This window comes from Impatiens glandulifera, chromosome 7 (genome assembly GCF_907164915.1).
Source record: "Impatiens glandulifera chromosome 7, dImpGla2.1, whole genome shotgun sequence".
NCBI classification, from domain to species: Eukaryota; Viridiplantae; Streptophyta; class Magnoliopsida; order Ericales; family Balsaminaceae; genus Impatiens; species Impatiens glandulifera.
The window spans coordinates 45,535,561-45,599,466 of NC_061868.1; the positions used below are offsets into that span (position 1 = coordinate 45,535,561).

The 63,906-nt window shown below is 31.4% G+C and overlaps 11 protein-coding genes and 1 non-coding gene across 16 annotated transcripts; 7 read left to right on the forward strand and 5 right to left on the reverse strand.

Annotated features, from left to right (window-relative positions):
• The first annotated feature begins 6,120 nt into the window (after nt 1-6,120).
• On the forward strand, nt 6,121-12,138 carry LOC124944716 (protein GIGANTEA-like). The gene is made up of 16 exons (XM_047485050.1): nt 6,121-6,322; nt 6,721-6,873; nt 7,182-7,290; nt 7,399-7,470; nt 7,547-7,601; nt 7,697-7,836; nt 7,934-8,193; nt 8,273-8,328; nt 8,618-8,858; nt 8,948-9,101; nt 9,176-9,385; nt 9,654-10,997; nt 11,063-11,131; nt 11,228-11,452; nt 11,543-11,635; nt 11,721-12,138. The coding sequence occupies exons 3-16, from the start codon at nt 7,204-7,206 to the stop codon at nt 11,991-11,993; spliced, it is 3,279 nt and encodes a 1,092-aa protein (XP_047341006.1). The 5' UTR covers nt 6,121-6,322; nt 6,721-6,873; nt 7,182-7,203; the 3' UTR covers nt 11,994-12,138.
• Nucleotides 12,139-12,222: 84 nt separating this feature from the next.
• On the reverse strand, nt 12,223-14,267 carry LOC124944717 (UDP-rhamnose/UDP-galactose transporter 6-like). Its single transcript, XM_047485051.1, has 6 exons — nt 14,075-14,267; nt 13,569-13,795; nt 13,314-13,498; nt 13,022-13,222; nt 12,773-12,934; nt 12,223-12,687 (listed from the first exon to the last, which is right to left on the reverse strand). Exons 2-6 carry the CDS (start codon nt 13,696-13,698, stop codon nt 12,364-12,366), a joined length of 1,002 nt encoding a protein of 333 aa, XP_047341007.1. The 5' UTR covers nt 13,699-13,795; nt 14,075-14,267; the 3' UTR covers nt 12,223-12,363.
• A 2,241-nt stretch (nt 14,268-16,508) lies between these two features.
• Nucleotides 16,509-17,995, forward strand: LOC124945031. Its single transcript, XM_047485397.1, has 3 exons — nt 16,509-16,843; nt 17,178-17,258; nt 17,323-17,995. The coding sequence occupies exons 1-3, from the start codon at nt 16,685-16,687 to the stop codon at nt 17,737-17,739; spliced, it is 657 nt and encodes a 218-aa protein (XP_047341353.1). The 5' UTR covers nt 16,509-16,684; the 3' UTR covers nt 17,740-17,995.
• Nucleotides 17,996-18,736: 741 nt separating this feature from the next.
• Nucleotides 18,737-20,207, forward strand: LOC124945926. Of its 2 annotated transcripts, XM_047486453.1 has the most exons (4): nt 18,768-18,850; nt 18,974-19,019; nt 19,130-19,691; nt 19,893-20,207. In XM_047486453.1, exons 3-4 carry the CDS (start codon nt 19,177-19,179, stop codon nt 19,960-19,962), a joined length of 585 nt encoding a protein of 194 aa, XP_047342409.1. In that variant the 5' UTR covers nt 18,768-18,850; nt 18,974-19,019; nt 19,130-19,176; the 3' UTR covers nt 19,963-20,207. The 2 variants fall into 2 exon arrangements, with proteins under 2 accessions (XP_047342410.1, XP_047342409.1); XM_047486454.1 differs by lacking the exon at nt 18,974-19,019 and having other exon boundaries at nt 18,737-18,850.
• Nucleotides 20,208-20,761: 554 nt separating this feature from the next.
• LOC124945748 (probable serine/threonine-protein kinase At1g54610) lies at nt 20,762-23,446 on the forward strand. The gene is made up of 5 exons (XM_047486237.1): nt 20,762-21,566; nt 21,648-22,472; nt 22,551-22,648; nt 22,733-22,829; nt 22,962-23,446. The coding sequence occupies exons 1-5, from the start codon at nt 21,189-21,191 to the stop codon at nt 23,277-23,279; spliced, it is 1,716 nt and encodes a 571-aa protein (XP_047342193.1). The 5' UTR covers nt 20,762-21,188; the 3' UTR covers nt 23,280-23,446.
• A 610-nt stretch (nt 23,447-24,056) lies between these two features.
• On the forward strand, nt 24,057-25,942 carry LOC124945358 (armadillo repeat-containing protein 7). 2 transcript variants are annotated; one of them, XM_047485780.1, is made up of 7 exons: nt 24,057-24,171; nt 24,268-24,344; nt 24,452-24,491; nt 25,003-25,076; nt 25,167-25,260; nt 25,345-25,427; nt 25,503-25,942. In XM_047485780.1, the coding sequence occupies exons 2-7, from the start codon at nt 24,273-24,275 to the stop codon at nt 25,677-25,679; spliced, it is 540 nt and encodes a 179-aa protein (XP_047341736.1). In that variant the 5' UTR covers nt 24,057-24,171; nt 24,268-24,272; the 3' UTR covers nt 25,680-25,942. The 2 variants fall into 2 exon arrangements, with proteins under 2 accessions (XP_047341736.1, XP_047341735.1); XM_047485779.1 differs by having other exon boundaries at nt 24,063-24,171; nt 24,259-24,344.
• On the reverse strand, nt 25,914-27,325 carry LOC124945357 (leucine-rich repeat receptor protein kinase EMS1-like). The gene has a single exon (XM_047485778.1). The coding sequence runs from the start codon at nt 27,190-27,192 to the stop codon at nt 25,993-25,995; it is 1,200 nt and encodes a 399-aa protein (XP_047341734.1). The 5' UTR covers nt 27,193-27,325; the 3' UTR covers nt 25,914-25,992.
• An 812-nt stretch (nt 27,326-28,137) lies between these two features.
• LOC124945873 (protein S-acyltransferase 8-like) lies at nt 28,138-30,094 on the forward strand. Its single transcript, XM_047486389.1, has 5 exons — nt 28,138-28,311; nt 28,499-28,687; nt 28,788-29,087; nt 29,195-29,428; nt 29,518-30,094. The coding sequence occupies exons 1-5, from the start codon at nt 28,273-28,275 to the stop codon at nt 29,923-29,925; spliced, it is 1,170 nt and encodes a 389-aa protein (XP_047342345.1). The 5' UTR covers nt 28,138-28,272; the 3' UTR covers nt 29,926-30,094.
• Nucleotides 30,095-36,574: 6,480 nt separating this feature from the next.
• LOC124944736 (ethylene-responsive transcription factor ERF114-like) lies at nt 36,575-37,844 on the reverse strand. The gene has a single exon (XM_047485076.1). The coding sequence runs from the start codon at nt 37,594-37,596 to the stop codon at nt 36,697-36,699; it is 900 nt and encodes a 299-aa protein (XP_047341032.1). The 5' UTR covers nt 37,597-37,844; the 3' UTR covers nt 36,575-36,696.
• A 5,142-nt stretch (nt 37,845-42,986) lies between these two features.
• LOC124944737 (cellulose synthase A catalytic subunit 2 [UDP-forming]-like) lies at nt 42,987-47,576 on the reverse strand. The gene is made up of 10 exons (XM_047485077.1): nt 47,201-47,576; nt 46,930-47,125; nt 46,655-46,854; nt 46,315-46,568; nt 45,386-46,166; nt 45,116-45,241; nt 44,814-45,026; nt 44,285-44,731; nt 43,846-44,196; nt 42,987-43,776 (listed from the first exon to the last, which is right to left on the reverse strand). Exons 1-10 carry the CDS (start codon nt 47,279-47,281, stop codon nt 43,195-43,197), a joined length of 3,231 nt encoding a protein of 1,076 aa, XP_047341033.1. The 5' UTR covers nt 47,282-47,576; the 3' UTR covers nt 42,987-43,194.
• Nucleotides 47,577-54,522: 6,946 nt separating this feature from the next.
• TRNAY-GUA lies at nt 54,523-54,615 on the forward strand. Its single transcript has 2 exons — nt 54,523-54,559; nt 54,580-54,615. It is a non-coding gene; the product is annotated as a tRNA-Tyr (tRNA).
• Nucleotides 54,616-55,131: 516 nt separating this feature from the next.
• Nucleotides 55,132-63,579, reverse strand: LOC124944715 (sterol 3-beta-glucosyltransferase UGT80B1). Of its 3 annotated transcripts, XM_047485049.1 has the most exons (16): nt 63,427-63,568; nt 63,274-63,343; nt 62,388-63,179; nt 61,708-61,850; nt 60,682-60,924; nt 59,209-59,320; nt 58,612-58,782; nt 57,918-57,981; nt 57,426-57,483; nt 57,118-57,295; nt 56,911-57,041; nt 56,485-56,587; nt 56,207-56,283; nt 56,006-56,053; nt 55,747-55,896; nt 55,132-55,665 (listed from the first exon to the last, which is right to left on the reverse strand). In XM_047485049.1, exons 3-16 carry the CDS (start codon nt 62,767-62,769, stop codon nt 55,465-55,467), a joined length of 2,061 nt encoding a protein of 686 aa, XP_047341005.1. In that variant the 5' UTR covers nt 62,770-63,179; nt 63,274-63,343; nt 63,427-63,568; the 3' UTR covers nt 55,132-55,464. The 3 variants fall into 3 exon arrangements, with proteins under 3 accessions (XP_047341005.1, XP_047341003.1, XP_047341004.1); XM_047485047.1 differs by lacking the exon at nt 63,274-63,343 and having other exon boundaries at nt 62,388-63,273; nt 63,427-63,579; XM_047485048.1 differs by having other exon boundaries at nt 62,388-63,343.
• Between the last annotated feature and the right edge of the window lie 327 nt (nt 63,580-63,906).

A 63,906-nucleotide genomic window follows, 5' to 3' on the forward strand; every position in this document is an offset into this window, starting at 1 on the left:
TTATTTAAAAATAAAATAAATTATTGTTTTCTAATTTATTTTCTAGAAAACTTTTGTATAATAAATATACATCATTTTTCTTTAGAATATTAGTTTATAAATGTAAGCTTTCATACAAATAATATTAATAATAATTAACATTATATATATATATATATATATACAATAAAGACTTATCTTTATTTGTAGATTTTTCTATTCCTTTAGATTAACAACTTTATCTTGTCGAAATAATCGATCATCTGGTTTATAACATCATAACTCGTATTCCTGAAACATCAAAGACAAAAATTTCGATGGCACAAGCTACTAAATAACTTAGCACATGGAACTGTTTTAAGATTGTTAGAAATCTTGTCTTGAAAAATAACAGAAATATATATAAATTATGTTACAAATAGATGAAATAAATAAAATATATGAAAAACAATATCACCGAATAAATTGTTGATTCGAGGCATGTGCTTAGCACATTTCCCTTAAAACAGTTCCACCGTCTCCCCATGTGCTAGAGCTTATCACAGATGGCTGTCTCCCAGGGTACAACGAATCTAGTAGTGATTCAGCACCGAAATCACTACACAACGAGCTTGATAAAGTACCTGAACTATCACCGGGTTTCAACGGAAAAATCGAACAAAGAACACTCACAAAACAAGAAGAAGACTTTTGGAATTCTAGTGTGAGAAAAATGAAGGATGAAGTGATGTGGTTTTTTTTTTTCCCTGAAATGGTGTGGGATAGAATGCCTATTTAGATTGTTGAAATAATAAACTGTTAATTAAATCATCAATTGATCCAACAGTTGGCATTGTTTGCCTCTTCATTTGCCTTAATATTTCTTCTTAATGAAGGATAATTGTTTGCCAAAATTAATGAAGATATTTATTTTGCAATACTCACGTTACATGGTTTTTTTTAATCTGTTAATAATAATATTAAATTATCATAACAATTAATAATAATAACAAACTCATGTAAGTCACACTACAAATTAACAACATTTTGTTAATTGGTCATCAAGGCATTTTGATTAATTAATTTAAATTAATTAATTCAAACATTTGGATCAAATTTCACCCTATAATTCACATTTGAATTTCACATGAAATTGATTTAATTTTATTACTCATATTCTAATTTCCATTCATTAATGGAATTTATAGAACTAGTTTAAAAATTCCAACAGTTGACCGATATGGAGTTATTTCTTATTTGTTCAATAATGAGTTATTTGAACTAATCTTTCATTTGAATGATCTTTCACAGGTATCTTCACTTGTTTTTTTTTTTTTTTATGGATTTCTCATTATTTAAACTATAAATATAGATGGTCAGTTATTACTTGGTAAAAAAATTCACGGGAATCGATAGAAGGACAACCGTTCACAACAAGGCAAGCAGTCGCTACGAGAGGTGAATGAGCAGCTCCAGGAGCGGGTCGATAAACTCGCCAATAACCAGGTGATCATGTAAACATAAGTAGCAGAATTTAAACGACAGATTGCATTTATATTAGCACAGTTTCAGAATCAACCACCACCATTGAGTTAGTACGTTTTAGTAAATATTTTTTTTTCATTCTTTATATACATTTTGGATTAGTTTGTCGTGTTTGGAGACAATTGTAACACGTATTGATTGAGAATTTTGGAAATATAATGAAAATTTTCTTACGGATCTTATTGTATTTCTTTTAGTTTAGCTGATAACAGTTAAGGTTTGTAAAAAATGAAAAAGCTATTAAATTTTATACAGGGAAATACCGAAAATTTTGATGAAATCTATTATCATTCCCCTAGTTACACTTTGCCGAAAGATTTAAACAAATCTTTCCGCAAAGCCTTTACCGAAAGATTTGTTAAAATCTGTCGGTATATGTTTTGCCGAAAGATTTCAACAAATCTATTGGCATCCCCTTGGTTACACTTTGCCAAAAGATTTCAATAAATCTATGGGCATTCCTCTAGTTACATTTTAACGAAGATTTCAACAAATTTTTCGGTATTTATCCTAAATAAAGATTAAATAACATATTCGCTTTTACATATCCAAACTATTACCCGCCAAATTAAAAAAATACGATATATGCTAAAATGTCATTAAATAGTTTATGCCGATAAATCTAATCATATATATCAGAAAAGGCTTTACTAAAAGATATGTATAAATCTGACGGTAAAACATATACCGACAGAACATTTGTTGACTAAGGCTCCAATACTTTTACCGATAAGAGTTTTACCGACAGATTCATCACTTGTCGGTAAAAGTGTATTGCCGACAGATTTAGGGCATTTACCAACATAATAAACTTTCGGTAAAAATCTCATTTTTACTAATGGTTGCTTACCAACTCATGGACAAGTACAATTTTTACTATTGCCTATAATATTTTATAGATATTCTTCCGACACCACTAAATTGGTTTGTTTAACTAACTCTATTTTCTCTTCATCTTTATGAAACTCAAATGAGGTCGTCTTTAGACTCACCCTACAAAAAAAATGCAAGATTGTTGAATATCTTTATTGTAATTTAAATTTTTGTAAATTTGATATATTATTTATTGTCTAGATTATCATTTAACTTCTTTGATTGTTTAAACATTATATTGGATTATTTGCGTATGTAATTCCTCCTTAAATTAAATTAATGAGAATTAATTCTTTATTATAAAAGTTTTAAAAAAAATCAATTAAATTACATATAAAGTAACCAACTCAATATTTCAAATTTATGACACTTTTTGAAAATGATATTATTTGAACTTCAAGATCATTTTAAATGCAAAATCCCAAAACATGAAAATTTCCTTAAATATTTTTTAAGGGTCATCCAAAATAAGATTAGCACTTGAAGTCTAGAAGTAAGTATTAAAGAGAATATAATATACACATTAAATATTAAATACTTTACCAAGGGTGATCCTTGAAAAAGAATCAACAGATCAAAATAAAAAAATGTTAGGCTAATTCTTCATAATTAAAAAATATATATTAAATATTAGATATTAAGAATTGTCTAGTCTCTTTGCTTATTAAAAGTATAAAACTCTAGTGTAATCACAAATAAAAACACATTTTTTAGTTGATGAACTTTCTTGATTCGACATATACATTGTCTTTATTGTCTTTTTAATATTCTTTATATTAATATATTTGATGCCACACTATTATTAATTAAATTAACTATTTTCATGTTTTTTTTATAAAATATGTCACTAAATAATACATATTCATACATAAAAATAATGAATTGTTCTATAGTTCCCTAATAAGTAATTTATATAAGATAATTTATAAACCATCTCTTTATTAATTTGTTGTAATTCACATTACTCTTCTTTAAATAAAAACATAACATAATTTTGTCATAAAAGTACATGTATTCGTACCTACCAAAACCAATATGGTATTATTTTCTATATAACTGATCGATTAACGTCATATCTTATAAGATATATAATCATTATTTTCCCATATAAATGTCTATAATTTCTTCCTTGTTTTTAAATTTATTTATTTATTTGAAGGATGCTATCTCCCAAGTCATGACAACCTTCACTATTAATATGACATTATCCCTTAATGACTTTAACGGGATCTTAAATCTTCATAATTAATTTTTTCTTATCTTGAAAAAATCGAGTCAATAATGGTTCCTCCTAAAATAAATTATATTCTCTATATACTTTTAACCTAAACAATATCAAATAACATTTAAACAAACGTGCCTTACTTTAGAAGGTTCCACGAAGAAGATGCTTACTAATATTTGATTATTATAAACTTTGGCTTAATGGAGAGGTTAATTAATTAATTAATTAAGTCAGACAATTAATTTGTTTTTAAGTAGTAATCATACAATTAAATAATCTTTCTTCCCCGCCGTCCAAAACCTTAAACAACCGTTGGCTTGCTGTCAAGTGGGTCCACCATTTGATACGTGGACGGTGATCGATAAGCCACGTAGTCCCCTTATGATGTTGATTGAAACCGTCCGTCGTAAATCATTAAAATAACTAACCTGCCCAAAGGAAACAAAAGTTTCAAATTGATCCCTGAACTCATATATGACATTCAAACTGAACCTTACTGTACATTTTTTATTATTCAACTTATATGTTAAACAATTATGTATGTTTAATTTAATTTATAGGAATAATTTAATTATTATTATTATTACATTAACAATTTATTACACAAATTACGATTTATTCGCACTAATCAAACTAGCATGTATTTACAAAAGTTAATCTTGATAACATAGATTAAGATTAGGGATAAATAAGATTTTTTGACACTATAATATAATTAAATATGGTTAAATATTTTAATGAGACATAATAATTGACCCTTTTGCCGACAATTGCATTATTAGGTCAATTTTATTATTTTTAATTGTATCATCGATCATTCTAGACTGTTCTACTCAAGATATTTTTGTTCACTAACTCTTGCTTCAAGGACGTGTTTGATGTTGGTTAATTAATTGGGGATTTTGTTTTAATTAATTATTTAAAAAATAAGTTAGTTAGTTTTTTAATAGTTTTATTATTATAATGATCATTTTTTTATATTTAAAATTAGAATTTTATAAAATGAAAATATTTTAATATTTTAGTAATTTAATAATTTACAAAAACAATGAAATATAAATAATTCCATATAACCCACCTCTCTTAAAGTGTATTTTGTAAACCTAATTTTGAATTATATAAAATATGTTTATACCAAACTTTGAGCATATATATAAACCCAGGCTGAATTTAAATATTATTATTATAATTTAATTTGTCCAAAATTAAAAAGTTTTTTTATTCAGTCTAATATAATTTATAATAGTGGAATTCTTAATATCTTTATTATATCAAAATTTATTCAGTCAAATATAATTTTATTTAAATTGGAGGATTTTTATTTATAATAATAAACATTAAATAATTTAGTAAGCAAGATGGCTTTCTAGAGGAAATATAATGCTGGAAGCACAATATGCCACCTGTTAACCACCTAGATGTGGACGATCGAGATGGACTGAATGAACTACACGTGTCAATTATTAGGTATTATAGTTTTTAAAAAATACAACAATTTAATATTTATTAAATTAGTTATTTTCTAAACTATTTTACTTACAACAGTATTAATTTTATTTTTAAAAAGTAAGATTCTAACAATATTATTTATTATAATACTATCACAAATAAACATATATTAATTAACACTTCAAATTTTTTTTAAGTAAGAATCTAACATCAACATTCACATTTATGGGAGACAGATCTATATTAGTGCTCTTCAGCTCATTTTAATTTTTTTTTAGTGTAAAGAGTGAAATGACCTTCTATATTTTTTTAAATTTATTTTATTATTTTATTTTATAATTATTAGAAAATGAACAAAATTTATATTTATTTACTACTTTTGTTCATAATTTTTTTCGTTATTTTCTTAAGTTCACCTCAACTCAAATTATTAGATCTATTCTTACCGAATGCATTTTAAAAGAGAATTCTTAACCCACTAGTATAACTCACTAGTATAACTGATAAAAAAATATTGTCTAAAAATAAATGTCTATATTTTAATTTATGCTAATAAGGTTTTAAATTAGAATGGAATATCACTGATTCAATAATCTTATTAACTTATTAAAATTATATATATATATATATTAATTAATAAATTATGGATACATTTAACTAATTTCATCGAATTAAGAGTTTTGATTATTTAATAGTCAAAATTCACAACACAAATATTATTTTGTATAACTATACTAATAATAAGCTAAACTTGTGAAGTTGAAAAGAAAATTTATGAAATCTAAATTACCCAATAATGAACCAAAAATTTACAATTTTGTTTAAGCACAACAAATACATTCATCAAACAGCATCTCATAACATAATTATATATATAAAAAAACAGTCTATGTTTAAAAAACAAAACAAAAAACATAAAAGGTTATTTTGGTAAATTAATTAGTCTTGGTGGCCATGACATTGTGCACTCAGATTCTTGGAAAAAATATCATTGCCACGTCTGCAGACATTTGAAGAAAAGAGAGAGCAGCAAAAGATCTCATCTCTCTCTCTCTCTATACCGACTCTCTCTCTCTCTCTCTAACCTCTCTCCACCCAAAAATTTCTAGCTCATCTCTGCAAAAAATATCATAACTTTCACATCCGCACTTCTCAACCCACAACCCAGAAGAAATCCAAGATATTTTTTTCACTTCCTAAGCTAGAAGAAGATGATGACCTACAACTTATAAATTCCAACTACAACTGGAATCTCAGGTGTTTCTATTTTAAGTAAGCTAGCTCTTCTTACTTGTTGATTCATTCACCCTTTAACCTTTTAATCGATTCAACGATAATGCGGGGTACTAGAAGAAATGGATCTTCATTTTTTTATTTCCATTTTTGGATTCATAAAGCCTACCTGAGAATCAACTGTCTGGCTGGATCGTTTTGGTGTTCACTGTTTTAATGAGATATTAAATCCAAATATTATGTTCCTTTTCACGGTGTTCCTCATTGATTTACATATTTATTGGTAGTTTGTTTTTATGATTTCTGTTTTGAATGCCGAATACTTTGATTCATTGTTTTCAGATCTTTCCATAATCGGTCTTAGCTATGGAAACCTGCAACAAGTCGTTTTTAAGCAGAAGGATATGGAATTTGCTAACTTGATTGCTTACTTTCAGGGGGGAAAGTGATTTTATTTAGGGTTTTTGAAGCAGGCTTGATACAGTTTCTTCAGTCAGTCAATCCATTGAGAGAACAAGCTGTCCTGTTTATAATTTAGGCCTTGAGCATGCTAAACTACAATCTCTTGATCTTGGATTGGATTAGCTAGGGTAAGTTTATTGCTTCTCTATTTTGATAGTGGTGGATGACTTAGAGCATAGAAATTGAGAGAAGGAGGATGGAAAGGGAAGAATTAATTCCTTTAATCAATCTCATCATCATTATCTTATATATATTGTGATGATTTACATAATGGGAATTGAATGGTAATAGCCTAATCTAACTTTATCTTTACTAATTTACCAAATCTAATCAGATAACGATAAAAAGAACATATTAATTGTGTTACTTTTTCTAGACACGCGTTCTTGTCTGATTTGGCTCACCCTTCGATTCCCTAATAGTCATCGCGTATCAGGTATCTCTATAGTAGACAGTGCATGGCTAGCTCATGTAAGAGTTGGATTGATGGTCTCCATTTCTCCTCATTGTTCTGGCCTCCTCCACCAGATGAAAAACAGAGAAAGGTGTGCTTATTTAATTCTTTCCCAAACTGAGTAAAGTCGTGTATTATTTATTACACAACATTTTCATCAACAGATAAAAAACATTTTCCTCCCTTTATTTTTGTTTAGGCACAAGTTACTGCTTATGTTGATTACTTTGCCCAGTTCACATCAGATCAATTTCCCGATGACATTGCTGAGGTGACTAACTCTTCCTTTCTACTTTAGTGCATTTTCATCCTTGACATTGTCTTATCACTTTTTATTATTTTTATAGCTGATCCGTAATCATTATCCATCAAAGCAAATCCGTCTATTTGATGAAGTTCTAGGTAGGTATCATCAATGTTTTCCATTTCTAATTGAACATTCTTGTTTTGAAAAACTTCTTTGTTGACTTGTTTGTGTATTGATTACGACTTTCCAGCCATTTTTGTTCTTCACCACCCAGAGCATGGGCACGCTGTCATTCATCCCATTATTTCATGCATCATTGATGGTACACTGGAGTATGATCGAAACTCCCCTCCATTTGCTTCTTTCATTTCTTTAGTGTGCCCAACTGAGGTATGATGCTTTTTTATACGTATATATTATTGTATTTTGTTCAAGATTGGTTTTGGCTCTTTGTGAGCCCGAGTTTATTTGTGCTCTTGTATTGCAGAATGAATATTCTGAACAGTGGGCGCTTGCGTGTGGAGAGATCTTAAGAATTCTTACTCATTACAATCGTCCTATTTACAAAGTTTCACCACGATCTAGTGAAGAAGATGAACGAAGTGAAAGTGGGAGGGATGCTACGACTAGTCACTCAAGTGATGATTTACAAAACAATGAAAGAAAGCCATTTAGGGCATTGTCTCCTTGGATTACAGATATATTGGTGGCTGCACCTCTGGGTATAAGAAGTGATTACTTTCGCTGGTAAGTTAGTTTAGTCTATTTGCTGAATCAAAATTGATCACACAAAGACTTTACCATTGTTGTGTCTGTCGATTAATAGGTGTGGTGGTGTCATGGGAAAATATGCGGCTGGAGAACTGAAACCGCCTTCAATAAGTAAGTTTGCTGCTGCATCTTTTGATTACATGCCCATTTGGAAACACTTTCTTGAGCTGGATCTCAGCCTGGAGCTGGGTTTGGACAAGAAAATGTCAATAAATTTATAAATATATGTCTAATTAAGTTATCTTCCTGAACATTATTTAACTAATCGGAGATACTTGACAAAAAAAAAGTGTTTAAAGAAATTTGTCTATGTTTTCTCGTTCAAACCCTGATTCAACTCCAAAGTGTATTTCCAAAATAAATTTATAAATATTCTTGTTCATGTTTTATTCTTTTTTAGGTTCTTCACGTGGATCTGGAAAACATCCACAACTCATGCCAGCAACTCCGAGATGGGCTGTTGCTAATGGTGCTGGTGTTATATTGAGTGTTTGTGATGAAGAAGTTGCTCGTTATGAGACAGCTACTTTAACCGCAGCTGCTGTGCCCGCTCTTTTACTTCCCCCCCCTACAACACCCATGGATGAACATCTTGTTGCCGGTCTACCAGCTCTTGAGCCTTATGCAAGGCTTTTTCACAGGTTTTTATTTTGTCTTAAGTTGAACAAAATGTGTTATCATTTCAACATCATAATAGGCATGCATGATGTTTTTTCCTTCTACTGTTTAGGTATTATGCAATTGCTAGTCCGAGTGCCACTCAAAGGCTTCTATTAGGACTTCTAGAGGCCCCCCCATCTTGGGCTCCAGATGCGCTTGATGCTGCAGTACAACTTGTGGAACTCCTTAGAGCTGCAGAAGAGTATGCCTCTGGAATGATGAGAGTAAGTTAAAATTTCTGCAATAAAACTTTCTATAACCTTACCGATCATGACTCGCATTTTGAATTTATGTTCAGCTTCCACGGAACTGGATCCATTTGCATTTTTTACGAGCAATAGGGACCGCAATGTCAATGAGGGTGGGAATCGCCGCAGATGCAGCAGCAGCCTTGCTATTCCGTATACTTTCCCAGCCAGCCTTGCTTTTCCCTCCATTAAGGCAAGTGGAAGGATTTGAAGATCAACACGAACCTTTAAACGGGTACAACTCACTCTACAGAAACCAGGTATAGCTTATCCCATCATTAATCTCATCAACTAAAATACCCTTTTTCTTAACAAACTAAAAATTGAGAAGTGGAAACATGCAATTGCTGGAGAATACTGCAGATTAACATCCCTGTTATTGAAAGACTCTCAACCCCATAAACCCGAGAATCCACTTGTTCATTGAACCGGATTATTTTCAAATAACCCTTTACATCAAACAAGCTCACGATTTCAGTATCTTTTCTTTTCAACTGTGCATTTTTTTTACTGAAAAAATGTATCCAGATAGAAGCTTCGGCAGCAACCATAGAAGCCACAGCTCAAGGTATTGCGTCGATGCTTTGTGCCCATGGACCTGAGGTTGAGTGGAGAATATGTACAATTTGGGAGGCTGCATATGGTCTGATTCCGTTGAGCTCATCAGAAGTTGATCTTCCCGATATCGTTGTTGCAACTCCATTACAACCTCCAGCTCTATCATGGAATCTGTACACACCTCTGCTTAAGGTTCTCGAGTATGTCCCTCGTGGAAGTCCATCTGAAGCCTGTCTTATGAAAATATTCGTTGCAACTGTCGAATCAATACTAGGAAGAACGTTCCCACCCGAATCCTCCAGACAAGAAACCCTTAACCCTAAACGAAGGGGACCTGCTTCAAAGAATCTGGCAGTAGCTGAACTTCACACGATGGTCAATTCTCTATTTTTAGGACCACGGGTCTCTGTGAAACTCGCTTCCCGTCTTCTTTTTGTCGTGCTGACGGTTTGCGTCAGTCATGAAGCTCATCGATGTGGGACTAAGAGACCGAGGAGTGAAGACGGTCAAGCGAGAACCAAAAGAGGTAAAAGTAATGGTCCAGTGGCTGCGCTTGATTCTTATGTTCTAGCGGCGGTTTGTGCTCTCGCCTGCGAACTTCAGTTCTTTTCTTCGATTTCCAATGGAAGCAAGAACGAGCTTCAAACTAGTATTGACACTGCAGCCTGTCGAACTCACAGAATGTTGGCTATACTCGAGGCACTTTTTTCGCTTAAACCGTCTTCTATAGGAACTTCGTGGAGTTATAGCTCGAACGAGATAGTAGCCGCGGCTATGGTTGCAGCGCATATATCGGAGTTATTTAGAAGATCAAAAGCTTGCATGCGCGCGCTGTCTGTGTTAAGGAGGTGCAAATGGGACAATGAAATCCATTTTCGGGCATCTAAGTTGTTCAATCTCATTGACATTCATAGGAAAACTGTTGCGTCGATTGTAAACAAGGCGGAGCCATTGGAGGCTCAACTAATGAACACGACTAAAGCTTGTTGGAGGGAGGAAAACCTAGCCAAGCATTTATCAAATCCATGTAGCGGAGAAACTACTTTATGTTCAAGTTCAGCCGAGGAGCCGGAAAAGAACTCGGGGAAGGGAATCTCGACTTTTCCTTTAAACGCATCAGATTTGGCGAATTTCCTCACAAAGGACAGAAATATAGGATTCAATTGCAGTGGTCAGGTACTCTTGAGATCTGTTCTTGAAGAGAAGCAGGATCTTTGCTTTTCTGTTGTCTCGTTACTTTGGCATAAGTTGATCAATGCGCCCGATATGCAACCGACTTCTGAAAGCACTTCCGCCCAACAAGGATGGAGACAGGTAGAGTTTGTATATGTTCTACGAAAAAGGAATGTGTTTTTTTTTAACGCGATTTTCTTACTCAGGTGGTTGATGCTTTATGTGATGTGGTGTCTGCATCACCCGCGAAAGCTACAGCAGCTGTTGTTTTACAGGTTCAGACTTTGTTCAACTTGTGAATCTGTTTTTGGAGTAATTTTTGAAATTCGCTTTGTTTTAAGTGTCAGTTTATCCGGTTGTGCTATTGTTAGGCAGAAAGGGAATTACAGCCTTGGATAAGTAAAGATGACGACGACGATCAGGTGCAGAAGATGTGGAGAATTAATCAGCGTATTATCAAACTGATAGTGGAGCTTATGCGAAATCATAAAACTCCTGAATCTTTGGTAATATTGGCTAGTTCTTCCGATCTACTCCTTCGTTCTACAGATGGGATGCTCGTCGATGGAGAGGCATGCACCTTACCACAGCTTGAGGTAACAAAAAAAATGGTTATAAGTGGAAAAAAGGGTAGGTTTCAAATTATTCAACTGTTTGTGTAAGTAATGTGATATATCTTATATCAGCTTCTGGAAGCAACAGCTAGAGCAATTGAACCAGTTCTTCAATGGGGAGAATCGGGATTGGTGGTTGCAGATGGCCTTTCTAATCTCTTAAAGGTAAAACACAATTATATTTTTACAACTGTAAATCAGAATTCTCGTTTCCTATATTTTATATTGAAAATCAATCATTTGATTGCAGTGCCGCCTAACAGCTACAGTGAGGTGCCTCTCTCACCCGAGTGCCCATGTTCGTGCCCTTAGCACATCTGTTCTTCGCGATGTTTTGTACAGCGGTTCCATCAGTAATAAACATATGGAGGAGACAAAAAAAATTAACTGGCAAGAGGATATCCAAAAGTGTCTGACATGGGAAGCTTGCAGATCTCTCGCGACTGGAATCTCAATTCGGTTTCTCGAAATTGCTTCAAAGGAATTAGGATGTTCTATATCATCATCGGCTCTACATACATAAATAGATGGATCTGTCGATATTTTCTTTGTGCTGTTTCTGTTTCATGTTGATTTCAGAACTCTTCAAATTGGCACTAACTTGTGTAGTTATTATAACTGGAATTATTTATCTTGTTGTACTTTTATCAACATATAAACTCTTTCCCCTATCATTTACTTTTAAAAGTTCATGCCTGCGTTGGAACTGTGTTCTAAGAACGCTCTAAGTTGAAAATGATTGTCGGTTAGGGTTAGCAAAACAATGAAATCATCAACCATATAGGAACAAAATTACAAGAAATGCCAATTCTGTATGTCTATAAGAAATTACACAGAAAAAATCAATAGTGGTATATAGTCTGCTGTCTATACCTCTAAAAGCTTTAATTTACTTAAACTTTATCATCGTCCACTTCCGAAGAATCATGTTGTTTCTTCTGCTGTCGAGTTGACATCGAATGGCTCTTTCGTTCTTTCCCACCGGGCTTTGACGAGGCATTCCCATACCAAATCATTCCCACAACAGCAATCACCATCCCAAACACAACTTGTACGGTTAGTCCTTCCTTTCCAAACAACAAGAATCCCAGAATCAAGACAATGATTGTCTTCATATGACCAAGAACTTGAAATGACACAGCAGTAAATCTTCCAATACATATGAATTGGCTTAGATTCGTCCCTACTGCAATACTACACGAAAGGACTATAAGCACCTGCCCAACAACAACAACAAAAAGTCCATTAGGAATTTGCACTAAAAAACCGAATGAATGAATGAATCATCGCTCCTAAACCTACCACAGATGATATGTTGTACTCAAATGCATCAACTCTCTTGTTTGTAAGCCAATAATCCAGAAACGGGCCAATAATCAACAAACTTCCAGCCTGAATCGGTGCAGTATGTCCCAGCAGATTGAAAGAAGTAAGCGAGTACTTCCTTTGAAGAAAATGTACATACTATACACAAATGGGAGGAAATCAGTTTAACAAACAAGATTCATTTATTTTTTTTTTAAATCTCATTGGTGGATTAATAACACTTACATACTGCTGGAAAGCGGTACTCCAAACAGCAACAAAGGCAGCAATTAATCCTCTAGTATTAACACTGACATCGGTAACAGTACAAACTGCAACACCGAGAAGAACAACCATAATACTAAGCTTTGTATCCTTCGAGTAACGAATCTTGTCAAAAACCACTTCCAATAAGCACGATACAGGTATCATACTCAGCTTCGCAATCTGCAAATTCATTCAACAATTACATCTTTAAGAGTTTGAATCATGATAATTGATAGCCACACACTGATTGAACCCCTGGTATCAAAAGTACCTGGTAGAAACCTACAGAGTTCCACATCAAGCTAACATTCATACCCACAATTGAGAAATTTGCAAACAGGACAAATTTAAGCAAATCTGAAAGTGGTAAATGAGAAGTCTGAATGTAACCAAGCCACCTAAGAACAACCGTCATCAATGTTGTTGTAACAAAATGGAGACAAGTTAATGATGTAGCTGCAAAAAAGGGTATTGCATCAATTTCCAACCAATCTTTAATATATTAATTTCATCTATTTTAACTTACCAAAACTGAACCCATGAGTAGCCATAAGAGCTTTATTGACTATTATAATTCCAACAGAGGTAACTACATTGAACAACCAAGCAGCCGCATCAAGTCCAGCCTTTTTTTCAGCTTTGGCAGCCGGAACCATTTTTCTTCTTCAGTAGTAACTTATTATCTATCAGAGATCAAATTCAATCGTTCTCTTCCATTTGATTATCCTCCACACCAAAACCCTCCTCCAAGTTCTGAAAAACATTAACAACCAATTGAACAATGTTTGCAACAATGATAAGGCAAAAAGAAAGGGTTCAGATTCAGAAATGACAGATCCCGATCAGAAGCAGACAGATCCGGGGATTTGCAGATCGCAGAAATGGAAGTATCTAGAACGTGTAAACAACAGATCCCCAGCCCAACCCACATGGTAGAGAAGTAATTGAGAGTGGGTTTTGCGAGAAAATAGAAAAGATGAAAGCTTGCTTGATAAAGCAATGAAGTAGAGGAATGGGCAGAGAGTGACATACATTTGAGAGAATTGGGGAATTCTTTATTTCTTTCTTTCTTTCTTCCTTGCTTGATTGCTTCTCTTCGACCTGTGGAAGGTGGGTAAGTCTTTTGCTGCTCTGTTTTTGCTTTCTCAGTTCATTGAACGAACCAGACAGAGTGTGATTGAGATTTGAGAGAGAAACAAGAATGAATCGAAAGAAAGAAAAAAAGGTTAAATTTTCCAAAATACAGGAAACCGTAACACTAATTCTGACATCCCATGTGTCCCAAGTTAGGTCCATCTGAGGTGACATAATCTTTTTTTTTTCTTTAATAAAGTTAATAATCTGATTCGGTTATATTAGGTCATTAGTATTAAATGTATGGTTTTGTTTCATAATTAATTTATCAGATATTTTTTAAAATAGTTCAGAATATAAAAACATCTAAATAATAACAATTTCAAGCAATTTTTTTATTAAATAAATACATAAAAGTTATATACTTTACAACATTTTTTTTACATTCATAACCACAATTAATATATTTCAAGTATTTAGTCTAAATACATTGGGTAAGTGATTGGGGAGCTAGATATAATTCTATCATTACTTATAATTCATGACAATCAATGAAATTAGTTATGAAAAGTTCATTAAGTCGATTGAGGAGCATTGTACTTTCTTAAAGACTTTCGTGTTTGGGTGTTTATCGGTTCGGTTTTCGGGTTATTCGAGTTCCTCGATTCAGTTTATTCGATTTTTTATTTGTTTAGTCAATTCGAAAACTGAACCGAATTTAAATAAATTTTAATTAAACCGAACCGAAATCGATATTCGGTTCGAATAATTCAAATTCGCCAGCCAGGAATTGAACCTAGGTACTATTCTACCACTAGACCACTAGACCACTTGTGTTTTTTTTTCTTTTATTATTAAATCTTGAATTCAAAATATTATAATTGGATTATTTTGAACTTTTTCTTAAACTAAGTTTGTAAGAATAAATAATAAAAAATAAATTCGGTTTTAGGTTTGGTTTTCGAGTTTGTTTTCGAGTTGAAACATAAACTCGAAACCAATTTGAAAACCGTGTTTAAATTCGAATTGGTTTGAAATTCAATTCGAAAATCAAAAATAAAATTTGAATTCGGTTTATTAGAATTCGGTTAGATATTCGGTTCAAACCAAATATTGAACACCCTACTTTCGTGTAGGTTAATTATTTTTTTGTGTTTGTGGCCTACTATTTTTATTTTTCTCCTTTTATTGTTTTTAATGTATTTTAATTTAGTCAGATGTTATGCTTTGTTTCTTTATACTTAATATATATATATATATATATATATATATATATATATATATATATATATATATATATATATATATATATTTTATGAACCTTATTTTAAAAAATTATATCATAAGTGATCAAATATTTTTTTAGTTAAGTTAGTACAAAATGGTTAGTCTATAATAAGATAATCAAAAAAAGCTAAAAAAATAAAATTAAAAGTTGGGCCAATATTTAATGAGAGTCCCTAGTCTCATAACTCACAACTACACCTATATGACAGCTCAATGAATTAGAATATGAGAATTGATCGATACAATATTTTATTTTATTTTATTATTATTGTTTTTGTCTTTCAACATATAGACATCTAAGATTAAGATATTTGTCTGCCTTAATATGACCTAATTTTAAAATAAGAAATTATAAAATAACAAGATTTCGATCATATAATTACTATCTTTGTAAAGGGCTTACAACCATTTATAGGACTTAGTAATCAAACCTTTAGATGTTACAAAGGATAAAATGGGAAATCCCAAACCACATTAGCAATACAAAATTAAACAGGATATAATAAAACCAATTTAATTATCAAATAAACTAAGATTGAAAAAATATAATGGAGACCAATGACCCTCATTCACAATAAATACTAAATAATTATTTCATATATATTTGCTATAATATATATTTGTATCTAAATTTAAAATTTATACAAATAAAATAAATATATTTTAATATTTTAATTAATAAAATAAGTAATTTAGTGGTTGAAAAAAATGCTTTCCTCAAATAATTATAAAAAAAAAAATTTAGTTGAAAATAGATATTTTTTAGTTTTAAAATATCTAATGGGCTGACCAGATGGGATCGGTTTACTGAGCTTACCCTAGATGAAATTATTGAGTTTTAGGAAAAAAAAATAAAAAATTACATAAAACTAGTTATTTTAAAATGCTTAATATATTTTAATTAAATAACATATATTAAAAAATAAATAATAATATTAACATTTTTAAATTAACTTTTTATTTTGAAAAGGGTTAAAAAGTTTGATGGTAAAATTGAAGGTGTTATAATGGTTAATGGCCTATTTACTTTGTTTGATTTTCACTAGAATTGGCTGTTATGGCGTCTGCATTTCTCAAACTATAAAATACCCACAAGCAAAAGATTGGCCTTTTCCGGACGCTTCTTTCTCCACCGTCTCTTCTTCCCTTATTTCTCAGCTTCCATCGATTCCCCAATCACCGATTTCCATATCTTTCATTTCTAGTCACCATTTTTCTTCTCAATTCGAAGAAGAAGATCGATTACAGGAGGAGAATAGACAAAAAGACGCTACCTTTTAGATGGGGAAAAAGAGGAAGTCGGTGGCGACGAGTCTCGATGAGGTTGATCGGACCATGTATTCAGCTTTCTGTAGCGCTGCAAACTCCCTATCGCAGCTCTACACTCAAGCCACGCATCAACAAAAGCTGACCTTTCAAGCCGGTGAACGCCATGGTCTGGTATAGAATCTCATCTATCTTTCGTTGAAACTGGGTTATTCGTGTTGTGGGTTTTAGATTCCCTTGTTTCAAGCTTCCATATCTGCTGTTAGTTGTTAGCAAAGCTAATTGAACTCCAATTTCTTCTGTAACCCATCTGTCCAAATCGATTTTTTTTCATTCCAGTTCGGTGGGATATAGATATAGTATGTTAGAATTTGATACAAGCTGTAGTTACCATCATCTTGTGATAGATGTTACCTACTTTTGATCCTAATCTAAACAATTCATGCTGTATATCAAAAGTGGATTCTGAAACATTTCACTGACTTAGACCTAATCCTAAAACTTTCAGGAAAAACTTTATCAATGGATTCTGAAACAGCAAGAAGAAGGAGCGAGATTGAACAATGTTGACATACTCAGCTATCTGCAGGTATTAGAAATAACAGTTATTTTGATATTTTTTTCGGTTGCCTTGACTAATTGGGAGAGTGCAGACTGAATTGGACTACCATGGAGAAGAACCATCATCCTTATCGCCAAGGGCAGCAAACCCTAATCAAAACCATCAGCCCCTAATCCCAATGAATGTACCAAACTCTAGTTTCTTAGTTTCTTCAGGCCCATCACCTCCTGGACAAGGGTCTCGCTCTGAGAACAGTGATCATCAATCCAAGAACTATGTTTTCTCCAATGCCTTGTCAAGCCCTGTTCGTAGAAGTATCCAGAATTATCAAAGTCAAAACTCCCGGGCAAGCTACAATCATCCTCAGCTTATTACCCCAAATGGGTTCAGGAACAATGATACCAACCTTCCCCAGAACCAGAACCGAGATATGAATCCTTCCAATTCTAACGATTCTTCAATGGATATGCATCCTGATGATAGTCCAAGTCACGATACAACTTATTGAAGCTTTTGTCATGAATTTGCAACAATGCCCATCAAAATGGTATGGTGATGGCTTGCTTGTAAGTGTGCTAAGAACTGCTGGTCTTCTTCTGTGAGAGTAGAATACAAGATTGTTTCTTTTTTACTCAAAATTGTTATTGTAAAGTTATGCTTCACTTTCTTTAGGTTTGAAATACTTTGGCCTGGTGTCTTACAGTTTGGTCTTTGTTGATGATAACTATATGGTTTTTGGAGTAATTATTATTATGTGTTTGGAATGTCTATGCTTCTAATTGTTCCTTCTGTTTGGTCTTTGAAGCCGATGCAGATAGTAAGTCGAGAGCACACAACCAACCATACTTTTCATGTTGTAAGTTCACGTTCATATTTGATAACCTAATTTGTCGTGAAGTTACAAAATTATTATAACTCATTTAAGAAATTAAATGTCACAAATTCATTTCTAAATGCATAGAGTTAATTTTTTCTTTGATACTTCATTCTAGATCATTTTTTTTGTCAAATTTTTTAATAATCAAACATATATACCTACTAATAACATTATTAATGATTATGAACTACTTCAAAATTAAAAAAATATCAAATATGAAAAACACATGGATGTCATGATTGTCATGGGTTCCCTACAAACATCCCATTATTTGATGTGCAAAAAAATAATAATCAAACAGCCTTTTAAAAGAAAATACATTTCTTAAATTTGAATCAAAGTATACACAAACAAAACATATTTAAACCATTTTTAATAATAAAAAAAAAGGGAGTAAAAAATTATTAAGAATGTGTAAAATATTATTAAATAAAAATAAAGAATGTTTGATTTAAAAAATTTGGGAAGTATTAGTTAAATATGATAAATGACTTGCATATAAAAAATGAGTCTTAATACTTTAAGGAATAATATAAAAGTAATATTATTATAAGGGCTAATATTAAAATAACTGATATGTTGAAGGTTTGATTTACGAGTTTACTCAAATTTAAATTCAAGATTTTGTGAAGTTAAGTTTCTGTATTCATTATTCAATCAATCATTCTCTCTTTCCCTTTCGATCGGACATGGAAGATTCGCCGGACCGGCGAGCGGTTATCATCGGAGTTTCTTCTTTCAGGTATGTGAACATCATCTCTTCTAAACTAATCGAATGCGTTTATTTATTTGTTTTAAGTTTGTATTGAAGATGGTTGTGAGATCTCGTAGTTCTTCCTGGTTTGATATTTGCGTGTTGGCGCAGATGCATCTTCCAACTATTCTGTCTGTTTTTGAGGGGTGATCTGGATGTGGGTCTACATATGATCTTTAAATCAATGATGGGAACATTGCAAACTTATTTATATTGTATTTTAGTGTCCGATTCTGATTCTTAATGATAAACTTGTGTTATATGCAGTTGATCAGTTACAGGACTTGAATAGGTGCAACGAGTGAGCTAAACTGATGTTATTTGCTGTGGAAGGAGGAGGTTTTTTCTCTTCATCAGCTTCTGGATATAGCGAAGGCCTGACCCTGCTTCTGTTGGGCCACAGAAATGAAGAGAAGCGCACAACAGTATCCCCGTGGAACCAATGTCAGTTAGCAGACCAAAAAGTGGATCCTGACCTCGAGTTAGCTTCAAGGAAGAAGAAACTGATTGCCCATGGGTGTGCATCCTTTGTATGTTTTGGATGCGGTTCCAGTACTGGAACTGAGAGCCAATATCCTTTAAAAGTTGGTTCCACCTTTACACAGGATGATCTCACACTTACTACTGATTTTGTTTATAACAAAGATACCCCAAAAAAGCTTGGTTTGAAAAGTAGTCTGAAGAGATCTTTGATTGATGGGGTTGGAACTGAGCGAGAAGTCTTATGCAAGTATATCGATGATGCGCCAGGATATGCAGGAAAGAGAAAAGTGCATTGGACAGATGCATCTGGGGGAGAGCTTGCTGAGATTAGGGAGTTTGAGCTCAGGTATGTATGCCAACTTCATACTTGTTTAGACTTATTTTTGTTATGCCAGTATTATGAATTTCACAACAATGTATTATATATAGATTAGGATTAGTTTAGATTTTAAATATGTTAGAATTTTATAGTGTAGATTCCAATAGGGCTACTTAATTTGGTCTATTATCATCTATTTAACTTATTTTGGAAATGGTTTTGTGGCAGTGATATTGGTGGGTCATACGATGAATATGAGAATGGAATTGAAAGGACCTGTTCATGCAAGATAATGTAGGTTTTTCAGGAAGGCATTTCTGTTCATTTTGGCTTTGAACAAGATAATACCCACTTTAAATCCAGTTGACATTGCATATGAGAAGGAAATGAATTGAACCCATTTAGAGGTGTGGAATTGTGGATGTGTTCATCATGATAATGTTTATTATGTCTATATATCAATTCTGTTTTGATTCCATGTATAGACCTTTTTTATTTACATTTCTTTTATGAAGAGTAGCTAACTTATTTTAATTGCCTCAATCTTTGAATGATGATATATGCATATATCCTTTAAACTCTAAATTCCACAAGTTTATATGGAGAGTAGAGAGTAATTTGAAGCAAACATGGAGAGTTTATGTACTATAACGACATTGAAGTAATTAACGGTTATATTTATCGATCAATCACAAAAAACACAAGTAATTCCCCACTACTTGTTTTAAGTTCCATTGAAGTTTTATTCATAAATTTAACTCTTTTTCATTTTGTTTTAGATGAATAGATGTTTCTTCTGAATTAATGGAAAACTGTAGAAATAAAATAAACAACTGTTGATTAGTTAATTAGTAGAAGTTGATTAGTTAATAGCATGTATTTTTCTTCTTAGTATTAAACTCCTATACAATGGAGTTCCTGTAGCAGTTTGGTAAACTTGTAGTAATTCAATAATATCAGTTTTCACTTTCAATACTTCTTCTTCAAGATTCTTTACAATACTGTCTTATTCCTTTGGTTTCAATCAGTAAAACTCGAATTCTGTTGATCTTTAAAATCTTTCAGCTGCCTGGTTGCCTTTTGTTTCCTTGATTTATATATACACATGAGATAATATGAAGGGTAAGCTTCTAATGCTTTCTATTTAATAGATTATTATAAACTTGTTGGGTTTATGTGTGTTATATTTTATCATATTTTATACCATCATTTGTACTAACCCTCTATAGCAGCGGAGGAAGCAAAGGAAAAAAGAAATCAGAAGAACAGGCCAAGGACGGCAGTTTTGTCATCTTCTTTCCTTTTCTGTATCTTTTCCCACGCCATGCTTTTATATCTTCACATTTAAGCCTGCTTCATACGTTATAACCCCCCTCTGATCACCACCTGTCCTCTTTCCCTCCTTTTTCCTTCATCATCATCGTCATCTTCCTTGACAATGTCAACTCTTTCCCATTCTAAGACTCTACCATCCTCAGTTTCTCCATTCGGGGCAACTGCTATTGTACAAGAACAAACTAAGCTATGGGTTGTACTCAGACCAAGCCATTAATGAATTCACCCTCTTCCTCCAGTGGTCTTCAAAAGTTAAAGATGGACAATGGTTATGTCAAAGGCGGTCCAATTCCCCGGCGATCATCATCGATTAGCAGGCGGCAGAACACTAGCAGTGATAGCAGTAGAGATAACAGAGAAAGGAGACCGTCCGGACGACTGCCACAGAGTGATGATACTTATGGTGGGGCGGTTGGCAGTCTTTCGAGAAGGGTTTCATCTTTGAGATTGTTTGGGGATGAAGAAACCATCGACGGCTGGCCCAAGTGGCTCGTTGATAATATCCCAAGAGAAGCTCTTTCCAGTTTGATTCCCAAGAGTGCAGACTCTTATATCAAGATTGAAAAGGTCAGATCTTTGAATCTTTGTAAACTATTTGTGCAGTTTTAGTTTCATGAAAATGGGTTTGGTTTTGTGAATTATGAACAGGTCGGGGAAGGTACATACAGCAACGTATATAAAGCCCGAGAAAAGGAAACAGGAAAGCTAGTTGCACTGAAGAAGGTCCGGTTCGATACATCAGAACCAGAAAGCGTAAAATTCATGGCTCGAGAGATCACAATCCTACAAAAGCTAGACCATCCAAATATCATCAAGCTTAAAGGAATAGCCACATCAAGAATGCAATACAGTCTATACTTAGTCTTCGAATACATGTACTCCGACTTATCCCGATTAATCACCAGACCAGACGAAACACTGACCGAACCTCAAATAAAAAGTTACATGCAACAATTGCTTTCGGGTCTGCATCATTGCCACGAGAAAGGAATTCTTCACAGAGACATCAAAGGTTCAAACTTGTTGATAGATAAAGATGGTATGCTTAAGATAGCTGATTTTGGACTTGCAAACCATTTCAGTACAAAGAGGAAACGTCCTTTAACAAACCGAGTCGTTACTTTATGGTATCGAGCCCCAGAACTTTTACTTGGTGCGACGGATTATGCTGTTGGGATTGATCTTTGGAGTGCTGGCTGCTTATTGGCTGAGATGTTTATTGGAAAGCCTATTTTGCCTGGAAGAACTGAAGTTGAGCAACTGCATAAGATATTCAAGCTGTGTGGAACCCCGTCTGAGGAATTCTGGAAGACGTTCAAGGTTTCGACAACGTTCAGACCGCCTCGAGAGTATAAACCTAGTATTCGTCAAACGTTTAGCGATTTCCCTCCTAATGTTATAAGCCTCTTGAATATTCTTCTTGACTTGGATCCTTCTTTTCGCGGTTCTGCAGGGTCTGCTCTTCAGAATGAGGTAAAAATTGTGAAAACCACACTAACCTGAGACCTTTGATACTTACAATATGAAATGATGTATTATTTTGGTTGGCAGTTTTTCCATACAAGTCCATTGCCTTCGGAACTTTCTGGATTGCCAAAAATCGAGATAGAAGATGATGATCAGGTGGATGTAAGCAATGACCTGAGAAGGTAAAAACTTACATATATTGGAAAATGGAATCAGATCAAAGATTTAATCTTTTTGGTTTTATAATTCTTTAACATGAGGAGTAGGAATTCGAAGATGAAACAAAGGTCAAGAACGCATCGAGAGCGAAGGAGAAAGCTGGAAGAAGCTTCAGATAAACCAAATGAGGATGATCTTAAAATGGTATGTTTTTTCTTTGGCTATAGTATAAACATTACAATCCTTTTTGTCTTTTTTGTTGTTGTTTGTGTTCTGTTTTGGTCTTGTTTTCTTGGTTGGTGCTAAAACTGACTATTTTTATTCAAAATTCTTTAGGATCAAGAGAAAAGTGGAGATTCATCTGGCACAAAACAAACCACCAATGAAGAGATTTCAGATTCATTGTTGGGGAACTCGAGAATTAGGAAGTTATCACCGAGGACCGAAGATCATCCAAATGGCACCAAGAACATCAAGAACAGGCCTCCGTTACCAAATGGCAAAGCAAGAAATTCATGGCGAGAAGGCGGTAGCAATGCCAACGGGCGCAGATTCAGCCAAGTGAGAAGATCAGTTTCGGCAAGAGATATGCAGAAACTAGAACAGATAAATCTCATCAGACCTCATCATGATCAAAATGAAGATAATTACTAGGCTTTTGAGAGAGCCACCATGAAGATCTAAAAATGTTGTAACAAATTTGTTTCACTATTTTTTATCCTTATGATTGAATTATTGAACTGTTGTTCCATTTGATTCCTAATAATAATGTTACAAAATAAAATCCTTCCACAAATGGAAATAATACACTTGTTCAATTATATATGTATTTTCCCCAACATTCTAATATCTATGATTATTTAAGAATCAAACAGTTATACCAATAGATAATTTAAAAATCAAACATTATACCAATAATTAAAATTGAAACTTCAACTTAAGCTAATAAAATATTAAATGAAATTAATAAAATCTAGTAATTTTATCTTAGTTTTTCTTTAAGTTAATTATAATGTCAATAATTAAAATTGAATTAAGATTAAAACATGATTGTAAATAAACTATCATTATAATTATAAATTTCCTTAATTCAACAATTAAAATATCATTCATTTACTTTTATTAAATTTAACTTTTAAATATATAAAATTTATAAAATTAAGATTAAAAATGACTGTAAATAAACTATCATTATAATTATAAAATTCCTTAATTCAACAAATAAAATATCATTCATTTACTTTTATTAAATTTAACTAACTTATTTTTTTTATATATTTATTTTAAATAACTAATAAATATCCTAAAAAAAAATCAAAAGTATATGTATTATTTTATTTTCTGTACACATAAGATGCCACGTATTTTGCCACCTAAGAACTTAAAAATAAAAATACAAGAAAACAAACAGCCCCTTATCCATACAAGTTAACAGAAATCCCATTTCTTTTCATCTTCTCCTTTCTCAGCCGCCGAAACCCTAACGCCGGCGTCGCAAACGCCTGCCGCCATTCATCCTCTCCCGACGGATTCGTCTCTTTCGAAGGTATGTATGTATATACGACAGATATAACGTTTTCGCGTTTTTCAGATCCATTCAGTGATTGCAGGATCTAAATAATTTCATGTCCAGGTTAAACAGAATCTATGTTTACCAACAATAAGAGGCAAGAAGAACGTACTGGTAAATATGGAACTCCTAGGCTTCAATATCTTCAGGTGAGAATTCCTGTGAATGTTTTGATTATCTATAATCTGTCATTGATTTGTTCTAGATTGTGTTTTCCGATGTCTGAAATCATCATCATCTTCTGCATTTGTTATAGGATTTGGTGACACAGTTTCAGAGCGATAGTACTAATGAAGGTTTGCCTCATCTATCTTCTTCCTAAAATTCACTCCATGATTATCCATATGATTAGTCAGTGATTTGATTGAGAAATTTTCAAGTGTAAATGCTTGTTGTTACTCATTGCATTCATCCATTTAGTCGCGAAGATCGCAATCAAATAGTGATAACTCGAACTCACTCAAAATTCTGGTGAACCAGGGAATCAATATCAATAGTTCACATAGCTATAAAAGCTTCTATTACCGTCATTTGAAAACTATGTAATTGGATTGAGCATTTTTCTAAAGGAAAGTACTTGTTATACCTTAAAACTCATTTCATTCATCCATTTAGTAGCAAAGATCTCAATCAACTAGTGAAAACCCGAACTCACTCAAAATTCTGGTGAACCGGGGAATCAATGTCAACTTCCCTTCTTTTCTAATACTGTCATTTGAAAACTATGTAATTGGATTTTACTGATGATACACATTGGATGTACGTTCTTTCTTTTCTTCCTCGGTAATATTTTGCTTGTATTTGCAGAATCAAAGGAGAGACTTGCAGCAAACTTGGCGAACTTCGCATACGATCCTTATAATTATGCTTTTCTGCGGCAGGTTGAGAATTCTTGAACATAATCTTATCAGTTATTTCTAGTCTTATGATTCAAGATGATGAAATTTCTACTTCTGTTTTACTTTGTTCAGCTTAATGTATTGGAACTTTTCCTAGACTGCATAACAGAACCAAATGAAAAGATTGTTGAATTTGGCATTGGAGGAATCTGCAATTCTTGTGCTGGTATTTCTATGATAATTTTCTCCTGTTAGCAAAAGTATTCATATCTTTGAAAATTAAAGTTGTATTCTTTATGTCTGCATGCAGACCCTGAAAATGCAGCTGTTGTTGCTCGTTGTGACGGTATCCCACTTGTCGTCCAATGTTTATCCAGCCCTGTTAGAAACACTGTAAGACAACATATATTATGTTTTGATATTTTGACCAACTTTTGGATATTGAAGATGACCCCGGTTTTGTTCCAGGTAAATTATGCGATAGTAGCTCTTTACTTTCTCTGCAATGAATCCAACAAAGGAGAGATTCTGAAGCCCGAGGTGGTGGATGTGATCCAAAGATATGCTGCAGCCGGTGAAGTCAGTGTAAGCTTTAGTAATCTAGCTCAAGCATTTCTCGATAAGCATGTCTCTGTAGATAAATAATGCAATTTCTTTCTGAAAAAGGGACAAAAAGATACCAAAGTCTATTCAATTCTCACTAAAAACGTACCAAGGTATCTTTCTTGGTTTCAAAAAAAAAAAATGAATAGAACGGGCAATACTTAGTGGATGTTATAGTTAAATATAGGCATCATTACATTACCATAAATGTAAGAAATAACCATATTAAAAAAACTTATTTAATATACAACTTTTAAGGTAATCAAGTGTTACAAATAAAACAACAATACTTGCTTTTCTTCTAATATAGAATTCACCACTTATCTAACATCTTCATTACAATAATAGATTTTACTTATACTTCTTCCAAATGTGATTCATGTTGATTCATAATAACATCCTTTTCAATTTCCTTGTCTTGTTGTCGAACAACTGTAACTGTAATTTGATCCAATAAATCGACAATGTCTCTCATTAAAGGTCTCATCCTCGGCGTTTCATCTGTACACATGTTAGCAATCCTGAAATACTCAACCACACTGATCACACTCAACCCTTCTTTCACGATGTATCCATCCAACATTTCCATTTCTCGATTCATTTCCGCCATTTTCCTAGCCCAATCAACCAGTCTAACTTCCTTCTCGTCCTCCCTGACTTTGAAGGTGAGATGGGGTCGAATTCCTGTTGCAACTTCCAACATTAAGACGCCAAAACTGTAGATATCTCCCATGGCAGTTGCGGTTGTGGCCCCGTGTATGTATTCAGGTGGCATATACCCCATTGTCCCGGCGACCTGGGTCGAGACGTGGGAGTGAGTCCCCTCGATTCTTCGGGCTAAACCGAAGTCAGCTATATGAGATTCGAATTCGGAATCTAATAGGACATTACTGGCTTTGATATCTCTGTGAATAATTGGCACTTCTAGGTTATGCATATGGGATAAACCATTGGCGACGCCTTTCATAACCTTGATTCTAGTCGACCAGGGAAGAGGTGACCATGGAACTGCGTCCGGAGAATTGAAGTCGGTTTCCGATGAAGTATCGTAAAGCCATTGATCCAGGCTTCCTTTCTCGATGAATTCGTAAATCAGGACACGATCGCATCCAGTTGAGCAGTAACCTAGCATTTTGACTATGTTATGATGCCGGAGTTTACCTAGGGTTTCCATTTCAGCGCGGAATTCACGGTAGCCTTGGAAGGCGTCGGCGCTGAGTTTTTTGACGGCGACGGTTACTCCGCTACGTAGCTGAGCTTTGTATACTAAACCGAAGCTACCGTCGCCGACGATGCGGTCCTTGGAGAAGTCTTGTGTTGCCTGAACAAGCTCGTGCATGGAGATCTGATTTAGACTCGGGTCAAACAAGGCGCTCTCTGTGACGGCGACGGATGATAGATCAGGATTAGGGATTGTTCGGATGCGATTACCGCGGATCTGTCGCGATTGCCGCTTGTTGCGTTTGCCGCAGGCGATGTATATGGCGATGAAGGTTAATGTTAGAACGAAGAAACAGGCCATGGCGGCGATAACTGCTTGAAAAATTGGATCCATACGAAGAAGATGATGAAGAAAACGACGACGTTTGACTGACTGATTGATTGTTCTTGATAGGGAGAATATAGAGCGTCGTTTCCCCGGCGATTCTCAAATTCTCAGACGGCAAAGACTCTCTCAAGTGTCGTCTTCTTCACCTGGATATGCTCTGTCCTGGCTTAAACCAGTCAACGTCTGGTTGGTTATCCACTACGACGCGGGTTTATTTAATCTCAATACATCTCACTTTTTCATCCGTCAATTATATCTCAAATATATTTAATAAAATTCTCTAGTTCAGTGTATGTTTATTTATTTATTTATTAACACAAATAATAACAAATATGAGGAGGTAATACAAATAATAATAAATATAAATACGAGAGTGATAAGCAAGAGAGAAAAAAAATTAAAAAAAGTATGAGAAAAATGAAAAATTATTTTATTTTTTAAGTGATATTTTTTTAACTAATTAGTAACTAATCATTTCTCAACAAATAATTTAAATTTTATTTTTGAGAATGTGTGGTCTTACTTTCAAAATATTAAAGAAAGAAGGAAAATTACTTTATTCTATTTCCTAATAAAAATATGTCTAAAAGATAAAGTACGAAATCCAAATATAGAAGATAAATAATGATTTGAAATTCAAATATCCAACAGTAACATGTGTACATAAATGGACAGTGGAGCCCTCTCCAGGACCAAAATTCCCTATCTACCCTTCAAATTAATACTTTCAACTATTTTAATTAAATATTAAATTAACATAACTAGCCATTTGTTTGAGGGAGAAAGAGTTAAAAAATAATATATAGTAAGGACAAATTAGCCATTTGCTTGAGAGAGAGAGTTAGAAATAATTTATATATTATAATCAGTAGTATATCTATCTTCCCCAAAAATTCCATTGATGTTCTTATTCAGAATCCCAAGAAGAAGCAGCAGCCGAAGATCATTCAGAATCTCTTTTTCGTCTTACTTGACTATCTCTCTTTTCTAATGGTCCAGAGAGAAGAAGAAGAAGTTTGATTTGAGTTCACTACATTCTTCCCGCTTCATACTGCAGTTTGAAATCCTTGTTTCAGAGATTTGCTCATGGCGAAGCGCGTTTATCAAGTTTGGAAGGGAAATAACGTAAGTTTTCTCTCAATTTTTTAGTTATTAGTTTGATTCATTGCAAATGAGAGAACAAATCTTACGAGTTTTGATTTAAGCTAGTGAGCTCTTAGGTTTTACTATTGAGATTGAGTATATGTTGAACTGGATCTAGGTTTTACTTGTTCATTTATTTTGTAAAGATTCTAATTCATTATGTTTGCAGAAATTCTTTCTTGGTGGGAGATTGATATTTGGACCAGATGCTAGATCTTTGGTGGTGACAATTTCGTTGATAATTGTACCGGTTATTATCTTCTGCGTGTTTGTTGCGAGACATCTTCGACATGAGTTTGCTCCTCGATATAATGCTGGATATGCAATTCTAGTCACAGCTATAGTCTTTACTCTTTATGTTAGTTCCCTTAATCCCTTCTTTATCATCTGATAAATGAAATGAAAATGATATTGAATCTTTTGGTTTGGTTTGGTTTGGTTTGGTTTGATTTGGACAGGTGTTGCTGATTCTATTTCAAACTTCAACTAGGGATCCGGGGATAGTGCCACGAAATGCACATCCACCTGAGGAAGAGTTTCGACACGATACTCATGTTGATATCGGGGGAAGACAAACACCAACCCTACAACTTCCTCGTACGAAAGAAGTTTTGGTTAATGGCATTCCTGTTAAGGTTAAATATTGTGATACTTGCATGCTTTATCGTCCTCCTCGTTGCTCTCATTGCTCTATTTGTAACAATTGCGTTGAACGGTTTGATCATCATTGCCCTTGGGTCGGTCAATGCATTGGAATGGTAATTAATTGTTATTAATTCAATCCTTTTTGGAACACTTTCTGGATCAGGGTACGAATCTATATTGAGAAATCCTCAATAAATTTGTTGTGTTTTTACATCTGCAGCGTAACTACAGGTTCTTCTTCTTGTTTGTGTCGTCGGCAACGATTCTTTGCTTATACGTTTTTGCGATGACGGGTTTATACATTAAAGTCCTGATGGATCATTCTGAAGGAACCATTTGGAAAGCGATGAAGGAATCGCCTGTTTCTGTTATACTGATGGTATATTGTTTCTCAGCACTTTGGTTTGTTGGAGGATTGACTGGTTTTCATCTCTATCTTATGTGCACAAATCAGGTACTTAATTGGTTGAATCTCATGAACTATACAATATATAAATATATTTATATACATGTGTGTTTGATAAGGTTATGTGTTTTTGTCAGACGACATATGAGAATTTTCGTTACAGAGCTGATAGACGGATGAATGTTAATGACCGGGGATGTCTTAATAATGTTGCTGAAGTTTTCTGCACTACGATTCAGCCTTCAAGGAATAAATTCCGAGATTATGTAAAGGAGGAGGAGGCGCAAAGAATTTCTACCACGCCTCCTCCTCGGCTCTCTTATATGTCGGATGGGCATCGAGCGAAGGTTGAGGATGATTTAGAATTCGGGGGCGATTTGTTAAAGATCTCACAACGTCATAATGTGGATGATATGGAGGAGATAAAAGGTCATTTGCATGGTTCGGACTCAGTTTTGGACTCGGTTTTAGACTGTCGAAGGCAGGACGATGTGCAGAGTCAGAGTTGGGGGAGAAGAAGTGGGAGCTGGGGAATGACAACGTAATTAAAAAAAAAGAAGAGAGATTTTGTGTTGAGATATTGAGATTGTTAAATTTGTTTTATTGAAGAATGTTATTTGTAAGTTGTATGATTCCTTCATTTTTACCCGAATTCTTGAAAAGGGTAATGGGTAAAAAACCTGTAGTAATATTTGTGAAATCGAAACTGTATTGGTTAGTGACTGTCCTAGATGAATAGGGTAGTATGGTTGGAAACATTTCCTGTCATACCCACCTTTCAAACAATTTTTTTCAAACTACCCACATTTTCATTCACATTCCCAAACTACCCACCTTTCTCTCTCTAAATCATTAATCAACCCATTAATTAACTCACTCTCTATCTTAACCCACTAATTAACTCCCCCTCTCTCTAAACCCATTAATTAACTCCTCTATCTCTTTCAACTATTAATTAATATCCTCACTTTTAAACTATTAATTAATTCAATTAAAATATATTATATAAATATTAAAATAAAATAACACATATGTTTTATTTTTATTTAAATCTATAAATATAATATATATAGCTCAAATTAAATACACTAAATTAAATAATTTAAATAACTATTATAAATTAAAATAAAATAGAATACATTACATCACAATAAAATACATAACATAAACATTACAATAAAATAAAATACATAATAAATATTAATCACGTTCAATATACAATAAAATGCATATTTTATCTTTATAATTCAATTTTATGATATTTACTCTATTTTTCACAAGAGCAAAAACCTCTATATAAATCCACATTATGTTTGTTACCACCCTTCCAATATCCATTTATGGTTCTGTATTGTGCAGTAACGATTTCGAAGACTCCTCTTTGTTCATTGTATGGAATAATCTTGTGTGATGATATTTTTTTTCTCAACAGTTTCAAATAATTTTTTTGACCTTTGACAATAAGTTTGACCATTTTGAAGGTCATTAAATGTCGAGTTTCAAATATAAAAAAAAAATTGAATTATAAAGATAAAATATGTATTTTATTGTATATTGAACGTGATTAATATTTATTATGTATTTTATTTTATTGTAATGTTTATGTTATGTATTTTATTGTGATGTAATGTATTTTATTTTAATGTTTATGTAATATATTTTATTTCAAGTTCTCGTTTATGTAATTTATTCTATTTTATTTTAATTTATAATAGTTATTTAAATTATTTAATTTAGTGTATTTAATTTGAACTATATATATATTATATTTATAGATTTAAATAAAAATAAAATATATGTGTTATTTTATTTTAATATTTATATAATATATTTCAATTGAATTAATTAATAGTTTAAAAGTGATGATATTAATTAATAGTTGAAAGAGAGATAATTAATTAATAGGTTCAGAGAGAGAGTGAGTTAATTAATAGGTTAATAGAGAGTGAGTTAATTAATGAGTTGATTAATAATTTAGAGAGAGAAAGGTGGGTAGTTTGGGAATGTGAATGAAAAGGTGGGTATTTTGGGAAAAATTATTTGAAAGGTGGGTAGGACAGGAAATGGTTCAGTATGGTTGAGGATGTAATGATGAATTATTATCGTTGGTGGTATTGCTATTTGTTTTGTGAATTATGAAGCGCTAGAATTGCTATTTATTTTAATTTTTGTTATCATATCATAGAATGAAGTTAAATGTATTATATATTTATTTTTTGGGGTAGAATTGAATATATAAATAATTGAGTGTAACATTCTCAGCTATTATTATTCGAAAAAGATAAAATCTCAACTTATATATATTATAAAATGACTTAAATACCATTTGAGTCTCGAACTTGAAAATGGTTTGATTATAGGAAGTTTGAATTTTTACATATTTAACTATTTGAGGCGGCCAAATGTCTGTCTATTTATGACCGTGTGTATTTTTTTACCCTGTCACATAATTTAATTATCACGTATTAAAAATAAATAAATTAAATATCCTAAATTAAATTACCACGTATTAAAAATAAATAAATAAAATATCCTAAATTAAAAACCCTAGATAGTAAAATATATTCTTTCACTTATCTTCTTCCTCTGATTTTTCTTCATCTCGACTCATCGTCTGTCGTTCCTGTGATTCTCTTTGAACGAGTTCATCCCTCAAAAACTTTGGGCGCAATTCATCGAAGCCTAGCCTAATTGGGTGGTTCATCAAAACTTTTAAATAAATAGGCGAAAGATATGTATCTGTCATTATTTTGTTCTTTAACTATATCAGATATTTTTTTTAAGGAATGTTTGTTAGACTGAAATAATTTAATGTAAAAGTGAATAATTTGAATAATTAAATACATACTTAATTAATAATTGCATTTGTTATATTTTATTTTTTCATTTTAATACCGGAATGAGTTAGTGTTATGTTTCAATTTTCAAACTAACTTTACTACTTTTAATGTAGGTTAGGTTGATTTGAAAATTGAAGCATAACATTAACCCATTACGTAATTAAATTGAAAAATAAAAGATAACTAATGAAATTATTAGTTAAGAATGTACTTAATTATCCAAATCATCAACTTTTACATAAAAATATATAAGTAACACAAAAATCATTCAAAGGATATTTGATTTATTTAAAAAACAGGAACAAAACATACATTTCAGCACCAAGGCTTCGAGGGATGAACTCGCCTAAAGAAAATCACAACAATGTGAGATGAAGAACCTAGAGGAAGAAGTGAGAGAAAAATATATTTTTTGATATAGAATTTTTAATTTAGAGCTTTTAATTTCATTTATTTATTTTAATACGTGGCAATTAAATTATATAGCATTGTAAAAAAATATAAAAATAAAAGACACGTTCTCATAAATAGACGAACGTTTTGTCCAGATCTCAAATGGTTAAATATGTGAAAGTTCGAGCCCCATATGAATCATTTGAAAGTTCGAGCTTTATATAGTCAAATCGTTTCAAGTTCGAAACTAAAATGGTATTTAAGTAAAAAATTAAATTCCAAATAGTTAAAATATATAAAAAAATAAATTTAAATATTTGCAATAATTAGAAAAAAAATATAATAACCTTGTAAATTCTTGTGGTGACACCAAAGATCAAATTCTGAAGTTGACTAAAAAAATTTGTAATTGTTATCGTATATTAGAACAAGTTGAACAAACAAATTTAACGATGTCAAATTTTTTATAAAATGTTTTTATAAAACATTTTGAACTAAAAATAAAAATATTATAGAGTTGGTAAACGAAGCTTTAATAACTAATCAATTTTATATATATATATATATATATATATATATATAATAATAAAAAAAATGAAAATTTCATCAAAATAATAATAGAAGGATTCCTATATGGGTCAAAAATAAGTTGAAAAATAACAAGAAGAGGACACCAAGACAATCGAAAATATGAGTAGTTACCGAAAATATTTTTTGGATTATATAATTTCGGGATGAAAAATTATATCCTACAAACAAAATATTGCACCAAGTAAAACACACAATTCAAATTCTCTGTTATACAATCATCTCTCCACTCTTTAATTCAAAACTTTATTTACAAAATTAATAGATTAATAAATTAGAGAATATTTATTTACAAAATTAGTTTACTTTAAATTTGTGTTCTATTTACATTAATGGAAAAATAAATATTAATATTGTTAGTCTTCTCATATTTGTTATCCACCACCTAATAAGATCCTCCTTTCTAAACCTACATAAAAAAAATAATTTTGTTTAATTTATTTACATACCTCAAACGTATCATCTCTAAAACTTAATATCCATAATCCAAGCCATATAATATCACTAAACTAAATTTTCATGAATCTTTTAATTTATTTTTGCTAAGAATTGCATGAATTTGATAATTAGAGTATTTTATATCCATAAAAAATTGAATTTTCAATTAAACGGTTATTCTAAAAGCTCATGTATAGAGAATTTACCGAGATCACGAAGATGATGCTTCTTTCCTTTGTTCATGCAATTTCCAATCAGCATCAAATCTGCAGAATCAACGCTCACAAATCTCACCACCTCTTTTATGATTCATCCAAATCAACTATTAAACCCTGCGATTTCCAAATTCAAAATCACATCTCATCGATTCACAATCAAATTCACAAACAATGTCGCCATTATTACCTCTCCTATCAGCTCTAATCATCTCTCTCGTCTCTCCTTCATCCGCATACGTCGCATCGCCATCGGAACCGCATTCCAACACTCCATCGCTTCTAATCGAACGCATCTGCAACCTATGTTCACAATCCACTACCTGGAACTACAAATTCTGCACAGACGCCTTAACCTCCGACTTCACCGTCTCCACATCCACCGATCTCCGCTCTGTATCCCTCGCATTGACAGATCTCGTCGCCGCGAACGCTACAGCCGCTCGTCAGACGATGATCAACGTTATAGAGAATGGAGATCGATTCCGTCAAGGAATCGCATCGTTACGCGCTTGCGTTCGGTTATACGATAGAGTTATCACTCGAATCAACGTGGCGGCGGAAGAAGTAAGACAACGGCGGTACGTGACGGCGGACGGCGAGTTTCTGTACGCCGGTTATCTGGTGAACTTCTGCCGTAACTTCCTTTCAGTTTCCAGATTTGGTGATTCGAGTATCATTATGGCTAATGATTTAATGGACTTCTTTATATATGTATTGGACTGGACTGTTGTTGAGATTTGGACTGATGTGGGTTTTGAGCCCAATGTTATGTGGAAATTGGGCCCAAGAAAGTCTATTGTTTTATCACATGGACCATTTAATTAAAATGTAAATAAGCAGAAAACTCTACTTGTTTTCTGAATAATGAAAGTGAAGATTATTTGACCAATATTCATCTGTATTAAGACACTAAAAAAGAATAAGAGTTGGTATAAAGTGAATGCATTTGGTTATAAAAAAGGTAGACAAAAGAACATTGACGGAGATTTGCATGTGTGATTATATATAAATAAATAGGTTTGAAAAGGGAAGAAGACAAATGATGCATCCTAAAACATAAGTTAGGTAGGGTAATTAACGTATTAAACCGAATATTCGACCGAATTCGAATAAACTGAATTCAAATTTCATTTTCGGTTTTTGAATTGAATTTCAAATCAATTCGAATTCAAATACGGTTTTCGATTTATGTTTCGAGTTTGGGTTTCAACTCGAAATTCAAACCGAATTCATTTTTTATTATATATTCGAATTGGTTAAAAAAAATAAAAATTCGAATAAATCGAACCGAAAAACTTGAATAACCCGAAAATCGAACCGATGAACACCCCTAATTAAGGTAGTAGGATGATGATAAATATTTTTTATTTGCAGCTTTCTTAGACATGATTAGTTAACTTAATTGAAATTATTTGAAATTAACCAGCTCATTTAGAATTAAGTTAAAAAATGAAATTGAAATTGTATAATTTTAACCATTTAAAAGATATACTAATTCATAACGGTGTAATTATCATAATTAAAACAGTTAAAATTGTTGAGAGTTTATTTAAAATTGTTGATTATTTATAAACTCGTTAAATTTAAAGTTTATTTAAAATAGTAGAAGTGTCTAGTTTAAAAAAATATTAATTATATTATTATTATTTATATATATAATTAAGTATTTTATAAATTATCAATTTAAAAAATATTTATATAATTAATTAAAAAATAATGATAAGTAATTACATAAAAATTATATTAATTTATTTATTTAATAAATAATAAAGTTTTTTTAATTTATAAATATAAATTTACTCTTTTTTAATATAAATCGTAAAATCAAATTATTTAAATAATATGGATACAATTTTATGATTATAAATTTAAAATTGTAATTTTATTAGGGAATGCTGAGAAAATTAATTACTTGTTGAAAAATATTGAACCGACTTTGAAAAACTATCCAATACACACAAATAGTCGGTGGTGGTCCTTTACCATATGTCCAAAATATATTTAATGAAATGAAACACATGGTTATTGATTTTTTATGTGAATAATTTATTCCAATATTAAAACATATGAGAAGATTTAAATTTTAATATTGAAAAGTATGTGTAGTAGTGTCTGAAGAAAAACATTATGTTTGGGATAAAATAAGAATAATTTATATATGGGTATGGTTGGAAAATTTTTGAACAAAGTTTTTTTTATTATTATTATTATTCACAGTAAAATTATTATCAATGACATGTGAATTAAAAATGTTGTAATATGATTAATTAGTCGTTAACGTATGTGTTACGAGCCTCTTGATTCCACGACTCATCTACATTTACTAACTAATATTTGTTGTGAAGTATTACTAAAATTAATTGGGTAATGTCTGAATTTTTAGGTAAATGTTAAGAAGTTTGGATTGATGCATATGACATACCTACATATTTAGTTACTATTTTTTTTTTTTTTGTGGACTATCTAGTTTGAGAAAAATTGTAAATTTTGATGCATTTGATACGGCATACCTACATATTTAGTTGTCCGTGCATATAATTAATAATGAGATTCGTTCCGAAGAACCAGGTAAATTCCAGATTAAAATTAATCGTTTTTTTTTCGAAAACTTAAGAACCAATTAATTTATGTTATTGTTTGTAATTTTTCTATTATAATAATTTTTAATATAACAATCTTTTTAAAAATAAATATAATTTATAATACTAATTCTTTATCCAAATTATTGTATCACACTGCACCTTATTATTGAATTTGAGATTACATGAAAGCTTAGAAAATAATAAAACACAAACAAATAAACTTATATATATTATAAAAAAAAACAAATCCATTCAAATTAACTTGAAGAGGGAGGAAAGTCGGTTGAAGAACTATCCCATGGCGATAACGGAAACTCATCAGAACCGCCCCACGCCGCCGGCCTCTGTTGAGAGAATGAATAAGTTGAAGCCATTGAAGAAGACGAAGAAGATAACATTTGCCCTAACAATCCACTTCCATAAAAGTCCCCTGTATTCTGCAACAACTGAGAATACTCCCAATAATCCCTACTCGCTTCCGCCGTCCTGAACGCCGACGATCGTGCCGGCGCCTCCGTCGAACGGGTCGCCGGCGTAGCAGCAGAAACAGACAACTGGGTATTAGCCCGAGACGGCTGCGCCGGCGAGATAGCACCCGAACCTACTCTTTCAGGGAAATTCAGTTTTGCTCTACTTCCCCTGAATTTCAGGGCGGCGTCGTCATAAGCTCTGGCGGCTGCCTCCGCCGTTTCAAACGTGCCCAGCCAAACTCTCGCCGCCTTATGTGGATCGCGAATCTCCGCCGCCCATTTCCCCCATGGCCGTTGTCTTACTCCTCTGTATTTCTTTCTCGTCTCCCCTTTTTCTTCGCCGGAGACGTTCATCTGTCTAGTTGAAACCGCCATTGTTGTTGTTGCCGGTGTTGGTATTTCTAGCTCCGGCTGAAGAAAAGGGCTTTTGAATTCATTATTAAACCCTCCTCCATAAACCCTATTATGAATGATTTCAGAACCAGAGCTAGACGACGAATAAACAGGAGCCATCGATTCGCCGCCGTAAGACGGCGCCGGCGAAGAATACCCACCACTCATTTCCGGGTTGTAGTTATTATAAGTACCCCAATTACCCGAACAATAACTATGATCCGACATCGCTTGCGTCAGAGCCGTCACCATCTCCGGCGTGTCATCAGAGAACATTGGCCTTGAAGGAAACATAGTACGTAATTATCTCCGGCGGGCGGCAGAAATTGACAAAAACAGATGACTTTTGAGTTGAAAACTACAACTTTTTTCAAACGGGTTTATAATATACGGAGGTTTTCGAATCCGAATTTGCTAGCCGCAATGAAAATAGTCGAGCCCACTTAGAGATTTGAAAATGAAAGACTGAAAATATTTATAAATTGAAGGCGAGAGATGCCATAAACGTGCTGAAAAAGTCTGTTCACACTAATAATGGTGACTCGATATGGAAAGATTGCATGCATCTGAACCAGATGAAGTTCTTATAAAAGTAAGTGGGGAAGATGATTATCCTAGGTTTCACTTCCTTGCCTTACCGACATCAATTATTTCTTTTTTATTTTAAAGAAAGGTATCTTAATATTTTTTTTAAGTTAAAAGTTCACGTTTATATTCTGATTTTGTTACTTTTTTAATTGAACTCACTTTTGTTCTATTTGATTACTTTAATATTTTTTTAATAAGAATGTTTTCAAACTCATACTTAGTAAAATTTAAAATTATAGAATCATTCAAAAGTTAGACTAAATTCATTGTAAAAATAAATATATTTAAATAATTGTATAATCTATATATAATAGAATGATGCTTAATTTTTAAAGTGTCTTAATTACCGGGGAGTTGAGAGAGCTGTGGTTAATTTGGATATATATAAGAGTAAATGAATATTTGTGTCGGATTATGGGTTGACACACCCATAAATTTAAAACGGTTAAAAATAAAATTAAAAATTCTATAGGTATAAAAACAAGTACAACCCTTTAACCAGCTAATAACACTTTATAATTTAAGTTCAACACCAAATTATATGAATGCGAGACATTTTAACAATATAAGTTTAACTTTTTAAATATATATATATATATATAATGATACTTAATTTTTAAAGTGTCCGGATTGCCGGGTCGAGAGCTATGGTAAATTTGGATATATATGTGAAAATAAATTAATATTTGAGTCGGATTGTGAGTTGACCCGCCCATAAACTTAAATTAACTTTAATATCGCGACTCAATTACTTTTACATTTTAAAGGTGGAAGTGTGGAACTAGTACCAGGAGTCTTTGTGGTCTGAATTCTTGGATATTTGCGGAGAAGTTTTGATTGAGTTGACTTATATGGTAGGTTTATATATGAGTTATCATTCCAATTTATTTTTTATGAACTATCTTGTTTGAGAGAATTTATTGAACATTTAATGATCGTAGTCGTTCGATTTGTATAATTTATAAAATTATTATTACGAGGTTTTTAATATTTGTTCCGGAAAATCGATGGAGTCGGTCGTTGTTTTTGAGTATCTACGAGCTCGATAATCTATTAAGTGACATTTCTTTATTCATTTCTTATTTTCATGTTTTTGTATTTTTTTGTTACATTCTATCATGTTTTGTTTTGTCATGGAGTTGTGTTTATAGGAAATTTATCATTTTTAATACAGATGTATCATTTACAAATAAAATATTAAACTAAAATAATAGTATCAATTTTTTTTAAAGTAAATAGTTAACTTATAAATAATTTAATAAATAATAAATTTATAATAATAAAAATATTAATATATATTATATAAACTAATTAGGCTATTTCAAAAATTACATATTGATATTATATAAATTAACAATTATCATATATTAAAGTTAAAAATAAAATAAACGAATAATATATTTAAATAATATAACAAATTATTAAACACATTTTCATGATTTTCATTTTAATTAGTAAAATACTCTTTAAGTTTAAGAAAGAGCATAAAATATATGGTGAGGGTATTTAAATTTTGAATCTTGTCACATCAAAATCTAATAAATTTTTTTTGGAAAATACTTAGTGCCGTCTTATAATAATAGTTAATTTTATAAATCTAATAGTTATTCATAATAGTTAATCTTATAAAGTTTTTTTAGTTGATTTCGTTTGATTACTTATTTTAAAGTCAATTTACATCTTGAATCTTAACTAATGCATATTATCGAACTAACCCGATATTTGATATATTTAATTCGTTGAATATAATATAAAATATAAGGTCTTTTTGATATAATATAACCAAATTTAAATTTATCCATTTTTTTTTTGTTAAGAAATCCAAACCCTCAATCAACTCTAGCTAGTTTATTGTTTGAGTTTTTGAATAAATAAAAGACTTGAAGTGGGTAGGAGTAGGCAAAACTTGTTTTATTAACCTAAGTTGGAAGTAGACAATACTATATTGGTAAAATAATAAGGACATAGATTTTGGTTTATCTACTTAGATTTCAATTTATATATATATTTATATATATATATATATATATATATATATTTATTGCTCTCATGTAGGGCCTTAATTTATTATTCAAATCAATGGTTTTTTTTGGACCTCCCCCCCCCTAGGTCACGAACATGCCACGTCATTATCACAAAAGAAATTGATTATATTTTGACAGACCGCAGCAATAACAAAAATTGTATCAATAATTTACTTTATTTTTAAACAAGCATTTAATTTATTATATTTCTTTTTTAAAAATATATATTTTTTATTTTTTTGAACATAGGAAAGTTGCATGACAATGTGATTAATACATAACTAGTCACCAACAAGATAAGAATGGATTTAATAAAAAAAACAAAAGAAGCAAAATCAAACTGAAACATCAAATAAACTAAAAAAAATGCAAATAAGATAGTAAAAGCCTAAAATATAAAATAGAGTAAGTAGACTCAAACAAATAATAGTAAAAAATCTAGAATACTTTAAAGTTTGTTTGATTTGGATTAATTTAAAAAATAACTCATTTAAGAATTCATAATTTTGTTGGATAAAAGTTGATTTTCTTTTAATATAAAAAATTAACCTGACTTTTACTTATATTTAAGATGTTCAAAATAAAAATAAAAAAAGTTAATTACTTAAATTCTTTTATATTTAATATTTAAGTTTTATAAATAATTTATTAATTTAAACTTTTTATTAATAATTAAAATTTTGACATTACATCACTCTATCCACATAATACAATTTCTAGAAACATGTGACAAAGATGAAAAGGAGGTTGAATAAATAATTACCAATCTACTTTTAAACAATATTATTAGGCATATATGAGTTAATATTTAAACTTAATTACCTTTCCACGTACACAAAGAAATCATTATTTTTATTTGTCCCTCTAATCATATATTCTAAACAGTCATCTAAAAAAATAAAAAATAAATAAATATATATATAGCATGAGTCAGCACCTAACTAGCCTAAGACCATTGAACAAGGAATGATTTCTTTCTATTTTTGACTACTAATTTTATAAAATTATTTAAATGAAAATTTTATTTATAATATAAAATGAAAAGAATTAGTTCAAAAGTAATTATTCAAACATGTCCAAAGGAAGAAACAAATACTTAATAAATAAAAACTTGACATGAAAAAAAAGAAAAAATGAATAACTTATCATTTTTTTTAAAAACAATCAATTATTCATCTTTTAAAATATTCCATCATATATGAGCCAATTTTTAAAATGGTTTATTTGAGTTATTGTTTTCCAAACTAAAATATTTACACTTTGAATGCAATTGTTTTTTCTTTATTATTTTAAATAAATTTTGTAAAAAAAGGAAATACTGTCAAACTTTCTTTCAAATCAAACCTTTTATCATCTAAGGCCTTGTTCTCTTTGGATTTTTAAAAAAACCCAATCAAAACCAATTTTCCAATCAATCACTTCTTAACAATCACATCACTCATTTCATTAATCAAAATACTAAAATACCCTATATTTTAAATTATTATTTTTTAGTTTATTCACATATATCAATACCCTTTAATCTTTTTACTTAAAATAATCATCACTTTCTCAAAATCACCAACAATCATTATTTTTTTCTCCCTCTAGGTTTTTAAAAAACCCCAATCGACCTAACAATAAAGTTCAATACAGCCTGATTAAATATTTTCTTCCTTTTTAGGTAATAAGATCATTTATTTGAATTAAGAACATTTGGTTCAACATATAAAGTCACAAGAGAATTTGGTCCTAATACAAACATCTTCCATAAATATGAAATTTAACAACTAATGACCATACTTTAAATTAATGCGTTCTAAGTTAAAAATCGAACATGTAATAACCATATATAAAGGAAGTTTTCAAATAAAACAGTTTAAGAAAAGATCGAAAGGGGAGGAAAATTGGAAGCATTAAGTTACAGGGAAATGAAATGATATGGAAATAGATTGATTAGGTTTGAGTGAAGTTATTTGCCAATCTTTATTGAATTTGTCTTTATCCCTTTTTCACTTTGATCTTGGCGTGCCATATACCTACGCTGTGCCTCTTCACGTTTTGTCTATTCCTTTCAAATTTTTAATCATTTCTCACATCTTATCTTGTACCAATATTTCAAATATCATACATATCCTCTCTTTTTTTAAACTATTTCTAGTCCATTCATAACGCTCCTCTTATAAATGCTCAATGATTGACAAGTTGGGTCGAGTTCAAGACATTTAGAAAATTTTGGAATGTAAACAAAAAAAAAACGATATTATGTTAAGAGGAAAGCTTATAAAATTCATGACGACTTCAATTACAAGTCGCGATCAACACTCCTAGTTCACTTTTTATAGATATAAGTGAGTTTTTTCTTTTAGTCATATTTAATCATAAGGATCGGTACTTTTTTTATATATATATACCCTCAATTTGATTTAAAATAATTTTGATTAATTTAGTCATAAACTTGAACTATAACTAGGGGTGAAAGTTCGAGTTGACAGATTAACGGGTTGAATTATACTAATTTGAACTTGACTTATTCAGTAATTTGGGTAAAAAATTTAACATGAACATAACTTGTTTATTTGTAAATTATAATTAACTTGATCCCGACCCGATTTATCTAACTGAACTCGAATCCAACTCGATTTAACCAAATATAATTAATACGACATCTATATTTCAAATTAAAATGATATTAACACAAAACAAAAATGAAACTAAATTACAAATTCGTTTACAGAAAACTCTAAAAAAAATGTGAATGAGTAAGAAAAAATAAACACAAAATTTTACAAAAAAAAATATTATAAACGGGTCTACTCTGAGTCATTTAAATTCTATATTTTTTTTCAGGTTTTCGTGTCAGAAATTGCGTACCCTATATATAACTTGTTTTTAGGTCATTGATCATTTTTTTTATATATTTTCTTCATTATCTAGATTATCATTAAATTCAAACTACTCTACAATCTTGTAAACATGAATTTATGTATCTACAAAATGAACTATGGATCGTCACAACTGATGATTAGTAATAGAGAATTTTAAGCCCTTATTGGAGATATAAACGGTTACAATTAGAGTTTTATAGAAGCATTTTATTTGAATATATTATTATAAACAATCCAATCTCATCTGAAAGATTGGGAAAACTGTTACAGTTTGAGCACATCCCTTACATATATAATAACAACATAATTTTATGATTTCTTGAACTCCAACACTTAATTTAAACACCAACAAATATGAATTTCCAAGCCCTAAACTCGTTTTTATCTATACACAACACACTCCCACAAATATTTTAGTCACAATTCAACGCGCAAACTTCCAACACTAAACCGCCTTTCGACACAAACGGGTTTATCCTAACCCATAAAAGCGTCAAAATTGAAGCTAAAAGAATAGACCAAACTATTATAATTGTTGGTAGCCTATCTTGTTTCCCCATCAACCCTTTTAAGAAAGGATACAAATGAACAATGACCCATAAAGCAAAGAATAGCCTACCAAATAGAGGTCCCCATGACTCGTACCCGTTGTTTATCGCATCCGAAATTCCAACCACGACCCCAATTATGTTGATGATCAAAAGTGTCATTGGAGGGATCAACAAAGCCGTCCACTTGAATAGATATAGTTCGGAATAGTCCCCGTCGTCTCCTCCTTTCGAAGTGACCGTGAAATTTGTATTGACCCCAGCAAGAACCTTGAGTAGACCTTGAAATAGGGCGAATAAATGGGAGGAGACACCTCCGATCACCCAGAATTGCTCGTTCCTCCACCAATCATCGATGGTAACGCCTCCCCATTGCATCTCCATAATGCTCGTGGCAGCGATCGATATGAACAGGGCCATGAATATAAGACTCGCATAGTTGCTAATCTGAAAGAACAATAGCAAGCTAAAGAGACTGAAATTGGTGCAAAAGAGAATATTTTTCTTTTTGGTTACCTCAGGAACAATGAACTTTCCCGTTAGAAGACAAACTGCCGGTAATGTACAATAAGCCAACAAGGGAACCGATGTCAAAGGATAAACAACCGAATTAACGTAGGAGAATCTCTCCAATGGTTTGAGCCCGGAACTATATCCATACCAAATGGGACAGTGTCGGCTAAGAAGAATCTCAACAGATCCGAGTGCCCATCGAAGAACTTGGTGGAGACGATCCGAAAGATTTATTGGAGCCGATCCCTTAAACGCTGGTCGTTTAGGCATACAGTAAACCGATCGCCAACCGTGGCAATGCATCTTGAATCCGGTTAGAATATCCTCAGTAACGGATCCATATATCCATCCAACCTTATTACAAAAACAAACAAACATTTTGTAATTAATATAAGATTTATGTCATAAATTAACTAACTAATTAACTAACCAACCAACCAACCTCTTTTCCCCACTCTGTTTTATCCTCGTACCCACAACTTATCACGTGAATAGCTTCTTTTAGTAGCCCTGCCGATGTCGTGACCTGAGGAACACCTCCGTCTTCTAGAAGCGTCGATCCTATAAAAACTGAAGACTGTCCGAACTTCTTCTCGAACTTTACTAATGGCATAAGGGACGATTTCTCACTATTGATACCTTCCTCAATGTTTTCCAGTGCATGTATTTGCGTCGAAGCTTCTTTGCTCTTCTTATTCCCCTTCTTTCCTTTCCTTCGAGAACTGGAACCGCAACAGCAGGCACACCATTTAGGCAAACAGTTGCATGTTTTCGCAGGAGGTTTCTTCTTTGAAGGAGCATCATAGCCGTAGAGAGCTTGTCTTCTGAAGACACAACCAGTTCCAACATATATTGGTCCTTGAATCCCATCCAACCCTTTCATATTAATCTGACGAGTCGTGTTCAAATAATGATTAGCCATTTAATTTATTGGTTTATGTATGGTAAATATATATGTATGAATTACTTACGTCGAAAAAAACGACATTACGGTTGGAGTAACGATCGTGGCGATCAATGCCGTCGAATCTTTGTGGAAACTGAACGTAGCAAATTTTCTTTCCTGATGTTGGATCCATCATGAAACACATTGCTTCTCGTAACGCCTTACTGTTGTTTATATAGTGATCGCAATCTACGTTCAGCATGTATGGAGCATTTGAGATGACTGCAGATACTCGTACCTGAAATGTAGAATCCGAAAAATAAACGATCCAACAAATTCTTGTAATGTTAATAAAGATGAAGAATTGTGTGTTTATTAGTTACTTACAAGTGCATTCATCGCGCCAGCTTTTTTATGGTGATCAAATCCCGGCCTCTTCTCGCGAGAAACGTAAATGAGCTGCGGTAGCTCGTTACCTTCAGTATCAAGAACTCCGTTGTGGCCCAAGAACACCTACCCAAAATTTGTATTAAGATTATAATTTTGAATAGAACTCATATTTTCATGTTCTTGCCAAAGACTCATTGTTGAAGGTATGATGATTAGACTATGTATTATTATCCTTATTAAGGGTTGAAAGGAAACAAGAAAAGAAACCTGAATCATTCCTGGATGATCTCTGACATTGTTTCCGGGCCAAGGAGTACCATCCTGCATAGTCCAACCATCTTCAGGAACTTTCTGAGCCGTCGCGACCAAACCATTAATCCGAACCTTAAACAATTCATATTCCCTCTTCATCGCACGTCGTTCCCTAACAAACATAGGATGAACTTTATCCTTAAGATAATCAAATTTCTGGCCAAAATACCATTCTGGCGCCCGAGGTTCAATACTAAACTTCTTACAAAACGGCACCCATTTCCTCGCAAACTCGGACGTTTCAGAAAGCGCTTCAAAAGTAAGCATAGCAGCACCATCATCCGAAACATAACATGCAACCTTATCAACAGGATAATCAACAGCTAAGATTGAAAGAACCGTGTTTGCAGTTATAAGAGGCGGTTCTTTCAACGGATCAACTGTACTAACATAAACATCTACTGGAGCTAATTCAGAAGGTTTCCCTTCTTTCTCATATCTCAAAGATAATCTATCGAGATATGTTTCACGTTCGATTGGGAACCATTTAGGAAACTGATCGAATATCCATGAAACCGCAAACCATATCTCGCAGATAATTGATGTTAGCCATAATCCATAAGCATTGTTTACTGGATGGAGAATTCTGTAATGGAAAAACAGTCCTATGATTACTAGACGGAGTAGGATTATCATTCTGTATGGGTTTATCTTGCTAGATGGAATTGGTAATTTCCTCGAAAGTGGCTGCCTGCCTTCATCCATCCTGTTATGAAACAAAGCAACCAAATTCATACTTCAAAAGATTATTTGAAAAGTGGAAACCAATTTAACTTACATAAACAAATCAGGATGAACTGATTCATCATGTTATGAAACAGAACAACCAAATTGAATTCATACTTGAAAAGATTATTTGAAAAGTCTAAACCAATTTAACTTACAAATCAGGATGAACTGATTCGTCGTGCTTAACAACTTGAAGTTTATCGTTTTGTCTTCTCTTCCATTCTTCCATTCTATCTTTCCAAGCAACACTTCCATATCCATAAACAGCCAAATCTTTCTTAGGATCCATAGCTCTTGGTGGCAATGAAACCGAAGAATTATCAGGAAACACAACAGGATGAACTCGTCTTCCATTACCCATGAACGGAGGTATAATGAGAGCATGTTTATCGGGACTAATCATTGTATCCTGTAACAAATAGAATCAAAATTAGTGGGGTAGATTAATTAAGAACCAATATTATTAACTCATTTGAATTGAAAACAAGTTTTCACCTGTTCTTCACCATTAGTCAAGAGGGGGATATTCGGTTTTAATAAAGAAGAATCAATTTCTGCAGAATGGGTAGAGTTGAAACGAGAAGAAAACATTGCTGCTTCTGTAATATTATATTGATAATGGCTCTCAACATCAAATTCATTGTCAAGATCATCACATTCATCTTCTTCTTCATCTCCTTCAACTCTAGGACTCCCTAAAATTGATGAATTAATTAAAGAACCAATCTTTAAGCAAGAATATGTATGTTATTATTATTAATAATACATACCTTTGATTCTTTTGTATTTGGTTTTACATTGAGGACAAGCCTTGTTTCCTTCATTTCTTTCATATTCATAACAATGTCTGCAAACAGGAAATGCACATTCATTGCAAGCAACAAATGGTTCACCTTCAACTGTAATTTCAATTTCATCTCCACAAATCTGACAAATCTGGCCGCTAAGTTCTTTCACCGATGTTACCTATCAAAATCAAAATCAAAATCATGGTATGAAAGAACAGAACACATATATTAACAGAGTATTAGTAGTACTTACTCGACCAATCTCATCAGCATTGATTAGAACAAACTCGTTTCTGTTGTGTGAGCCCGCAATTAGCCGTCCTTGGGCAGCCATTAACGCTCCAACAAGAATAGTTTTTTTTTTCTCTGTCTTAAGATTTAAGAACTACCCATCACAGGAAACCCCCGCATTGTTAATAAAGAAAAAAAAAGAAAAGACTGAAAACGATGGAGAAACAGTAAGTGTATATAGTATTTGATAAAGAGAAATATGCTGGCGTAAATGCATGTCCTTTCTTCTTCTTCTTCTTCTTTAAACTGGGTAAAATTCGGATTCCTTTCTTCAGAAGGGGGCTCTCAGTCAAACTGGTGGGTTTCTGGAATCAGGTTAAAAAGTAGCAACCCGAGAAAGAAAGAGAGAGAGAGAGAGAGTATTGTACAAGAACAGTAGCTTTTTTAAAAAAAAAATATGATCACGAGAGTAATATAAAAGATGGTCGTTAGATGTCATTTGTCCGTTAAAAATTCAACCAACAACGGTAGAGAACGATTTAGTGGCGCACCAAAAATCAAAAAAATAAATTACTGACCGCCATTGGTGGAAACTCGAGATAAGAGCTTGTTTGTTGTGGGCTTATTTTCAATTAGTAATCATTTCTCTCTAGAAAAGTAATCAGTATAGAAGTTAATTTTTTTTTCTAGTATTTTTTATTATCGCTCAAATTTAAGTTGGGTTGCATTTTGTTTGATTCAGTATCTTGTTTAGCCATATTGATTTTTTAGTCTCATATTTTTATAATTCGAAAATACTCGCAATAGTTAATGGATGGTTATTTGCTTGTTAATATTATTCATTTTTTAATAAAGAGTTATTGATTTTAATTTTTTTTTTATATGGAAGACATTATATATATATCCTTCTAATATTTATATGGTCTATTTTTCCTTGTTATATCTTTTTCTGCGTTGCCTAACAACTATCGACTTAGAATAATTTTAATTGTCACTCAAAATATTTAGTTAAGATTTTTCTGACACTGTTTCATTGGTTCGTTTATATGCTCTATTTCAACCATCATTATTATGAACTTAAATGATTTTGTTATTAGATAAACTAGCATGTAGCTGTGTATTTGTACGAGTAATTATATAAAATTGAAAAAAAAAATTACGTGTTAAAATGTGATAGTATTTTTCATTACTCTCACATATATCTCCAAATTAACCACAACTCTCGACCCGACAATCCGAACACTTTGAAATTAAGCATCATTATATATATTATATATATATTAGTTAGTTAAAAAATTGAACTTATATTAATGTTAAAATGTTCTGCGTTTATCAAATTTAGTGTTGAATTAAATTATAAAGTCTTATTAGCCTAGTTGGTTAAATGTTTTGTTAGGTTGTAAGTTCAAAATATACCTCTACATTTTTTATTTTATTTTTAACCGTTTTAAGTTTATGCACAGGTCAAACCATAATCCGACCCAAATATTCAAATTAACCATAACTCTCGATCCGGCAATCCAAATATTTTGAAAATTAAGCATATATATATATATATTATTTACCAAATTAAATAATCATTAAATATTTTCCATTTAAAATTATATATATATTTTTAATTATAAATTGTATTTTTTTTAATTATTTATACAATTGATATCTAAATTATGAATTATTTATTTAATTATATAGTTATTTTTTATTATTTGAATTTAATAAAATTTAATTTCTTATATAATAAAATGAAAGACGCGGGCTTATATTTTATTTTCTAATAACCATTGATCTCATTATTAATAAATATTTATTGTTATTATTTATTTAAAAATAAAATAAATATAAAATATTATTTTAATAATTTTACACAACTAATCTAATTTTTTCATCCATCCAATATTTAAATATTCCAAAAGGGTAGTTTCGTAGTTTAAAATTTGTTTGTAAATTGTCCGTGTTACTGTTTACTATAATTAAGCTCTCCAACAAAAAATAATTCCACCAATATTAGTTTAGTTTTAACTTTTAAATATTTACACCAATAGTAATTATTATTTGTTCGCAATTTTCTTGTAAATATTTTACAGTGTCTTTTGTACTATAGTTAAGTCATATTATTTTACAGCAGTAATTTGGATAAAGGTGTAAAATCTAGAATAAAATCCTGTGAATATTTAACTCTTAGAGATATATTCAACACATGGTAAATCAAATATAACAACTTTAACTTTCATTAAGAAATTTAAACATTAATGCAAGTGAGAGATAATGGCATGGAACTAATGTTGATCACAAAATAAAACTTTCAATAATACAAATTATGTTAATAATTTTGTTAATTGTGGCTGCCATTGAGTTTGGAGTTGACTTTTAATTTTAAATTTGTGAATTAATTGTTTTATAAGATGTTATCCTATATGATATAAAATAGCATGATTAAACCTACCAAATAGCCTAATTAAATTAAATAACAATGACTTATTTCTAGTGACTACCGACACAAATCAGGTTAGTCTAAAAAATGCCCATACTTTATAATTTCATATATATTCAATAAAGTGATATAAGGCAAGGGTATCCTCGTAATTTGACACACACTCAATTAGGTTTATAAATGACAAAAGGATGGTAAGTTGTGCTCATTATCACGGACAGCTAATATGTTAGGATAAGAATCTCATAAATAATATCAATAAAAATTAAGATTTTAATAAAAATTATTTTAAAAATATCAAATTTCTATAACAATTATTTGTTATAAGAACTATGATGTGACGCGTTATGTTTGATCGATTTGATACGATATTTACATTTGAACTACGATACTTTACTTACTAAGTTAAGTTATATTTTATAAAATTAAATTATACCTAATATTAATTAGTTGAGTTGATAATTATGTAATTATTTTATAGTATAAATAAATTAATATGCTACCAAAATGATTTTTAATAAAAGGAAAACACTTACTAGGTTAAGTTATATTTATATTTTATAAAAATAAAGTACATAATATTAGTTGATAATTTAGTGTGCAGGTTCAATAGTACCTTTTGTCCCTCATGCCAAGTGAATATTATACATGTACCTTTTTTTCAGAATTTGATAGGGTAAAGATGTCATATTTAGTAATTAATTTTTTTTTAAGCACTTTTCACATTCATAGCTTATAATTTTCTTTTATAAATAAAATTGAACTCGTAATTTATAGTTAAGGTTTGTTTAAAAAAAATGATGATAGACTTTGAATTTTTTTTAAGAACTTGGAAAATAAAGGAGAAAAAGTTAGGAAAATAGAGAAAATTTTAACCTTATTTTATTAATATATATACAATTTTTGTAGGTACCTTTCAACATTAAACTGTATATTTGGCCCTTTTCAACCATACATACCCGTAGGACCCTTTCATTGATTCTTTTGTTATTGATATAACCACATGATTTCACTCACCCACCTAATTTTGTTATTTTCCTTTTATTTTATTATATGCTCACCGACACTTTCTTTTTTCTAATACATTACCACAAAAAAAAAAACAAATTATTTATATTAAATTAAGTAACTAAAAATAAGTAATACATATTCTTAAAACCATTTAAGTATGATCTCATCTCAATTTAAAGTATATTTTTAATAAGAATAAAATTTGATTTTTTTTTGGTTATTTAAACTTGTAATAGGTTCTATTTATTTTATTTATAAAATAAAACAAATTATCCCTAAAATATACTTTCATTCTTGGCCACAAAATGACTTGAATTATGTTATGATATCTTAGGACAAAATTTCCTATCATACAATTAATGCTTTTTGGATTATATATGATAGGATAACTAAAAAATGTTTATTATGTATTATGTGCACATTAACTTTGAATATATATTACGTTATTTCTTTCTTTTTTTACGTCGTTTTAAAATTATTATTTTAGTTAGTTACCCGCAATTATAATATTCACCTCAATTTTCAGGGTTCTAAATAATTTAGATCTTATATAAAATATTGATTAATTAATAAAAAAAATTATTTTTCTTTTGAAAATAAAAATAGTTATACATGCCTATCCTAGGAATGTTTTTCAAATGCATACCTCCTATAAGTGAGTTACAACTTATACATTTAAAAATACGAAAGAGATGATCATGAATATTAGCTTCTATCTATATTTGGAATTGGATGCAATATGATTAATTAATTGTTTATTTATTGTACATTTGGATGTGGTCCAATATTAAATAAATTTTGCATATTTATTATTGTCCATATTAGTAATTAAGAAATTGCTAAGTCTATACATAATAATTAATAACTTCGATCTCCTCCTTTTGATAGTCATTAATTAGCTAGTTTAATTAATGATTACTCTTAACTAATTAAGAATTATATTTAATTATCCCTAGCTGATATATATATATATGATAGTACCTTATTTGATGCAATGATTATTAAGATTTTATTTTTATTTTTATTTCAAAACTCAATCATCTAATCACTTTTTTTTTATATATTTAAATACTAAAATTACCTTTTATTTAATTATATAAAATTAATTTATATTTAAAAAATAAATTATATTTTTGACTTTTAGCCACAAAAAAACTAGTTTTTTAGGAAAAATTCCGATAATCACGACATTTAACAAGTTTTAAGTGCACCTTCACCTCTACAGTATTAATTACGCGTTTTTATTATGTGAAAATCAAATTCGAGACATTTAATCTTTTAAACAATATTTTTAACACTTAAGATAACCTAGTTATATAATATCATGTCATAAATAATTTTAACAAATAAAGTAAGTAAATATGATCATGATCTTATATGTAGATCTGAATGAGAATTTAGAAATGCATGCAGAAGTAAATTATAAGTGTTATACTGAATGGCACATGGAGCTATGATGCATGTTTGGCAACTTCACTCAATTAAATTCATCTCTCTCAAATAAAATAAATAAAAAATGCAGAGATTTAATGAGTAATAATAATGTCTATATATATTAATAGAGAGTTGGGTGATTTAATTAAAATATACTTTAATTAATTAGTTCAATTAAAAGATTCAAGATTAACTTTAATTATTAAGTTACAATATGAACATCTCATGATATATATATTTAAATCCAAATTATTAAAATATTTAAACTAATTAATTAATATCACATATTGACTAGCTAGTTAAACGGGTGAAGCGGATCGATCACACATCAAATTTGACTTCATAGGATTGATTTGTATTCAAACTATCAAAATATATATAAAATAAAATAGATTATTATTTATTTTTTACATTTTCAAATGTGATTTAATGGAATTAACATTATTTGTTTAAAAAACAATATAAGAAAAACTTGATTGTTTCTACTCTTCCAGTCATTAAAAAAACAAGAAAAAAGTTGTAAAAGTTATTAATTACAACAAATTAAAATCCTATTAATTAATTGATACACAACTTACTAAATACAACCATAATAATAAAAATAGACAACAAATATTTTACACCGAACATTAATGTACTAAATAAATCATTTTCTAATTATAACAAGGAAGTGATTTTTCATCTTTCTCATAATAATTGACCCACCTAAGGATAACTCAAATATTTGAACTCAATATATGGTATAATATTAGACCTTTTTTTACTCTTGATTATACCCTAAAGTTGTTTTACTTGATGAAGTTAATTTCCCCCAATAATTACTAAGTTTAGTGGTAAAAGTTTATTATTATTATTATTATATGCTATGGAGGTATTAATTGTTTTCTAAAAGTGAAAAGCAAAAGCTATAGAACTTAATCATTATTGTCAAGAACAATAATTAAGGCTTATACTTTGCTCTCAATAACATTGTTATTTTATTTTGCTCATTATATTATTTTATTTAAAGACCCAAAAATAACTCATTTGAATATGTGGGTATTTATTTATTTATTTATCAATCAAATTTATTTTTGAAAAGGATTATAATGACCCATTTAAATAAAATGTTTTTAGTGAGAGTAAAATTTGAGATTTGTAATCTCTTACCTAATAGATTAAATGTTTAAACTTTAAAAATCAATAAGTCTATGAACCTTACATGAAACAAGTTCAATTAAAACAAGGATAGTTAAATAAATTTGATTTTCATCTTTATTAAGTGTTAATTATGTCTTTCTTCATTATTTGATCCCTACTTATATAAGCAAGCATTAACTAATTTCATTTTTACTTGGGTCTAAAGGTTTTATGATGCATTTAAGCCTTTTGATCAACAAATTATATCTGCACTCCATTAAGTTGCTATTGCAAGCCATTCCATTTTGGGAAATGTCATATATTTTCCAATAGACAAAAAAATATATAGTAATTATGTCATATTATGATGATTACCCAACAAGTTTTACAGCAAAAGATAAATGATGACTCCAAGTCCTAATAAGTTGGTTTTAGTTATTTATCTTTTTCATGTCAAACCAATATAAGAGCTCTTTTGTATCCAAAAGTCGGACAACAAACAAAACATACAAAATCAAATTTCGATACTAACATATTCTCAAATTAAACAAGACAAAGCAAAAAAAAAAACGATGAAAGTAAGAAATAAACGGTTTTATAATAAATAATTAAATATTGTAACACGCAATTTAAATATAGAAAAGATGAAGAAAAACATCAAAGCTTTAAAAGAGTGGAAGTTACAAAGATAAAAGTAGGAAACACAACTCATCAAATGATTGATTCAAGCTTTTTGTAAAAGATTAAAAAAAAAATCTCAAGTTCTACAGCTACCACAAGCAACATCTTTACAATATATAATTTTCTCTACTTGAAAATATGATAAATAAAACTTAACATAAGCCTTTTTCAAATAACCCAACATTTTTTTTAATTATTCTCTAATTAATTTATTAATCAAATTATCAACCAAATTAAATACCCTTTATTTCATTTAAAAAAAGAATTATATATTAATATATTTTCACCAAATAACTAATTAAACCTTTTATAATCCTAATCCAAGAGTATTTAAATAAATCTATCTGAACAGATCATAGTGATAAAAGGTTTATAATACACATATTAAGTAAAATAAAAACATCAGCTGTTACAAACCCATTAAGACATTTCTTAACAGACAAATGATACGACACCACGTGGGTATCATAGGACTTGAAATAATTATTTATTTTAAAAAGAAGGGTTATAGGGAAAAGGAAGTTTCCAGATAATACGATAAAGAGTAACGTTAACTTTATTGTTGTTGGATTTATCGCGGGAAAACGTGACGGCAATAATTATTTTTAACAAAATTATTTTAGTTAATAATAATAGATAATATATATATTTATAATTATAAACAACAACCGACCTTAGCTCAGTTGGTAGAGCGGAGGACTGTAGTGGGATTCATTCCAATAGCCATCCTTAGGTCACTGGTTCGAATCCGGTAGGTCGGATTTTTTTATTTTGTTTTTTTTTTTAAATTCATTTTTTAGTGATTAATTTACGAGTCTAATAATAATAAAGGGTAAGTAAGTTATGTCTTATAAAAAATATGAGTATAGGAGTATTATTATTCTGTCACAAATTTCATGCATATTTACTCTGATTTAAATATTGTAGTTTGTACAAAGATTTCCTCTATAATACAATATATATTAAGTAACCAATTGCATAAGTTGCTAAGAAACAAAATCTTATTCAATTATTTATTAATATATAAATTCCTCTCTCTTTAGTCTTGTTTTGACTAATATTCAATGTAGTTACCGTTGCATTCGAGAAAAAAAAAATATATAACTAGTTCAACTTCAATACCTATCGGCATTCTGCTTTAACTTCCTTCCACAAAGTAATCTTAAAGAAAAACAAACTTTGGTAAAAAAAAAAAAAATCATTTAAATAATGTCAAAAATCTTGACTTGGGTTTGGGTCGGGCAACAAACTAAAATTTGACTAAGAATCAAACAATCTGAGAAAAAAACATTGATCTTTTCTTGGTACTAAACAAACCCAGAAGTTGTACAAATTAATATTGTGCAGTGCAGAACACAACTCAAGCCAAACCAGAAAGAAGCAAAGATTACTACACGCCCATATGAACTTCTTCTTCCTTTTGTACTTTGTGAACCAAAACAAAAGAATGTTAAGAACTTAAGATGAGGAATATGCATCTAAAGGAAGATATATGTATACATATATATATATATATATATATATCACTGAAATGAATGGAATGATGGAAACCTATAAGTCAAATCCATTTCTAAATGGGTGCTACAAATAAACGCTGCAAAATAAGCAACTTATGAACCGCAGGCTTGATGACATAGCGCGCCAATTTGAGTGAAAATCCATTGGAATGTGTTTGGGTAGTTATTTTCATCTGGCACTGATTTTGGAACTAGTATTTCTCGAGGCAGGTGCCTATGAAATGCATCAACAGCAGCAGCCGCACCATCATCTTTCTCTATCAGCTTTGCCACCTCCATTGCTCGAGATTTTACCTGTTTGTTTTTGTAATTGTAAAAGAGCATTATTTCACATCATATAATCACAATGGATGAGTTTTGTCCAACTTAAATTACCTCTGGCTGGAGCATAAAATCAATAGCTTCGGAAAGTGCTTCTACGGTCAGCTCAGAAATTGGGATTGGGACAGGACCCAGTCCTTGCTGATGAATTCTCTCGCCCCAAAAGAATTGATCCCCGAAGAATGGCACTATTGTTGTTGGACACTACAGCAGTTCACAATCATACGAAAATTTTAAGACATTTTTTCTGGATGTGAAATCTAAAATTCAAGAAAAATGTTCCGAGAAAGAGTGTTTATTTATTTATTATTACCCCAGCCCTTAAACCAGTAGCAGTTGTTCCAGCACCACCATGATGTACCTGTAGACATGATCAACTTCATTAAGTGAACATCTTCAAATGTAGCGAGTATTTTTTTTTTCTTTTACGAGTAATATTCAGGACATATATGATGTTGAAAACGTGAAGAAACAACAGAAGATGGTTACTAAGAATCAGCTAAAGAAAACTTACCACAGCCAAACATTGAGGGAAGAGCCAATCATGAGGGCAATCCGCAAGGAGAAAAACATTATCAGGAACATCTAATACTGCAGTTGAGTTTAAAAATTAATCAATTCTAAGGAATTAGTTAAATAAATGGATGTTCACTTCACCAAAAAAACAAAAGTCAATAGATTTGTCCCACTAAGAGTTTGCCTAAAAGGATATAACACATTTTAGGATCATGCGGTCTTCTACACATTTTTGGTTGTATAGAACACACAAACAAGGAACAAGAAAGCACTCACATATACCAAGATCTCCCCATCCGCGGTCAAGTATTCCTCTTTGTCCAGTTTTCCTCAGTGCCTCCAGGATAGTATCTGTTGTTTTCTTAGCATCTTCGAGAGGCTGACAACAGAAAAAAAAAACATCTCTCCTCAATATAGTTAAAACTTACTAATACATCTACACAACAAAGATGTTCTATGTCTAACTATTAACTTTTACCTTCTACTTTCATGTTTAGGTAAATAAAATAAGTCACAACAAACAGTAGAAACAAAGGTATGGGTCCAGTATAAGATTTTTCACTCTTTTTCTCGACCTAAGTTTTTTTTATTCCTGGAGAAGGCTAACACAACATACAACCGGTCATTTCATCCCTTCTTTAAAATACATGAGAAAACATAAAGTATGACAATATTTCTGCATATATTTTAATAACGGCATACCATACTCCCAAAACCTATATATATAGGCTTGCTTCCTTTCTGAATCCATTCAGAAAACTCATTAGAAGATTCATGGTTTGATGCAAGGTTTAGGAAACAGTATCCAACAACATCAACAAGGGAGCCCCAATCTGCAAGAACGAGGTGCAATTATCACAATAATGTTACACATCAGAATGGCTGGCTATAACCATTTATCGTACTTACCATTTGGCTTCGTAACAACATGAGGACTCCACATATAGGCTGTTGGAAGATGAGTTAGTGACCCATGATATAGGCTGAAATATGCAATAGGGGAGAGTTTCAACTTCTTTCTCCTGAAGTCATTTATCAATCCTCGTATGCCCCACCATATCAGTAAATCCACTATTATGTAAGAAAGCTGGATCCAAAGAGAAATTATCAGTGAACTCATAAGCGAAGGGAAAGAAATATGCAATGCATTTATGCTCCTTAGTCCTTCCACAAGAAATCAATTGAAATTACTTCAGAACATATGAAGGAAGACATACCCAATAACCAGCACTCTGGGGGACACGAGCAAGTGGATGTGAAAATTCATTTGTTGGCCTGCCTATAGAAAAAATAGAGTGAATGGACACTGTTTCATTATAAGATAACAGACATAAAATGAAAGAAGCCTTGAATAAACAGTAGCTCCAACAGTCAGCAAATGATTACCTTTTTTGGGAAATATAATATCAAAGTTATTCCCTCAGTCTCATTTTATTAGATCATTAGGAACTTTTTTGTATTAGTTTAAGGAAGCGATAAAATGACTCTAAAAGTGATGAAGTAACATGATTTATTTACAGTTTTAGATAATATATTAATCGCCATTAGCTAATTACTAGGGCCCAAACGAGACCATTTGAATACCAGCTCTGAGGGGAGACAGATATTCTCTCAAAGAAGTAAGGAATGTAATCTGTCCAAGGAAGTTTAGTCAAACAGCTACTCAAAAGGGAAACCAGCATAAGTAGAAAATTTCAGAATTGACTTACGTCCAAGGCATTGTGAAGAATATGTGAAGAGGTACATCCAAAGCTTCAGCAACATGTAAATGTCCTGCAAGCCAGAGTGCAAATCAAATATTTGAACCCAATTCACAAAATCATGCTAAGTATACATGTATATAATTCATTATGTGCAAATATACAAATTTCAACATGCAATGAAGAATTGTTTATAAACTGTATCTCAAATTTTAGGCCTCTACAAACTAAAGCAATGTAAACTACAGTTCTACAATCATTCTTCTTCTTTGTCCAGACTCAAATAATAGCATATTAGAGATGGTTTGTCTAGAGAGCAAGTATTGTATGTAGCAACAAACAAAGCTTCGCCAATCTGACGACCCTATTCTGTGCACTTGTTTCATCTTTTCCTTTTATCCAATGAATAGGCAAAACATTATATTGCAGACAATAAGTTTCCAATGACTACGAGATAAGAAAAAATCAGAACAATAAACAGGTTCTGAGATGATATAGTCATCGTCCAGCTAGCCTTTAGAGAGATTATAAATCTAAGATATAAAACCACTACACAAAATACAATGTTAATAGATGACAAGTATACTAGACCTTCATTCATCAATTAAGTTGTTTTACTATTATTTTAATGGACAAAAGGGAACTCGAATGTGATGATGAAAGAAGAACAAGATAAGTTACCAAGCTAGTTCATTTGACTCACCGTATGCAGGAGGATTTGCAATAATTGCTTGAGCTCTAAACGGCTCACCAGTCTCAACATCTGGTTCAGTGCAAGCTGGAAGAAGAGAATCTATTATGGCCTTCAATTGCTTTCTCTGTATGGATATTTCTCCTGGACTGGATGGAATGAGACCTTTATTTCTTACCATATCTGAAATTTAATAAAGCTGATAAACATATTTGCTGCCTACTTTTGAAGAAATAATCCAACATAAATAATCCACTTGCACATATTTTCAAAAGCCCTTCCCCAGGAAATGAAATAGTAATTTTTAGATGATAAAAGAACCTTAGGAAATAAAAATTACTAATAGAAGCGGCCACAGAAGGGCCCTAATGTAGCTGCTGTCAAAATCATACATATAACATGTTATATTGGCAGAGCCATTAATCAGGAAAGGGCCATAATCATATGATATTATTGAAAACGTTGCCATTTTAGATTGTCAAGGACTGTGGAAAGTCATAAATAATAAACTGCAAGAAGACATTTTATTACTCTTAGTTCTAGGAAACTGCTTTCTACATCTTAGATCTCTGCAGATGCAAATGAAAATAAATTTACAAGTCTTCTTACATCCTGCCAAAGCTCGGGGGTCACCACCCAAAGGATAGAACTCTATGCCAGCTGACTTTACAAAAGTTTGGAAGTTAGTGTGGGTAGCTAACCTCACATGATGGCCAAACTCCTGTAGACAATAAACAAAAATAACCGGAAAAAGTTATGACAAAGAAAAGAATCAGACTCACTAAGAAAAGGTCCTCAAAATACTTGAAGGTTGAATGGATTTCACCATACTACCAGCAAAATTCTAGAGGATCCTTACTTGGAGGTATATCAACCGAAAATATAATTTATGGCAATAAAGTCTCAAATTTAGCATATGATAAGTTAAAAAGCTATTGAAGAAAATATAATTTATGACAATAAACTCTCAAATTTAGCATATGATAAGTTAAAAAGCTATTGAAAGAAAATGAGATTTCTCAGCATCACCTTATCTTCTACTTTACCTTAGAATAATCATTCTCTTCAAGTAAATTGCAAAAATAAAATAACTAAACTAGATTATAAAAAATACTCCATTCCTAGTATTTTGCATTAGCATTAGTTGCACAAGAAAGCTAATAGAAAAATAATAATAAATAAATAAATACTAGAATTCTAAGACAAATAACATTAAGACAAAATGAATAAAATATCCCCTGAACTTTCTATAAGCCCTTAATGTATATCCATTTTGATATACTCTTTAACTTATAAAATAAGGGAAATTGGTCACTATCAATATATTATTGAAATAATTTATTTATTTTTTAATTTGGTTCCTAGTATGTATAATAAAACGTGAAAAAACAACAAATGAAGATTTTATTGTAAAATTTCCTTTACAAGCTTTCGTCAAATCAGGGGTACTTTACAAGTTGGAGGGTATATATATAAATGAGTGAACGGTAGAGGTATAGATAAAAAAAATTAAAAAAATTAGGCATATTTATTAAATTTCTCAATGATTAATTGGTCACTTGCAGGGTACTTTTATCAGCATATACAAAACTTGTGACAGACATATTTGGAGAATATTGGTAAAATGATTTCTTTCATTGCAGTATTATATTCATTCACATAATGTTACATGTAACTACTTTTATGAGTTCTTGTTCCAAGGCTTTAATCAAAACAGTACAAACTCAAGGATACCATGATATTAGTAAGAGTGACAAAACTCTAAAAATGAGTGATCACAAGTGAACCGAATTAAGAGCAGATAGATAAAGCACATTTTCCATATCAAAACCCCATAATTATGGGGCATCCCAAACAATTAGATGAACGATAATGCTGAGAATTAGATAATTATAGCTACTAAACTCTTCCAGCCCTATGGCCAACAAAATTGTGATCAGGTACTTAGAGGATGGAAAACCATTGACAAATTATTCCAAATAAATCGAATCAAAAAAGCATATTAAACGTTTTCCTTTCTTTGTGCTAAGAAAAAAAACTAGTATTCAAACCAAAGAGAAAAAATATGTTTTTCAAACATGCCTGAAGTCTTTTTGCTACCGCCACAAAAGGCTGAACGTCGCCTCTAGTTCCAACCACAAGCATTGCAATTTTCAATTTGGGAATAGGCTTATTGACTTCACTGGGGATATAATCAACACTGATTGGTGGCACTTCAAGAGATTGAAGCTCTAACAACTCTGAAGCAGCTGGGGCATTCTTAGCTAGATCAACCTCCACAGTGCCATCTTTTTGGATTCTTACAAGTTCTATGATGAGTTTTTGCTGAGAAAAAACAGTAGGAGTAAAGGTAAGTAGGAGTTTATGGACTAGGCTAGTGGTTAAAAATAAGCCTGAACTTGCAAGTGCGGAGTATATTCATAGGGGTAATGACATAATTATAAAGGTTGCTCAAGTTTTTTTTTATTGGACTCCTATTTCAATGTAAGGACACACATGGAAAAATTAAACTGAAATTTGAAACTGTAGCATTGGATTTGTGGGAAAGTGTTGAAATATTAGATATTATATTAAGTGGTTATAATAATATAATATTAATATGAGAGAACAATCAGATTTGGTTATGATATTATTACTTTATGTCAATGTATTGTATCCTACAAATAGATGATCTCTTTTACCTCGTGAGATGCAAAAACTATATTTTCCTACATGCTATGTTCAAATAATCGGAAAATGACTAGTAAGATTGGCATCAAGATGTACTTGTGTTTCTAAGACATTTCATGCAGCTTAGAAAAATATTGCAATTAATTAGCACAAATGGAATTCACAAAGTTCAGATGCTTTTCTCAAACAAAAAAAATAAATAAATAAACTGATGTAAAAGTTACACGTGCATCCATCCGTATATGTTTAAAACCCATAAATTGACAACTGTACGTCCTACGACCACAATGCATTTCTCAACCACATGATTTGTTTTCACGTAAACAAAGTAGTGACTGATGTACAGAACATTGGTTTACCTAATAGCATGTTGAAGTTACAAAATATGTCTGCTTTCAATTATACAAACAACTAGTCAATGAAGAAAACAAGGATCACCTTATCATGTTCCGACCTTCTATCTAATCCTAGACCAGTCCTTGGGATCCACCGCATATCTGTCCATGATCTGAAAATTTCCTTTTCTTGCTGATCAGCAATCATATTTCTCAGAGCGGGTTCAGAAATATATTGACTGAAGCCTTCAGGGAAAACAAATGTCAGAATTCTGATAACATAAAAGGCAACTAAAGAATCCATTATAAATAATTATTGAAGCAAGGACAATAGCTTCCATCAGTTTGATATTCAAACTAAGAGGTTCCAAAGAATGGAACATAACATTAGCTCATACAATTACTTGCCATCACTAAATCAGCAAGAAAACAAATGTTAGCAATCCAATCATATTTAAGCAAATAAAAATGACACTAGCAGAGAGAAGATCTAAAACACAACTGACAGAGAACATCCATATGGATTATGAGTAGAATTTGTTTACCAACATTAACTCCAAACAGCTTCTCTTATACGTAACATACGAATATAAAACTTGAACTACACCTTAAGTCTGAAACCTCCAAAGGGGGTAACTGTATTATTATATAACTAATAATTCCAGCATGTTCCTCATTGTGGGGTTCAACAAGTAACAAAGAAACTCGATGCATCTAGGTGCTATTTTAACAATTTTATTTCTTACTCGGAAATCTTAACTAAGATATGGAATTAGAACTAACCTTTCCAATGTACTGTAGAACCGACAGCTGGCACCTTTGGATGGGAAGTTTCGGAAACTGAAGGTCGCAGCAATGGATCACTCCTTAGAGGGTCCACCCCATCAGTAGAAGATTCATCTGAGTATCCTCCTGAAGATCCATCTTCCAATGAAGATATCACATTACCATTTTCACAATCAAAAGCCCTAGCTTCAAATTGTTCATGTTTGAACTGTGTTGATACTTCCCAAGAATCTATCTTTTCATCAGAATTTACTCCACTTTGGAGAGGGCCAGGATTAGTTTCTTCATTCATGGGCTTGTACCCAGCTGTCAAATCAGCTCCTGACGGTCTGCTAAATCCATTGTTGAGCACCAGATCGCTGGATTCATCCCTAACCATTTCGTCTGATGAGCAAAAGATGTGATTGAACTCAATAGACAGCAGCCCAGATGCTGTCAATGACTATTCTCCAAATTCTGCATTCTCGTGTCTGCCAACAATCAATTTTTGTGAACCCAAATTGCAGAAAGTTTCAACTTTGAATCCCCAGAACAAGGAACTTTAAAGGCCAGAAATGAAGATGAACAGCTTGTAAACTAGACAAGACTCCAAAACCAAGTAGGGAAATTGCAAGGCAAAAGATGCTTCAAAGTAATCAAAAATATGCTAAAGTTCGGCCGAATTAGAAACAAGGTACCGCGAAATTAATTGCCCACCAAAAAAGTGGGATTCATGCTCTGGCAATTTACACAGGCCAACTACCAAATCAGACACGCGAACTGAGTACCCAGTTGACCGTTTGGTAAGAACTGAAAACCAACCAACCAGACTGACATATATAAAAAAGAAAAGCACCCGAATATGAGCTCACGATCTATCTAACACAGCGAGGAAAATCAATACCTGAGAAGGAGACAACCCACGTAGACCAGTCAACATGAATATATATAAAAATAATCCAACACAACAACACCTGTACAGTATATTGTTCATTCAATATCTGTAAAATGAGATTTTAGACAAGAACAAGTATAGAAAAGCTGAATTAAAACAAACCCTAAGATAGAGGCTTTGCAGGAAGAAGCTTCATCTGGAAGAGAAGTGGGTAATAGTATCATACAAGAAAGGGTTCATCAATTGAGTTATGGAAAATTGTGGGGTTAACCGACTAATGAACAATCTGGGTTGTCACTGTAGTACAAACATTACTCGCTTGGAATTGAACTAGAACGATCTTATTAATAATGATTTCGTGTTTTTTTTTGTCTTATGGGTGTCTTTCTACTCCTTGTACAGTGCGGGTGGGTTAGGGACTAAGAATTACCCGCCAAAGGTTTAGGGCGAACCGAATCATTCGCCTCCAAAATCTAATCTTTAATTCATTATTCGGTCCAAGGGTCTAACTTCACACGACCAATCAGTCCAAAATTATCCCAAAACTTAATTATGTCCGAAATAATGTTAGATTAATTTAGGTTATTTAAATAAGGAAAATGATAGAAAGCAGTACAATTTTGACAGGAATATGTAGAAAAA

Excerpts from the sequence above, each read along its gene's own strand:
- LOC124944716 (XM_047485050.1), top strand. The coding sequence starts at position 7,204 with ATGGCTAGCTCATGTAAGAGTTGGATTGATGGTCTCCATTTCTCCTCA. Across the intron at positions 8,859-8,947 it reads TATGCAAGGCTTTTTCACAG|GTATTATGCAATTGCTAGTC; the intron begins GTTTTTATTTTG and ends TCTACTGTTTAG. Across the intron at positions 10,998-11,062 it reads CCCAACAAGGATGGAGACAG|GTGGTTGATGCTTTATGTGA; the intron begins GTAGAGTTTGTA and ends TTTCTTACTCAG.
- LOC124944717 (XM_047485051.1), bottom strand. The coding sequence starts at position 13,698 with ATGGTTCCGGCTGCCAAAGCTGAAAAAAAGGCTGGACTTGATGCGGCT. Across the intron at positions 12,935-13,021 it reads GTACCGCTTTCCAGCAGTAT|TATGTACATTTTCTTCAAAG; the intron begins GTAAGTGTTATT and ends ATTTGTGTATAG. Across the intron at positions 12,688-12,772 it reads AGTACAACATATCATCTGTG|GTGCTTATAGTCCTTTCGTG; the intron begins GTAGGTTTAGGA and ends GTTGTTGGGCAG.
- LOC124945031 (XM_047485397.1), top strand. The coding sequence starts at position 16,685 with ATGGGGAAAAAGAGGAAGTCGGTGGCGACGAGTCTCGATGAGGTTGAT. Across the intron at positions 16,844-17,177 it reads CCGGTGAACGCCATGGTCTG|GAAAAACTTTATCAATGGAT; the intron begins GTATAGAATCTC and ends TAAAACTTTCAG. Across the intron at positions 17,259-17,322 it reads ACATACTCAGCTATCTGCAG|ACTGAATTGGACTACCATGG; the intron begins GTATTAGAAATA and ends GGGAGAGTGCAG.
- LOC124945926 (XM_047486454.1), top strand. The coding sequence starts at position 19,177 with ATGTTATTTGCTGTGGAAGGAGGAGGTTTTTTCTCTTCATCAGCTTCT. Across the intron at positions 19,692-19,892 it reads ATTAGGGAGTTTGAGCTCAG|TGATATTGGTGGGTCATACG; the intron begins GTATGTATGCCA and ends GTTTTGTGGCAG.
- LOC124945748 (XM_047486237.1), top strand. The coding sequence starts at position 21,189 with ATGGGTTGTACTCAGACCAAGCCATTAATGAATTCACCCTCTTCCTCC. Across the intron at positions 22,649-22,732 it reads GTAAGCAATGACCTGAGAAG|GAATTCGAAGATGAAACAAA; the intron begins GTAAAAACTTAC and ends CATGAGGAGTAG. Across the intron at positions 22,830-22,961 it reads ATGAGGATGATCTTAAAATG|GATCAAGAGAAAAGTGGAGA; the intron begins GTATGTTTTTTC and ends AAAATTCTTTAG.
- LOC124945358 (XM_047485780.1), top strand. The coding sequence starts at position 24,273 with ATGTTTACCAACAATAAGAGGCAAGAAGAACGTACTGGTAAATATGGA. Across the intron at positions 24,345-24,451 it reads CTAGGCTTCAATATCTTCAG|GATTTGGTGACACAGTTTCA; the intron begins GTGAGAATTCCT and ends CATTTGTTATAG. Across the intron at positions 25,077-25,166 it reads ATTATGCTTTTCTGCGGCAG|CTTAATGTATTGGAACTTTT; the intron begins GTTGAGAATTCT and ends TACTTTGTTCAG.
- LOC124945357 (XM_047485778.1), bottom strand. The coding sequence starts at position 27,192 with ATGGATCCAATTTTTCAAGCAGTTATCGCCGCCATGGCCTGTTTCTTC.
- LOC124945873 (XM_047486389.1), top strand. The coding sequence starts at position 28,273 with ATGGCGAAGCGCGTTTATCAAGTTTGGAAGGGAAATAAC. Across the intron at positions 28,312-28,498 it reads AAGTTTGGAAGGGAAATAAC|AAATTCTTTCTTGGTGGGAG; the intron begins GTAAGTTTTCTC and ends TTATGTTTGCAG. Across the intron at positions 29,429-29,517 it reads ATCTTATGTGCACAAATCAG|ACGACATATGAGAATTTTCG; the intron begins GTACTTAATTGG and ends TGTTTTTGTCAG.
- LOC124944736 (XM_047485076.1), bottom strand. The coding sequence starts at position 37,596 with ATGTTTCCTTCAAGGCCAATGTTCTCTGATGACACGCCGGAGATGGTG.
- LOC124944737 (XM_047485077.1), bottom strand. The coding sequence starts at position 47,281 with ATGGCTGCCCAAGGACGGCTAATTGCGGGCTCACACAACAGAAACGAG. Across the intron at positions 46,569-46,654 it reads TGACTAATGGTGAAGAACAG|GATACAATGATTAGTCCCGA; the intron begins GTGAAAACTTGT and ends TATTTGTTACAG. Across the intron at positions 46,167-46,314 it reads GAATCAGTTCATCCTGATTT|TATGAATTTGGTTGCTTTGT; the intron begins GTAAGTTAAATT and ends AATCTTTTGAAG.
- LOC124944715 (XM_047485047.1), bottom strand. The coding sequence starts at position 62,769 with ATGGTTAGGGATGAATCCAGCGATCTGGTGCTCAACAATGGATTTAGC. Across the intron at positions 60,925-61,707 it reads GAAGGTCGGAACATGATAAG|CAAAAACTCATCATAGAACT; the intron begins GTGATCCTTGTT and ends GTTTTTTCTCAG. Across the intron at positions 57,484-57,917 it reads TTCTTCACAATGCCTTGGAC|GCCAACAAATGAATTTTCAC; the intron begins GTAAGTCAATTC and ends TTCTATAGGCAG.